Genomic DNA, 72,089 nt, shown 5'->3' with positions numbered 1-72,089 from the left:
AGAAGTTCTCTTGATACTCACTTATCTAAAACATGAAAAAAAGTAATGATACCTAACACTTATTTTTCAACATATTTTATTTTGGCTGAAAAGATGGCTCAATGATGTTTGCTATTCTCACAGAAGACCTGGGTTCAATTTCAACCATCTATAATTGCAGTTCCATATAACCCAATGTACACTTATAACTTTTGAGGGCATCAGCAGTTGTACATGAAAAAATGTTCATACACAGAAAAGGAAAGAAATAAATCTGTTTGGTTTTATGTGTGCCGGGTGGATGACTAGATTCTATGGCACACCTACAGGAGGTTAGAGATAACTGCTGAAAGTCAGTTCCTATTATATGTGTTCTGGGGATTCAACTCAGGTCCTCAGGTTTAGCAACAGGCACGTTGGCCAGGTGAGCCATATTGCCTTGGTGGTACATTTGCTGAATTGAAATATAGTGACATATTCTGACAAAGCACTTGATAATGACAGTTTTTGATAGTCACTGCATGTTATGTGTTATTTAGTTTTGGTGATGTCTGTAATAGAATGTGTGTACATCCTCACCAGAGACATCTCTACAGACACACACATCACTAAATAAAAAGCAATGACAAAGGACAACAAAGACTATTCAAACTTAAGCCATTTTATTGCTATAAGTGAGGAACCAGGGAAGGCTCTGAAGGTGAGAGACAGATCTGATAAAAACTTCTACCCAGAATTCGGAGACTATTTAAAATAGGGGATAGTAAGAAGATTTTACTACAAAAAGATTGGTGTGAATATATTCTCAGTTTGAGCTATGCCCATAGACATCATTTGATAATATATTTTATGAGGCAGATTAATGAGAGAGAGAGAGATGATGATGATGATCATCATCATGATGATGATGATCATGATGATGATGATGATCATGATCATGATGATGATGATGATGATCATGATCATGATCATGATGATTGTTCCTGAGCTGAGGTAGGAGAGAAAGTGCCTAGAATAAAGGCCACTTATGTTCTATGCCTTTCTACCAGAGCTGTGGCTGTCATGATTTTTAGATCTATGGTGGCAACCATCAAGACTAATAACGTTGAGATTCCATTGTAAGGAAGCAAAGGGCAGTTAATGTGTCTATCTACAGAAAGTCAAAATCTAGTTTGTGTCTTTTATTTTTTTTATTAACTTGAGTATTTCTTATATACATTTCAAGTGTTATTCCCTTTCCCGGTTGCCAGGCAAACATCCCCCTCCCCTTCCCCTTCCTTATGGGTGTTCCCCTCTCAACCCTCCCCCCATTGCCACCCTCCTCCCCATAGTCTAGTTCACTGGGGGTTCAGTCTTAGCAGGACCCAGGGCTTCCACTTCAACTGGTGCTCTTACTAGGATATTCATTGCTACCTATGGGGTCAGAGTCCAGGGTCAGTCCATGTACAGTCTTTAGGTAGTGGCTTAGTCCCTGGAAGCTCTGGTTGCTTGACATTGTTGTACATATGGGGTCTCGAGCCCCTTCAAGCTCTTCCAGTTCTTTCTCTGATTCCTTCAACGGGGGACCTATTCTCAGTTCAGTGGTTTGCTGCTGGCATTCGCCTCTGTATTTGCTGTATTCTGGCTGTGTCTCTCAGGAGCGATCTACATCCGGCTCCTGTTGGTCTGCACTTCTTTGCTTCATTCATCTTGTCTAATTGGGTGGCTGTATATGTATGGGCCACATGTGGGGCAGGCTCTGAATGGGTGTTCCTTCAGTCTCTGTTTTAATCTTTGCCTCTCCCTTCCCTGCCAAGGGTATTCTTTTTCCTCATTTAAAGAAGGAGTGAAGCATTCACATTTTGATCATCTGTCTTGAGTTTCGTTTGTTCTAGGGATCTAGGGTAATTCAAGCATTTGGGCTAATAGCCACTTATCAATGAGTGCATACCATGTATGTTTTTCTGTGATTGGGTTAGCTCACTCAGGATGATATTTTCCAGTTCCAACCATTTGCCTATGAATTTCATAAACTAGTTGTTTTTGATAGCTGAGTAATATTCCATTGTGTAGATGTACCACATTTTCTGTATCCATTCCTCTGTTGAAGGGCATCTGGGTTCTTTCCAGTTTCTGGCTATTATAAATAAGGCTGCGATGAACATAGTGGAGCACGTGTCTCTTTTATATGTTGAGGCATCTTTTGGGTATATGCCCAAGAGAGGTATGGCTGGATCCTCAGGCAGTTCAATGTCCAATTTTCTGAGGAACCTCCAGACTGATTTCCAGAATGGTTTTACCAGTCTGCAATCCCAGTAACAATGGAGGAGTGTTCCTCTTTCTCCACATCCTCGCCAGCATCTGCTGTCACCTGAGTTTTTGATCTTAGCCATTCTCACTGGTGTGAGGTGAAATCTCAGGGTTGTTTTGATTTGCATTTCCCTTATGACTAAAGATGTTGAACATTTCTTTAGGTGTTTCTCAGCCATTCGGCATTCCTCAGCTGTGAATTCTTTGTTTAGCTCTGAACCCCATTTTTAATAGGGTTATTTGTTTCCCTGCGGTCTAACTTCTTGAGTTCTTTGTATATTTTGGATATAAGGCCTCTATCTGTTGTAGGATTGGTAAAGATCTTTTCCCAATCTGTTGGTTGCCGTTTTGTCCTAACCACAGTGTCCTTTGCCTTACAGAAGCTTTGCAGTTTTATGAGATCCCATTTGTCGATTCTTGATCTTAGAGCATAAGCCATTGGTGTTTGGTTCAGGAAATTTTTTCCAGTGCCCATGTGTTCCAGATGCTTCCCTAGTTTTTCTTCTATTAGTTTGAGTGTGTCTGCTTTGATGTGGAGGTCCTTGATCCACTTGGACTTAAGCTTTGTACAGGGTGATAAGCATGGATCGATCTGCATTCTTCTACATGTTGACCTCCAGTTGAACCAGCACCATTTGCTGAAAATGCTATCTTTTTTCCATTGGATGGTTTTGGATCCTTTGTCAAAAATCAAGTGACCATAGGTGTGTGGGTTCATTTCTGGGTCTTCAATTCTATTCCATTGGTCTATCTGTCTGTCTCTGTACCAATACCATGCAGTTTTTATCACTATTGCTCTGTAATACTGCTTGAGTTCAGGGATAGTGATTCCCCCTGAAGTCCTTTTATTGTTGAGGATAGCTTTAGCTATCCTGGGTTTTTTGTTATTCCAGATGAATTTGCAAATTGTTCTGTCTAACTCTTTGAAGAATTGGATTGGTATTTTGATGGGGATTGCATTGAATCTGTAGATTGCTTTTGGTAAAATGGCCATTTTTACTATATTAATCCTGCCAATCCATGAGCATGGGAGATCTTTCCATCTTCTGAGGTCTTCTTCAATTTCTTTCCTATGTGTCTTGAAGTTCTTATTGTACAGATCTTTTACTTGCTTGGTTAAATTCACACCGAGGTACTTTATACTATTTGGGTCTATTATGAAGGGTGTCATTTCCCTAATTTCTTTCTCGGCTTGTTTCTCTTTTGTATTGAGGAAGGCAACTGATTTATTTGAGTTAATTTTATACCCAGCCACTTTGCTGAAGTTGTTTATCAGCTTTAGTAGTTCTCTGGTGGAACTTTTGGGATCACTTAAATATACTATCATATCATCTGCAAATAGTGATATTTTGACTTCTTCTTTTCCGATCTGTATCCCCTTGACCTCCTTTTGTTGTCTGATTGCTCTGGCTAGAACTTCAAGAACTATATTGAATAAGTAGGGAGAGAGTGGGCAGCCTTGTCTAGTCCCTGATTTTAGTGGGATTGCTTCAAGTTTCTCTCCATTTAGTTTAATGTTAGCAACTGGTTTGCTGTATATGGCTTTTACTATGTTTAGGTATGGGCCTTGAATTCCTATTCTTTCCAGGACTTTTATCATGAAGGGGTGTTGAATTTTGTCAAATGCTTTCTCAGCATCTAATGAAATGATCATGTGGTTTTGTTCTTTCAGTTTGTTTATATAATGGATCACGTTGATGGTTTTTCGTATATTAAACCATCCCTGCATGCCTGGGACGAAGCCTACTTGATCATGGTGGATGATTCTTTTGATGTGCTCTTGAATTCGGTTTGCCAGAATTTTATTGAGTATTTTTGCGTCGATATTCATAAGGGAAATTGGTCTGAAGTTCTCTTTCTTTGTTGTGTCTTTGTGTGGTTTAGGTATAAGAGTAATTGTGGCTTCGTAGAAGGTATTCGGTAGTGATCCATCTGTTTCAATTTTGTGGAATAGTTTGGATAATATTGGTATGAGGTCATTAAAGGTCTCCCAACCAAAAAGAGCCCAGGTCCAGACTTCAATTGGATTTAGTGCAGAATTCTATCAAACCTTCATAGAAGACCTCGTACCAATAGTGTCTTTTATTTTTAATGTTAGTATTCCATTTATTTTCATTTATGCTAGATGTAAACATAACTTTTATTCACCTGGTATAATTGTTGTCTCTGAGGCTTACTGCTAAATAAGCCCACCATTTCTACCTCTTCCTGAGTTCTAGTTAGCTAGTTCAGCTCAGCTCTTCTGGCTTGAACTCTTCTCCAAGTTGACTAAGTCAAATAGACTGTTTTAAGCTTTTGACTGAATTGCTTTGTTTGGCCTCAAACTAACTCTGGCAATCTTTCTAATCTTATTTTTTTTTTGCTTGGTTTGTTTGGTTGTTTGTTTTTTGTTTTTCCTTATTCTTTGACTTCAACTGCTTCTACTAACCTGGACTGAACTTCATGATTTCACAAACAAACTCAACTTCCAAGTCTACTGAGATGACTGGAGAGAACTGCCCCCAGCTGTCCCGACTCTGCCAAATCATCCTCTGATTCATCACTTTGCCTGTCCCTCAGTTAGATATCACTTCCAAACATGGCTGCTTCTTTCTACAAAATAACTTTCCCTTCATTGATTGGGATTAAAGATATGTCCTAAGGACATATCTGCATTCCAGCTGGATCACATAGACTAAAAGTTTGTTGAATGTGCTCTCTTGCCAGAGCAGCCATGGTGCTGATTAATAGTCCTCTATACTCCATTAGTTACTTAAGGCACAAGTTAGATGGGAGTTAAATGATATATTTTGTAGTATTGTCATCAATCTGTAAATTTATTCCTTCCCCAAGCTTATGAGCCTTTTGTGTGGGGAATGAACCTTTGTGAATTAACCCCACAAACAATTAAATATAATCCAATATATTTAAATCTCGGTGCAAGTGTAGTTGCATAGTAATATTGACGTATCTTATGGCATAATTGGTGTGAAGACATGAGACAAATACCAAAACATGGTTCATCATGGAGATAATATACTTGGTTAAGGTCTATTAAGGTATATTACTAGATGTCTTCATCAAGGTTTCTATTCCTGCAGGAACATCCTGACCAAGAAGCAAGTTGGGAGGAAAGGGTTTATTCGGCTTAAACTTCCACATTGCTGTTCATCACCAAAAGAAGTCAGGACTGGAACTCAAGCAGGTCAGGAAGCAGGAGCTGATGCAGAGGCCATGGAGAGATGTTACTTATTGGCTTGCTTCCCTTGGCTTGCTCAGCTTGCTTTCTTATAGAACTCAAGACCACGAGTCCAGTGACAGCACCACCCACAATGGGCTGGGTCCTCCCACCTTGACCACTACTTGAGAAAATGTCTTACAGCTGGGTCTCATGAAGGCATTTCCAAAACTGAGGTTCCTTTCCTGTGATAACTCCAACTTGTGTCAAGTTGACACACAAAGCTAGCTAGTACACTAGATATGCCACTGTCCATAAAAGACATTGAATGGCTATTGTGTTCTCAGCCCTTGTGTATCCCATTAGGTAATTGGCATGCTTGTGATAGTATCTTCTCTACTATGGGTGACTTGATATTTGAGATAGTAAAAATAAACATTGTAAATCATATCTATTATTTTCTTCTTTAGAATTTATTTATTAGTAATTTTAACAAAGCATGTAAATTTATCTTGTAGCTCAGTTTTAGTATGACCTTCAGTTAGACCAATCCTTGACCAGTCAATTCAATTGCTGTGATTTTCTTTTTCATTGTGAATTATTCTGGATGGGCAAAGTATATAAGCAAAGGAAGCAAGATGCCATGAGACACAGAAATATCCTCTTTGGATAGTAGAGCAAAGGCAAGATTAGACCCTGCCCATTGTCATCTTATGAAAATATGAAGTTTATGATTGACATGTATACTTGTTTCTTTCATGGAAGAAATGCATTAAAACTCTATTGTCTAATCCTGATGGTCAACTTAATATCATCTAGAATAAACTAAGAGACATGAGTCTAAGTAGGTCTATGAAGGCATTTCCCCCAGGATGGAGAGTAATTTTGGATGGGTTGCCCATGTATAAAGAGCTCCCAGAAAAACATCCTGCTGTCCATTGGTCTGAAAATACTTTTTGTTGAGGAATATGTGTACTTGTCTTAGTTACTCTCCTATTGCTGATACGGCACCATGACCAGGACAACATATAGAAGAGTTAATTGGAACTTATACTTTCAGAGGATTAGTCCACAACCATCATGGCACAGAGCATGAGCATAATGCTGAAGGAGTAGGTAAGAGCTTACCTCCTGATGCACAAACAGGAGATACAGTGAAAGAGTTAACTATGAGTGATATACGTGTTGACAGTTCAGGGCCCATATCTATTGGCATCCCTTCCTTAACAAGGCCACACCCACTGCAAGCTCCCTAATATTTAAAGAAACTAGAGACCAAACACTCAATCTTATGAACCATCAAGGGCCATTCTCATTATAACTAGCACAGTATCTCCATTGTTGTTGCTTTTTCGGTCATCTCCCACTTACAGTACAGTTTCTTTGGCTCCCTACATATATTGTAAAATAAAGACTCTACAGAAAATCCCCAGTCCTTCAGTGCCAAATTAGGACTACGGAGGTCCCTGCTCCATGAACTGAGCAGTTATTACATTCTCACCTTCTCTGCTGTGTAAAGGCCATTGTAGGACTACTCACTCCCTAGTACATAAGCAACTCTGGCAAGTTCTTTTTTGTTATACATGTAACTTCTATTAGTTATGTTATTCCACAGTACACTGGTAAATGACAAATTTTAGCATCTATTAAAGAAAATGGAGAGACATAGAGATGAAACCGTGCAGTGCTAAATGAGCCCTTCTGAGTGTTTCAAACCACACCTGAAGACATACCTTTTACCAAGTGATTGATATATGTTCTCTATTAACTTGCCATTTTCCTTAAGATGTATCAAGTTGTGCTTTTAATCATTCACAACTGATTTTTTCCCTCACTAATACAATGACATGATTAAATGTAGCCATTTAAACAAGGTCCTCAGTCTTTGGCTTATGATTAAATATAATAGAATTCTGATTTAAAAACCCTGTTATTACAATAAAACAAAGGGACTCAAATCTACATTATTAAGAAGCTCAGAGCACGTTCTCTAGTCCCATTTGTAGTCATTGTTTTAAAAGTATGTATGAAATTTTTATATTTCAAACCTCAGCATGCTCTATATTTAAAGTTTTTCTTATACCCAAGATATCTAGGTTTCTTTAAAAATTCTTTTGAAATACATTTAGTAATTTATGCATATGTGTGCTGGCGGGGAGTTGCACATATGTACTATAGCATTAATGTGGAGGCAAGAGGCAATGTTCAGGACTTGATGGTCTTCCTCCATCCAGTGAGTTCTGGGGATGGAGCTCTGGTCTTCTCCCTTTGCTGCAAGTGTCCTTATCCACCGATCTATCTCTTCAGTCCATTTTTACTCTGCATTATGTCATGACATGAGGGTTTGAATATTTAAGTCAAAGAACTGTGAAAGCCAAATTGACACACTATGGTGAGAAAAAAACGAGATTTGAAATCAATATATGGAACACTAACTTTCAATAATTCCTAATGGATGTATGGATAGAAGTGTTTCAGGTCATCTGCTTTAATTCAGTGTCCTTCTCCATTAAATGAGGATAAAATATTGTATGAGCTGTTTATCAGCTGTGTTGGCATAATGATTGTTAAATCACTGACTTTGAGATGTGTTACTAAGATAAGGTTTCACTTTATTATTTGGGTTTAATTAGTCACTTCATTAATTACATCTCTTTCCCCTCTGCTTAATACAAATAACTTTCAGTTGGAGGAAGAAATCAAAAGTGAGGGTATTGTTTCCAACTCCTACAGAACTTCCAGTAACCAGATATGATGCCCTGTCAGGGACCTCTACTCATCAAAATTCCAATCATCCACAGCTACAGAAAAGAATTTAAGAGCCCATAGACAACAAAGCTAGGAAATTTATTTACTAGATAGAGACTTATGCACTTCAGATTTAAGCAAAAGTGTTTGGTGAGAAATAAAAACATTAGGAAAAAACTGCACACTCACCGTGTGGGTCTCAGAGTCATACCTTGTACCCTAAAAGAAGCTTATGTATACGGGCTTCTAATACTGCTCAGAGGATAAAGGGGCTTAACACCAAGCCTTAGGACCTGATTTCAAACCCTAGGGCCTGCATATTAGAAGAAAAAACCAGATTCTCTCGAGTACATTTCCTACTATTTGTATATGTATATTACATGTATATGTATATTATATATACACATATTACATATATAATACATATTGTACCATATATATGTGTGTGTATATATATATATATATATATATACACAGACACATAAATGTCACTCTTGGTGCATTTAATTATACATAATTATATATCTAAATATATAACTATATATAATTCAGTAAATAATTACACTAGCATATACTGCATATTATATTATAGTAATATATAAAATGTAATATATATATACATATATATCCCAAGAGTAACATATGTGATCAATGTGTTTGAAGTTACATTGTTCAAAGGATGTAATTTATGACTAGGTTTAAAAGTTAAGCAAAGTTTGAAGCTTAAGTAATTTTACAAATTAAGTATAATATATATTGGTTGATTTACTAATTTCTTTTAAATTTTTGGTAGGTAAAATTGTAAAATTACCTTATGAGTTTCATAGAGATGAAGTAGGGATCTTAAGTAAAAGCAGCAATAGAAACCTTTGAGGAGACAAACTCCTGGCCAAAAACATAGGATCTCTGGTCTGGGTGGAGACCAAACAATGCTTGGGTAAAATCAAAGACCCAACTAAGGGACAACCCATATGAATCCCCATAAGCCATGCTAAACAGATAGGTAATCACATTGTTCCTCTAATTAGATAAAATGCTTTCCCTTCTGAGAATTCCTATCCTTCCAACAGTCTATAAGCTACAGAAAGGTGCCATAGGTTTTTTGTGTTTATCCACCTTTCATAGTTTTATAACTTTTCCTCTATCTTTTTTGCAGGCTTGCTAGACATAACTATCCTTTCTCTGATACATTGAACTTATTGATTCCTAAAGCCCCAGCCCACACCCTTCTCATATGGCTGCTACTTCATTATGAAGATCACTTCCAGCCTATCACAAATAGATCAGTTGTTGGTTTTTGTTTTTGTTTTCCTATTCCTTTCCTCCAGGAAGTGGCTGGCATATATTTACAGCTTTCCGGCCCAGGGATATTTTACTGCTAAACATTAATAAAATTGTCCTGAAGATGAGGTTCATGTTGAATCTGTTTTTAAATTATTTAATGAACAAGACCAACAACCCCAATTGGAGGCCCCTGATATCCAGTGTCCTCTGACAACCATTATTTATAAAACAAAATAATGAAATTCATCATTTGTATACAAAAAACACACAATGTCTATATAAAATCTTAACAGAATATGTGCAGCAAGAGGGCAGTTTGAGGAAAGAAGCTTTCAATATAAAAAAAAATTAACTCTACCTGACTTTAGCAGAATAATTTGTAGTCCTGGAGCTATGGAAGATGAGGCTGGGGGATTATGAGTTTGAGGCCAACCTGGACTAATCAGTAGTTTCCAGGTCAGCCTTAGGATTATTAGCTGTGATGAAACACTTTACCAGAAACAACTTGGGGAGGATAGGGCATGTTTGACTTACATATTCTAAGTCACAGTCCATTGAGGGGAGCCAAACAGGAAGTAAAACCCATCTGGAACCTGATATAAAGGCTATGGAGGGGTGCTGCTTATTGGCTTGCTTTCCATGCCTTGCTCAGCCTGCTTTTTTTTTTTTTTCATTTTTTCGGAGCTGGGGACCGAACCCTGGGCCTTGCACTTACTAGGCAAGCGCTCTACCACTGAGCTAAATCCCCAACCCCTCTCAGCCTGCTTTTGTAGAGAGTCCAGAACCCAGAATTTTTACCACCCACAATAGGATGAACCTGTCCTCCTCAACAGCTTATTAAGAAAATGTCTCTAGGCCTGTCTACAGCTTGATTTTATGGAGGCATTTTCTCAACTGAGTTTCAGTCCTCTCAAATGACTATAGCCTGGGTCAAGTTGACATAAAAATACCTAGTCCACCATCTAAAGAAACTCATAACACACAAAATTACTCCAAATTTTAAAGAACCTACTAAGTCCTCTCTTATAAATCTAGAGAATTCTTAGCAAGTGTTTTCCATATCTGTTGATTAACAGATTGATCACATATTCTGTATTAAAAGAAACCTTTAAAAAAAGAAATTGTTTAGAGTTCTCCTAATTTATTGTTAAAGACAAATTTTATCAGACAAAGGTAAATAAGCTAGGGAGAAATTATTTAAGAGTATTTCCACAGGAAAGCAAAGCCAGAACTCAGTTTATTCTCAACTCCAAAAAATTCCAAAAGACTCAGGGTTCCATAAGAGCGGGAGTACGAAGGACCACAAACTACCAGTGGTTACTAATTGCCCTTTACTCAGAGGAAATCTCACTCCATGTTCTTGTAGGAGGGAGGCTTTTAAAACGTGGATTTAGCAACACAGAGTGATGTTTCTGCTATCCTGCAGAGACTTGGAATGTTTTCGCTGTCCCCCTATGATTTCAAAATATTGGCTCTCAGGACATTGAGCAAAAACATTCCTGACTTGTAAAACTTCCGAAAAGCTTTACAAAATTACCTCTCAAAGAGGACAAGCAGAATTTTGATCACCAATTTTTAAGTGGTCTAAGGAATGAGAGATCAAGAGCCTAGAGTCAACAAAAGGCCCAAGGCATCATCAGAGATTATTAAGGTCTTCTTGGGCAGTACTTCATAAGAAAAATTACTTTTATTGGTTATTTACTAAGTAGCTCATTTGATTTTACTGATCATACAGGACATTGAGATCAGACCTCTCCTCCACAGTCCACAGCAGACAAAACAAGGGAAAGAAGCAATATGCCTTTTAAATATTGTTCAGAGTAACAGAACTTGAGTCATAGTCCTAGGAAGAGATAAAACATTCTGAACTGATGAGTAGGTCAGTAGTGATTACATACTCTATACTTGACTTCAGGATTCCTATACCTTATAAGATTATACCGTACAATAGGAGTCTTTCTGATAAGGAATCTAAATATGCCTGCCACTCACCTGCAAAGGACAGAAATACCTTAGACAAATAGGATAAGACATGCTTAAAGTATGGCTCTGGTAAGCGGTCTCTGACTGTTGTCTGCTTTAACTTGAGTGTGTGTTCTATGCTGTTCTGTAAAATTATTTTGCCTATTTTATACAACACACAGAATTCCCATGCCTCATATCAATTGCAGTCTACCCTGCACTTGACTTTGCCATACAGATTAGAATAATCTTAAATTTCTCATTTTACTGTCTCCATCTACTGACCACCTGGATTATAGACGTGGGTCACAACGTCTAGACATGGTGCTGGCAACTGAACTCAGGGTTTTATGCATACTGGATAAGAACCCTATTCATTGAGCAATATCCCCAGTCATTGTAGGAATCATTTTAAGAATGAACACAAAATCATAAGACCGAAGAGTCCAAAGGTCTTGGTAAGAGTTTTATATTTGAATTATAATTATAGTTAAAATGATTGGTACTTGCTACATAAATGGACAGGTATTTCTGAGCCTATTTTCCCAGGTGACTAAAATCCGAAGTTATTACAGGTTAAGACTTACTAGGAATGTTAACTGAAGGGAGAATGAAGAAAAGAGAAAAGAGGCAGGAAAGAAGGGTGAGCCAGTCTGCAGGAACACCTGAACTTCTTAGTAGCATAGGGTTGGTTAATTGCTCTGTATCGAGGTAGCTCCTGAGGGAATTAAATGCAATGTTGGGTTTGGGAGAACAAAGAGGTACTTTAAAGGCAGTCCTTGCTGACTACTGTTCACAACTGGTATCAATTCCCTTTTTCCTCTCTGTCACATCTTAAGATTTTCTTTGATGGACTACACAAACCCAGTAAGGCATAAGGAGAAGCATAGTAATCTCTGTACCAGTCAGTAGTGTGAGTAGTAGGGGTGGGGAGAGTAGCAAATTATTTCTGTAAGCAAACTTCCTCTAGAGATACAGAAAAGACACACTTGTCACTCTTTCGGAAGACCCAGCTGCCATGGGAACTAAATTGAGAAAGGAAGAGTTGGAGTTGTAGTAAGTGTTCTAGGCACAACTGAACAGCCATATGGAAAAATATAAAGTTAGATTTATTCTTTACGCTATAGAATGGCTCAGTTTTAAACAGAGTAAGAAGTCTAAGAAGTCTAAAGTTTATGTATATGTGTGTGTGTATATCAATATGAATAAATTCTTTTCAAATAAATACTTTTCAAAGAAGGTAAAACCTCATTTCATATAACATCAATTCTGAAAAAAAAAAACGGTTCCATTGCTAAATTTACAACAATATAAAATATTTAAAGGGGCTACAATGAAAAGTAAGCAAAAGTAAAAACACAGAAAAACTGATATTTGCTTTAAGGTACATTGGCAAACACACAAAATGATTCTGGTCAAAGCTATTTGTTGCATGATTTTCATTCCAGGCAAACACGAGGCCTCTCCTTGTTTTACACTGGTGTACAGACTGAACACCGTAGTATATTCAAATAAGGCAGCATCCCAGCAACAAAAGTAGATGCTATTTATATAGTATTCTGCATGCAGCCTAGACATAGAGGAAGACAAACTAAATGTAGAAATTTTTGTAGACATATGAATAGAATCTGCACACACATTTTGCTTTTGAATTTTAAAGGTAATACCAGGAAATAATGATGAAATTCCTTTTCTGAAACAGAATAATTCAAATACCTCAATGGCACCTACTTCCCCATATATGATGATGATTGTGATAATTATGAGCACAGAATATAAGAGTGTATTACTGCATTCATAAATCCCACTTTTAACATTAGTGTGCAATCGAATGCTAATATCCCTCTATCAAATACAATGACTTGCAGCATAATAGGTAAAGAAAAATTTATTCTGGACTTAAAATGACAGTCTCTCTTATTTAACAAAAAGGGAAAGGAGAAATCCAGTATCTAGATTCTCTCAGCTGCCTCATGTCCTGGGATGTGCCTCCGAAGCCACCTCATGCTCCTGGCACTACAACGGTTAGCCACTCACTCCACCTTGCCTTCCTCACTGTGACAGACTTCCTCCTCAAGCTCTAGATACAGTAAATTGTTCCTCCTTCAATTTCTTTTCCTTAGGTATTTGGGCCAAGCAATGAGAAGAGTTACAGATATACCATTAATGTAACATAAGCCTTCTCCCTACATGCTTAATACTTTTCAAAGACACGTTACAAAAACAAGGAACAAAAGTCATAGACATGATTGACAGGGAAGACCTTGATTTTCTGACCCCCAGCACTGTTTATTACTTGGCAGAGAGTAAAAATCTAGCAAATACCTGGACACTGCCTTACTGGGCGTTGTTAAGCAAAACAAGTAGGCTAAAGAGAAGACTTGCTCCATTGCACACTGGGAGATTTGCATGTGTTGGACCTCTGATTTTGCCCCTTCAGCTCCTGATGCTTATTTATGGACTCGCTTAGAAGTGAAAGACAGGCTCACTTACACATCTCATCACACACACATCCGACAGTTAATCTTCATTTATTAAGAGAGCAGTTACTGTTATGTACTGTGCTTTTAGGATGAGAGATTTCACTGTAAATGAGAAAAAGTTGAGGGGACAGAAGGACAGCTATAACACTTGTCTGTAGCATAGTTCCGCTTTAGAAAAATATACTAATGTTTCCCAGGGGCTACCTGCTTGGAAAATATGTACTTACCTCTTTCTATTAATAGTTCAATAAAGTCATTATAAGTCTAAAATCTCTTGTCATAAAGAGAGAGAAATTATCACTGACCTCTTTGGTTCCCTGTCTCCTAAGAGCAGAAACCACCCCCTCCCCCATTTCTCATTGGCGCCACCGCTTTGTTGTCACACAGCCTCCTGTGCTTCTAGCGGCTTCCCACACAGCCGTAATGAAAGCAGGCAAAATATTGTTTTTCTATTCATCAAAATATCTATCCATGCTACTGTTCTTTTATTTATTCATAAAATAGAAAGAACAAAATTCAACAAGGGAAAAAAATCCTGTGAGCTTTCTGCTGTTGAATTTTTTTATAATCATCTCCTTATTAGTTTTATCCCTGAAAAACCTTTATGAAAATGGGTGTGTTTTTAATTAGAGAAGATACGTGTTCCCCAATAGTTTATGCCAAGAATTGTATCCAGGTACATATATTAAAAATAAGAAATCAAAAGCCACCTTTCACAAACAGGAATTTTCACCAGGTGTGTCAAAACAGAGACTAATGATTACTGCTTCCTACTGTTTGCCGCTTAGTGATGATTGGCTCTCTCTGCTATGGTGAATTTAATGAAGAGTTCTCAGAGAGCCATTTATAGCACCTGAGTGAATGGATGAGCAAAGTTTTGTAGGAGAAGGCACTGGAAGGAGCTGGTAAGGAGAATCAGCCTTAACTTGACAAACTAGTCTGGATTTGTTTGCATCCTGATTTTCAAGTCCAATCTCAGGGACTGTTGCATGGAATGTAGGTCCTGTCTTTGCTGCAATTGAAAATTGACAAGAGTAGAGGCAGAATACATGGTAAGTATGTGGCAGGTTCTTAATTATACACGGAGCTAGGTGAAGTGGATGATATGTTGAAGGGTTTGAATTGACAACTGAAGCAAGACTAGTTTATGAAGAAACCCCACATTTATGTCCCTCTTAAAAGGCACACACACAAAAAAAACTCAGACTAATTTTTGCTATTCTGCTACTCTTGGGTATGTGTTCATTCATGACAGTTTGGTTGACCTACAAGGAACTACACTTTGACAGAGTACAGACTCCATTTCCATCAGATATTGATAACCATTTGCTCCTGAGATGGGGTAAGGATGAGACTTAGGTTGGCAGAAGAAAAAGGTTGGATTTTGTCTCCCAGAATTAGAATTAAGTTACAGAATGCTGGGTACTTAACAGACTACCTTGTGAGACAAACTAGAGTTGAGAAAATGATGAATCAGTAATGAGCAAAACTGTACCTTGACCTATTCTGCTGGCCATGTATACCACTCTCCTTTGATCTAAAAGTAAACTTCATGCCAGTACCCCTGAAATTGGTTTGAGGCACATTAAGTATTCTAGTTCTAGAAAGTAATTAGCCCCCAAAGGCCCATAGGGAGTGCCACTCAGAATGCATGGCCTTGTAGGAGCAGTGTGGCATTGCTGGAGGGAATGTGTCACTGTGAGGGTGGGCTTTGAGCTTTCATATGCTCAAACTAGTGTAGTCCAGAGTGCAGTAGCAGGAGAGCTTGTGGATCAAGATGTAAATCCCTCAGCTTCTTCTCCAGCATCACACTGGTACACAGCACTGTAGCATTTCCTGCAATGATGATAATCGACTAAACCTCTGAAACTGCAGGCCAGCCCCAGTAAAAGGTTTTCCTTAATAAGAGTTGCAGTAGTCATGGTGTCTTTACACAGCACTAGAAACCCCAAGACGCTGAGCCTCTCTATTTCTCTTGCTCATATGACCAGATTCAATGTCATTTCTGTTTTTCTGCATAGTTATCTAGTTGAAGGTTATCAGGATGGATGTCTGACCCTGGTTTATTGGAATATCTTAGCTTATACTTAGACTTTGAAAACTCTAGTAACAAGAGTTATCTCCTTTTCTATCATCTGAACAATGCAATACATTTAAAATAGCCATCAATAGTAGAATCTCCAAGTTTAATATCTGTTTGTTTGTCTATGTCTGTGTGATATATAAGTGTACAGGTATGAACATTTGTTCATGGACCTGAAGAAGCCAATGGAAGTCTCCATGTATCCTTTCCTATCAATCTCTTCCTGGTTTACCTGAGAAGATCTTTCCCTAAAACTGAAGGGAGATTGATTGACAGCAGGTACTAACCCCATGGTGAGATTAGAAGTACCTGTGTGTGTGGTGGTGGAGGAGAGGCAGGGGCTGCAGACCTAAACTCAGGTCTTCATCCTTGTATAACAAGTATTCTAACTCATGAAGCCATCTTCCTAACCTGGTCTACATTCTTTTATACCCACATTAACTCCTTGAAGTTTATGGCATGGTCCTATGCTTTTACATTGCAAGTGAATGGTTTCCAGGTTCTTATGAAAGACATTCTGGGATATAAATTAGCAAGAGGCTTGTTTTAATGTTTAAGTTTTCTGGTTATTTAATGCCTGTGATATTCTGCTCTCATATCTGGCTGTTTATCATCTGGGTGCCTGGTGCCTATAGCAGTCAGAAGAGGACATCAGGTACTCTGGAACTGGAGCTAGAGATGGTGGTGAGCAACCTTGTCAATGTTGAGAAATGAAACACAGTGCTCTTAACCACTAAGACATCTAGCTCCAAGAATATTGTTTTTGTTTCCTTCACTTAGATTTTAGGTACATGGCAAAGGATCAGTGCATGTAATTGCTGTCAAGTTTTCTAGAACAAATATTCTTAACAAAATTGAGACCAGGAACATAGAGTCAGTACACACCTACCTTTAGTGAATCTGAGGACAGCATTGTGATGAGCTTGTATATAAGGCTGGCGAAGGGGAGACTGGGCATTATGTCCTGCTAGTAAGTCTAATCACAGCTATAGGAGACATGGAAGTTTTAATTTATGAAAATTGCTATGCAATTCTTTATAAAACTTACAGGGGGTGGGGATTTAGCTCAGTGGGGTTGGGGATTTAGCTCAGTGGGGTTGGGGATTTAGCTCAGTGGTAGAGCGCTTGCCTAGCAAGCATAAGGCCCTGAGTTCAGTCCCCAGCTCTGGGAAAAAAAAGAAAAAGAAAAAGAAACTTACAGTATTATGAAGTATTTCTTATTTTACATTTATTGACATAGATATAAGGTGTTTTTTATCTAACACCTGTATTACACTTATGACCAATTTTAATTCAGTACCATAAGACTTGAAGTAACTTTCATGGCTGCTTGATCTACAGAAATGAAATTAAATGTAAGTTTCTGTTTTAGCTTCTATGTTCATCTTGAAAAGAATTGGTGTGTATTTGTGTGTGTGTGTGTGTGTGTGTGTGTGTGTGTGTGTGTGTGAGTGCATGCGTGCATGAGTGAGTGTGTGTGTGTGTGTGTGGTTCCTTCCATATTTTGGCTCACAGGAATTGAGTCCAGGTAATCAGACTCGAAAGATAGTACATATATGCACGAGTCATCTCACTAGACCCGTTTATGCTTTAGTTCTTGAGCTTATTAATATTGTCTTCTCTAATTGTTATCATCTGCCTCCAATTATATATAAGAAGACTATGAAGCTTAAGACATTATAGTTTATACAGATATATGGAATTATCTTCCTCACTGTCAGCTCTGTCGACTGTATAATCTTGGTCTTGACTTTCCGTTTCTCACATTAAGAACTGACTTCCTGCAGCACGGGATCTTCTGTCTCTGTGTCGGTAGTGACAACAGGACAGAGTTCCATGCAAATCAATTTCCAGGTCACTGTTCTTATTTCTGAACATATCATTCATCTCCAAGAGTAAATTACTGTTCATTTGTATAAACTTTTAAAGAAATTACATTCTGTTTGATGACTCGCCAACTGAAAAAGTTTCTTGGACCATACCATGTGAACACAAATTGAAAATCACAATTCAACCTCACTATTTTATGACAATAGACTAATAACACCTTATGCTACTCGGAGAATAACAATGTTATACATATTCAGTTCAAAACATTCTAACATTCAGATCCTTTCTGAAAGACATGCATGAAGGTGGATAAATTATCATATGATCTAGACACTCTAACCTTCTTACAGCAGTGCTGTGGAAATTGCCTTGGTAACACCCACAAGAGCTGATGATATGTTTTGCCTTCACTGGTGCAATGCCAGCAGTTCTCTTTAAACATCATTCAGAGCCAAGCATTGTCTCTGGAGCCCATACACAGATTCTCATTTGCTGAATGGAAAATATCTTATACCTTATTGGTTGGTGTGAATAAATGGACTGGTCAGCTAAAGTGAGAACTTACTAGGTATTTGGAAATGCTCCTGTCACTTATTTAGTGACTCAGTACTCTGAAATGTGTATACTACAGTCAGAAATGAATCCATGAATACCATTTATTCAGTTAGCATTTAGCAAGATCTGGTTCTGGCTCCATATATTATAAACTAGAATGAGTTTGAATTTTTAATGTGACCAAATCTAAAATCACTGGGAAGAATCTTAGGGAGGGATTGACTAAATCTGTTTGGCTTTTGGACAGGTCTGAGGGAATACTCTTGATTGCCTTCACTTATATGGAAAGATGTAGTCTCAAAGCTCATGGTACCGTTACCTGGGTTTGAGTCCTGAAATGAGAAAGCAAGCTGAACACTGAGCATGCGCACATGCGTTCATTTCTCTCACTATTGACTCTGAATACTGTTCACTGTTTCGTGGTCCTGCTACTGTGCTGCTCTATGGTGTTTAACACTAATCTGTGATCAACCCCTTTCTCCCACAAGTTGCTTACAGGAAAGGGTTTCATCACAGGAACTGGAACATATCACTTCCAAAGTGAAACAATGCATTGAGGTAGACTGTGTAAGCTCTAGAAAGCTAATTGTATACAAAAGGGCAGAGTGCGGTTTGTGAAATTGGAGTACGCATGAGCTTGACAAGTAGCTGGAATTTGAGCTACTGTGCCTGGGCTATAGAGTCCTCATCTCAGAGAGAGCTTCATTAGCAACTAAGCACTTCTGATTGGGCTTGAGTGTGTATCTGTAAGGTTTTTCCTCTGCGGGATTATCTCTTTTAAATAAGAAAATGATAATCACTGTCTTGAAGAACTACTCTGAGAACTAAAGTCAACACATCAAAAGTACCTAGCCCAATATCTTGTATACTGCTGTCAACAAATATTACCTCTTATTCTATACAGGTGAGAGGACGACAGTCTCAGGATTTAATAATGAATTACCTAAATCTACCTTATATTGTTTTATTTTTGTTATTTATTCTGTAGCCTTGAGATTGAATAAAGGATTTGTGCATAGCATAATAACTAATTTTTTCCTCTAACTGAGTTACATTCATAGCCCCAGTTCAGATAAATATAATGATGAATGGACTTGAATTTTGCCTATATTATTAAGAAAGTTACAGTGGAAAACACTTTCTAGAATCATCATTCTTTAAAAATCTACTTAATGAACATTGTTGTAAGCACAGTTCATGTAACTTTATTTTTGTTGTTGTTTTTGTTATTGGATTTGGGTTTTGGAGAATGGTTTCATGTAGTCCAGGCTAATGCGAAAGTCACTGTATACCTGAAGTTGAGGTTGAACTCATTCCTCTGAGGTTCACATTTCATATGTTGGAATTTTTCTCTTTAGGAGGTATATACTGATTTATTAGAATGGAATGGAATGTATGGTTTAATAACTACTTCAGGGTATAATTAAAATGACGCTTTCTCATTGCCCAGTTTTAAAAATATGTTCATGTTTTGTCAATATAGATTCTCTAATTAATACAAGTCGTCTCCCTCGCTGTTTATGACATGTTTCTATTGTGGTTGTCAGCAGTAACAATTTTGGCAAGAACATAAATAAAATACAATTTCGATAGTGTTTGAGTTTAAATAACTCATATACCTCATGTGGAGAAGCAATATTTTTATGATGAGAACTAATAATTAGCTGTACTTTCCTTAATATCTTCACATGAAATATTGACAAAGTGAATAAGACAAATAAAAGAATTCTACTGTCTGAAATATAACTCTATCTATCTTATAAGTACAGGGCTATCTCCAGTGAGGTGCTAAACAGAAAGAAGGATTTGCATAAAAATAGTTAAGACTGGGTCTCAAATGGATTATTGGACCACCCAAGCATTAGTCTGTTATTAAATAATGAGGTCACATTGATGATAAGTTGTGTTTTCCTGTGACTGCTGAGGGATATCCAGTATATTTTTTCCGTGTTTAGTATTTGCCAGTTGCATATTTCATCTATTGAGATATTTTGTGAAGATTTTAGTTGAGTTCTTGATTCCATGCCATATATTGTGTATTCTGTTATGCTTCTGTGCGAGGGGGTGCCTACTCTCCTGGAGCAGGAAGTTACAGAGAGCTGTGAGCTGCCATGTAGGTCCTGCAAATTGAACTTGGGTACCCTGGGAAAGGAAGCCGTGCTTCTCAACCCCTAAGCCTTCTTTTTAACCTCATATGTTGAGTTTTGAGAGTGGTTTATGTCTTTGATTCACTGCCTGGAGGCCCCATATAATTAACTGTCTCCATCGGCTCCATCTTCCTATGATATTTATCATACCTGCCACATACCAGAAGCTTTTACATTTGTTAAAAGTCCAATTTGTAGTATTCCACAGACCCGAACAAGTTGTCGAGCAAACGATGGCACAGACACTTCACCTTGAGTTAGACTCCAAGTTGCTTAATTGGTCACCATTTATTTACATGCACGATAAATGTTGAGTTCATGTGTGTGTCACTCGTGAGATAAGTGATCTTCATCACAGTCATATTTTATGTTTGTCTACTCCAGCACAGTGGGTAAGATTATTATTACATGAGAGTTTTATATAATATTTTTGCCGTATTTACCCCTCTCCCTCAACACTTCTAGCATCTACCTGCTTTCCTACAAACACAACTTTGTGTCCTCAAATCCAATTTGTGTCTCCCATGCCCTCTCGGCGATCCATTGTATGATGACAGACCTAAGGGTCACATCCTTAAAGGGAACTGGCTCCTTCTCTTTCCTAGCAGCTAGCAATTGTCAAGAGCTCCTCAGCTCAGGATGTGCGTTCGTGCCCATGTCCCCTCTCTATGTTGGGATTTTGTTCAGACTGAAGCCTGTGCAGGTCTTGTGCATGCAATTCCAACCAGAATATATGCACAACTACCTGTTATATCCAGTAAACACTGGACAGTTGAAGTCATCTACTACCTCAGTCTTTTGCAGTCTTCCTGTGGCCTCTTCTGCAAAAATCTTTGAGTCTTGAGAGCAGTGTGTGCAAAGGACAGGTCCCTTTGAGGACTCTATATCCCATAGATTCTTACAGTTTGCAGATTTAGTAGCTGTGTGTCTCTATGCTAATTATCATCTACTGCAGAAAGACACTTCTTCAATGAGTAAAAGTATTCTTCTTGATGTGTTTAGCTGTTTTTGATGAATAAGTGACTATATTTGTCTGGTAGATCCATCTCTAGACTCTGCTCTTTCAGTGCCCAGTGTCTATTCTTTCTTAGTTTAGTGTTTTTGTTCTTTTATCTTTAGTGTTTTCTGGGTTTTGTATATTATTTTGACATCTGTTCTTTATCAGCACAAACTTCTTTGCTTTTCTTTTAAGTCACCTAGAGTTTTTCTAGTTTCTTTTGTATTTGAGCATGTAATTGTATATGTACCTCTAATGCGTGTGTGCATGTGTTTGTGTGTTTGTGTGTGTGTGTGTGTGTGTGTGTGTGTGTGTGTGTACATGTGGGTGTACAAGTGTATGTGTTGTATTTCAGAAAGCACTATGGAAGTCTCAGTAACCTGAAGCTTTCCAAGCAGGGTAGGTTGGCTATTAAATGAACTGCAGGGTCACCTGCCCTCCCTGCATCCCTACCAAGCAACAAAGCTGGTGGTACACATTTTTAACACTATGCCAGGCACTTTTTCTTAAACATTAGTTCTCAGGTTTAAGTTCCTATCCTCACATTTAGGAGACAAACATCTTAACAACTGAATTCTCCCTCTAGCTCTCTTCTAGTTTCCTAAAGTGCCTCACCCAGTTTTAAAAAATATGGAAACTACTCTACTCTATAACAAAAATCAGTATCAGAAACTCTATACCCCATAAATGAAATAAAAGAGTACATACTTCACAGGGTCTAGATTTTTGGATGAAGAAACAATGTTTCTTTATTTTCACATATAATTTAGAGGAGGCAAGCTTACTGGATGGTGGCTGCTAACAGTACACCAAGAAAAGAATTGACAGATTATGTTGAAGATGATCACAGTGAGAGGGTAAACAAAAGAATGGGTAATACCAAAATGAAGGGGCTTGGGGTGTGTGAAGGGTTACCAATGCTTATAGAAATGTGTCCATAACTGCAAAAACTACCTAGAAAGGATTTAGCTAAAGGTCTGGAATTGGCAGCCTCTTCCTGGCATTGGCTATGAGCCAGGCAATAGTGATTGCACATAGGTAGCATCAGGAAAGGAAACACTCGGATAAAATCAAAGGTTTTCTGTTTCATCAGTGATTAAAAACAGGCAGGAATAATAGAATTCCTGATTTAACATGTCATATAAAAGTCATTACTTAGAAAATATTAGCAAACACTTAAAAATATATATATATACATATATATATATATATATATATATATATATATATATATATATATATGAGTCTGACACCCCCATGATACATTTTAGGCTGACGACATTACATAACTCCTCTGTGAAACTAGATATGTTCCTTGGTTTAGATATTTGCAGAGTTGTGACTGCTTCCTACTTAGGACAATTAATGTCCAGGCAGTGAAAAGATTTCATCATAGCATATGTTTCTCAACCTATATCTGTCAAATGTGACATATAGTAAAAAGTCAGCATTTCCCTCTTCAATATGCAGCAGGATGCATTGGAAATTTTAAAACTATCCCTGTATTCATTGTTTAAAAGAAATATTCTAGAAATTCTGCAAAGAATCCTGTAGCTTTACTATTTCCTGTTATTTCTATATAACAACCACTGCTCCCTGAACTGCCACAACTCATTGAATTCCGACCGTGCACTGACTGTTGTCATTATCCATTTCTTTCCTTTCCTTTTCGTATCTGTTGGATGGCAAACTGAAAACACAGATGTCCAAGGGCATTGAACATTTCATCTTCTGAGATCCTACTTAAGTCTTGAATTGTATTGCTAACCATGTTTAAATGTATCAACTTCATTCGATTGGGGGCCTCATTAATTCATAATTACACAGTCTTCTTTCTCATGTGTTTCTTGAGAAACTAAAGGCACTGTTCTTTTTAAGAGCAACACACACGTTTGTCAGCCAGTAAAATTCAGAACAAAAACAATGAAAAAATCATATAAACTCGTGTGTGTGTTAAACAGATCAATAGAATAACAGATGAAAGAATTTTTTTAAAAAATTTTACCCTCTGAACTATAAGAGAATTCCTCAATTTCTATGACCTTAAATTATATTATATAATAATGGGCTTTTTATTTTCTGAGAAATATATATATATATATATTTCATAATAACCTTGCTGCTATGTGTTTTCATCTAAACGTTCCTTTTGCTCAAAATCTACCTACTCTCATTGTTTATATCAATCCGACATCCTAGTTATTTTGGAAAATAAGGGGTTGGGTTAATTTTTGAGCAAATTTTCTAGCCACAGTTATTAAAAGATACATGAACATAAATGTAAGAAATGACCAATGTATTGAGATGGGTAAACATTGACATTGAATCCAGGTTGTTTTATTTTCTTACTTAAATGCCAGTGTATACTCTTTCAAGGCCAGAAGACAATGACCAAAACATTTGTTGAAAGGCTGCTCTCCTGGGAATTAAACTGTTTTTGCTGGACAAAATAAAAATACATGCAAAAGAAAAAAAATACCCACTCCGTTGTGTCTCCTCCAATCAGACTCACAATCTTCATAGCCCTTGTGTACTTATTTTAACATTATTTCCCCATTATTTCACTTTATTTATATGCTAGTGTTATGAGTCAAAATAATTTTCCATGGAACACAACTGTATGGATGCCAACATATTTAATGCAGGTAGAGCAGAAACTGAGAACTCAGCACCTGAGGCCTCTCTGATGAGGGAGAAACAGGAATTTCTGTAAAAATTTGGTGCCCTTGGGTCATAATTTGCAAGCCTATGCGTGGAGAAAATCAAATTAGTTCCAAAAAGACGGTATAATTACTTGTGCAGTATTTTAAATATTTTTTGTGTATAGCCAATTAATTTCAGGTGATTATATGGTTGAAATGAAATATCAGGTCCCTTTAAGCATGGGCTTACATTGCTACTGAGAGATAATTGTGCTATTATATGAATTAATTAGCTATATGTGGCTATGGCTGACAGAAGTATTATCAGGTATAATTTCTTGCTTTTTGAATGCATAAAGAAGGAAATTTAAAGTCAGGAGTGATGGGTATTTCTGCTTGAAGTACATGTTCTCAGGTATCTAAATAACATTAAAAGTCAAGAATTGGTTTTGAGAGATACATTAATGTGCAGAGCATGCACTTCAATGGAACTGAAAAGCTCTGATTGATTCACAATCATGATAAATATAGATTATAGAACCAGAGACCAGATATCATCCCCTTATTTATTTTAGGGTTAAAATAGTGGATGATGAATCCACAAAAAATATTTATGACAGAAAAGTCATTTACAGAAAACTAACTCTAAAATTCAATATGAATTTTTAAATTTTACAAGAAATGCCTTAAAAACTAGACACAAGCCACCTTGATAGGTATCTATTAATATTATTTTTAATGCTATTTGAAACTAACAACATATAAAGGGAGAAGTCTGATAGCATCTCCATGGCCTGATGGATGACCCACAACCATGTGTACATGAGTAGTACTAATCTGACACAGTGGGTTAAAATAAAAATAAACAAATGAATAAAAGTAAATAAACAAATAGAGATTATGAAAGAAGAACCTGGTTTGGGAGAAATAGATGTTGTGGGGAGTTTTTGTAAGAGCTGGGGGTAAAGAATGAGGCTTGGACACATTGTATTCATGTATGACATTTCCAAAGAAAAATTAAGGCCACAAATGATGACATTCATTGTCAGGTGCTACATAAAGCCACCTTAAAAACTGAGTGCTAATATCTCTGTGATCAAGGGAAACTGACATATCAATACACTGCTGATCAGGAGTAAAGAAAAGTAGAGTAGCATCTTTTATAAATGCATGCCCTGTAACTCAGAACTCTGCCTCGAAGATTGGTGTGGGAAGAGACTGTCCTACTCTGGCTGTCTACATCACTCCTCCTTTCCTCTCTCCAGATCTTCATCTTTAACTGCCCTTTCCTTTCTAAGACATATCAGACATCTCAATATTCTCTTCTTCCTTCTCTTCATCCTCTTCATCTTCCTCCTCCTCTTCATCCTCCTCCTTTTCTTCATCCTCCTCCTCCTCCTCTTCTTCTTCTCCTTCTCTTCCTCCTCCTATTTCTAATTCTTCTAATTCTTCTAATAATTGTTTTAATTCTTCTTCTAATTCTTCTTATCCTTCTCTTCATCCTCTTTTCCTCCTCTTCATCATTCTTCTTTTTCTTCTTCATCTTCTTTTTAAATTGTTTTATTTATTTAAATTCCAAATGTTACCTCCCCTTTTCCGATCCCCTTCCAAGAGTTCTTCATGAGGGTGCTTTATGGAGAACTAAACTATCTTCCAGACTTTCACATCGTCTCTGGAGATCCAACTCCTCCCTCTCTCCCTATGCCAGCAAGTCAAGCACTTCACCAGCTGAGACATCTACCCAGACTGCCTTTTATAACTTACATTAAAGACGTGGGTCCACATTCCTTTTCTAAGGTAAATGGGCATTTACATAGTCCCTTTAATGAAATGAAATGAAATAAAAATAAAATGGGAGACTTCAAGAATGTGTGTTGGGTCTTCTTTATTTTACCCTTTAAAGCTGAATGTTTGATACTTCGTTGAAATCCAATATTTTTACTTCTCATTATTATCATTAATATTTTCTTAAATTTCTCCTAAGCCTAAGAAACAAACCAGTTTACATTATGTTACTCAGCAGGTACAGTATATACATCCTTCTGAATAACCTGATCTCACAGTGAGGGCATGAAAGTGAAAGCTTCTGTGTGTTAAGCGTTTGGATTGGCTTTGTTCTTCCTGCTAGAGACACACCTATGTTTTCAAAGTCCCAGGAGGCTCAGTGACTTATGCTTTTGCATTGCAGTTCTCAGTTAACAGAGTTATAGACTACCCACACTTCCCGCTTTCTCGGCTCTGAAAGAGTCTCTGGCCTTGCCACAGTTATGTGCAAAGTGTTCATTTCCATGTCCTGCTTATAAGATAGAAGGGCAATAGACAATTGAAAATTTTCTGAAGGGATCAAGTCAGAATAAAAGCCATTAAAGCGAGAAATGAAAAAAATTGACTTCTCTAATTAATTATAGCCACTGACATCTTAGAAGGTCCTTTTATACCAGACTGACTCCAAATGCAAAGAAATCCATCTGTATCTGTCTCTCAAGTGCTGGAAAGAAAGGCTTGTGACACATTTATATTTTAAAAAAATAAATGTTCTAGTCAAGTACTCCTAAAATCTGTACCTTTCTTTCTTAGAATTTTTCACAATTTTTCAATTAGCTCTTGGCTGCCTGTTTTAATATGGCATTGCTAATTTGTCTTTCTTGGTATTTGAAGCATTATTATTAGTTTTTAGTTGTCCAATCTAATCGTGAGATGGAATTATACCACAGGAGAGAGGATAAAGTGAGTATGGAAGCAAGAGCATGCAATCTCTGCCCTCAACAGGTTCACATGCTTCTTCTGACTTATCAGAACTGCTTATGAGAGGGGTTCTTAATTTAATTAAAAGATTTGTGTTAATTAACTTCCAACCACTGATCCTGAATAATAAGTATCAAGAATGCAGACTCATATTGAAATTGTTCAGATCCATGTTAAATCATCTCAAGATCTGTGTATTTGTAGTTTTTTCTACATTATCAGATTCCTTTCAATGGTTCGCTATGATAGAAATCATAATCCAAGATGAATTGTCCTCATAACTATTTAAATTTGCTGTGCTGGAAATGACTGATGAAAAATGCTAACACGGAGTCCAGCATATTTGACATGTCACGATAGACTGACAAAGAAGTTTGCTGACCACCTCTCATTATTTATTTTTTTGAACTACATCATATATAGTATCCAGATATTACTGTACTGTGTGATGTCATAATAGCTATCGATTTGGGGGAGAAAGCAAAACGTGTTCTCAAATTTTAATCTCAGCATTTACATCTGATAATGTAAATTTGAAGGGTTGAGACAGGAACTTCTTATTTATATGCTAATTTATTCATTTTTAAACAATCACTGGACATCTGTTAGGTACCAGATAATATTTCCATCACTGGAGATTTTAAAAAGATGAATACATTATTACCCTTGGGTAGGTAACAGGTTATCAAGGGAGGAGAGCTTTGAAGGGAATAGTGTGATTTATAACTGACACAGGAATTTATTAATGATAAAGAGAATGACAAAGGTTGAATGGGGGAGGTGATATTACTTAGTTGAAGAGGAAGAGTGTCAGCAGAGGTTGCAGAGATGGTCATACTTGGATAGGATCCTAAAAACCCTGAGCAAGCTTCCCCCATCAATCTTGTCCTGAGCAGTAGGACACAGTCGAGCCATTTCAGATTAAATGCAGAAAGACCCGTGACTCCACAACAATGACTGATCTAGACATAGGAGTCCACAGAGGAAATCCAAAAGTGTTCCTTTTCTTCTGAAATACACCAGACAAGAACCATAGTAGGAGTTTTATAAAGAGCCAAAGCAGACAAACAAGAGATGTATTGTCAGGACCATCACGTTCTGATATTCTGTTCATCTACTGAAAGGGTTTGTAAAGTTAAAGGATTTTTTTTGGTACCACTAAAAAGTGAGGAAAGTTATCTATATACAAAACAGATATTTTAGTTCTATAAACATTTATCATAAATATTTACTAGATTCTAGTAAAAATAGAAAATGCTATCTTAACCTTTGTGGAACTGAATCAACTATTATCAGGATCACAATAATTTGCTTACCATATGGAGGCACAAATACATCATTTTGAATGCAATGTTTTATGTTCATTCACTTAACAGAAAAACACATATTACTTAAAATTGTGTGGAGTACTTAGATCTCTTTCTCATTTGAACACTCAAAATATGAATCCCTCGACAGTGCTGAGCAGCCCTGGGTCGTCACTTTCTTCAAAACAGAAACAGGAAATCTAAGCTTATGACTTGCACAAACAGTATGTTGTATCAGCACTAAACAGAAGGACATAGAGAATATGGGATGAGGCATGTGTTTCATAATACATAATTTACACAGAGATAAGTATCTGCAGACGCAGTTCTAACACAGATTTGATCCAGAGAATGGTTTCTTGGTAAAGAACATGAAGCAGGGTTAGGTAGCATACTGGAAATACCAGCAACAAGAAGGCAGAAACAGAGTGACTTTGGTGGTAGGAAGTCTGCCTGAGTTACATCATGTGTTTCAGACTAGCATGAACTAGAGAAAGAACCTTTGTCTGAAGAGAAAAAGAAGAAATTAACAGGGAAATTATGTATAATGTAAATTTTGGCTCTCTATTTAATATGTATGGAAATTTGACACTCCAATCTATTTCAATGAAGTGGACTGTAAAGGTTTTATAACTACCCTTTGTGTAACTTCTTACTGTTCTCTGCCACTAAGTTTTAGATTTTCCTAAAGGGAGACAGTGATGCTATTTTATTCTGCTTGACATTTGGGATTTTTTTCAAAGGGTCACAAAGGTCTACACGATCTCAGGTACCTGGTCTCAGATAACAAAGCTATGACAGTCTTTGTAATGAATGGCCTTGCTCACCTTAGATATCCTCAAATAAACGATGAATATGGACATGCCATACCTTCCATAAATGGTAAATCAAAATGCACTAGGCAAGCAAATCTAAAACACAAAACTCTAAAGTTAGAGGATGACATAGCAGAGAATGTCAAAAACATGTCATAGGATACCTTCTTAGATCAAATATCAAACTTACAACTACAAAGAAGTAAGTGTGCTCCCATAACATTGAAAACCTCTCTATGAAGGACAGGCTCAGGAAAAGGAGGAGACGGTAAACAGAGCAGGGGAAAAATACTAAGAAAAAAGGACTATAATCATAAATACATAAACAACACCAAAGGCCACCTGAATTAAAAATGGCTGGTACTATGCACCTCAGCAAGGAAGATAGACATGTGGTATAATAGCACTCGTCAACGGAAAACTACGAGTTAAATCTGCTTCTGTCCACACAAAAACCTGTACATGGAATTTTGCAGCAGCTCCATGCATTAAGTCTTAAATGTTCCTTTATTCAGCATCTGACTGGATACCTAGGTGGAGCCCTCTCGAGCTAACAGTGTTAGTCCTTGTTGTGGACATTTTACAGTATATTATTTTATCTTGCTCTTAGAAGCCACCGATATAAAAATAGTTGATAAATCCCTCTTCTGTGCTCTATTTTTGCTAGACACTTCCAACAAATGTTCTACTGTCCGAGAGAACAAATTTACAACGTCACTTTCTTTCCACCCTCGTCTCTGACTATCTATCTTCACGACAATTGGTGCCAGTGCTTTTATTAATAGGGTTGGTATCTGTTCTGTGATGTCATGAAAGTGTCCTAGTGTGCCTATATGACATTTAGGAAACTTTGTGCACATAAAATTTCAAAAATAATTGAATTTTTGAATTTTAATTATGTGTATGGGGGACAGTATATGCCCCTGAGGGAAAATACCAATCAATAGAATCTAGAAATGCTGTGTCCCTCAGAGCTGAGGTTACTGGCCAATGTGAGCCACCTGAAATGGGTTTTGGGGAACCAAGCTTTGGTTGTCTGGAGGAATAGTGCCTTAATTAGAGTTTCTTTTTTTTTTAATCTTTATTAACTTGAATATTTCTTTTTTTTCCATCTTTATTAACTTGGGTATTTCTTATTTACATTTTGAATGTTATTCCCTTTCCCGGTTTCCGGGCCAACATCCCCCTAACCCCCTCCCCCTTCTAAATAGGTGTTCCCCTCCCCATCCTTCTCCCATTACCGCCCTCCCCCAACAATCACGTTCACTGGGGGTTCAGTCTTGGCAGGACCAAGGGCTTCCCCTTCCACTGGTGCTCTTACTAGGATATTCACTGCTACCTATGAGGTTGGAGTCCAGGGTCAGTCCATGTATAGTCTTTGGGGAGTGGCTTAGTCCCTGGAAGCTCTGGTTGCTTGGCATTGTTGGTCATATGGGGTCTCAAGCCCCTTCAAGCTCTTTCAGTCCTTTCTAAGATTCCTTCAACGGGGTACCGTTCTCAGTTCAGTGGTTTAATGATGGCATTCACCTATGTATTTGCTGTATTCTGGCTGTGTCTCTCAGGAGAGTTTCTATTGCTGCAATGAAATACTACGACCAAAAAGCAAGTTGTCTTCTGCTTCCGTATCTTTGAAGGAAGTCAGTACAGGAACTCAAACAGGGCAGAAACCTGGAGGCAGACGCTGATACTGAAGCCACGAAGGGTGCTGCTTACTGACTTACTCCCCACAGCTTGCTCAATCTGGTTTCTTAAGAAGCCAGGACCATCAGCCCAAAGGTGGGCACCACCCACAATGTGCTGGATCTTCCCCTCTCAGTTGATAAAATGTTCTTTAGGCTTGTGCACAGCCTGATCTTATAAAGGCATTTTCTTACTTGAGGTTCCCTGCTCCCAAAAGACTTTAGCTTGTGTTATGATGTAAAACTATTTAGCACAAACAGTAAATACAGTTTACAGTTGGAGCCATTTCTCCAACACCCCACATGGACATTTATCATTATTATTATTATTATTATTATTATTATTATTATTATTATTATTATTGTATATTTATTTTACATCCTGCTCACTGCTGCCCTCTGGGCCACCCCCTCCCACAATCCTTCCCCCATTTCCCCTCATCTTTTCCTCCGAGCATTTGGGAGCCCCTTTGGATGTCCCCCCACCCTGGCACATCAAGTCTCTGTGAGTCTAAGGGTACCCTCTCCCACTGAGGCCAGACAAGGCAGCCCAACCAGAACAACATATCCCATGGACAGGCAACAGCTTTTGGGATGGACCCTGCTCTAGTTGTTCAGGGCCCACGTGAAAGCCAAGCTCCACATCTGTTACAAATGGGCAGACGGGCCCAGGTCCATCCCCGTATATATTCTTAAACTGAAGAGCCCCCTAGAAGGCTCCACTTTCACTTCACGCTGCACATTACAAATCTTGCATGAGTTCCACAGCCTGCAGCATGAAGGCAGTTTTCATTCACTGTTTATTCAGAGAAGTTCTAACCATATTTAATATTTTGAATTGTAAATAGATGGTGTTATTCTTGCATATACTTTGTTCCCTGGGGCTTGTCATCCCCCTGTCGCTGATGATGTAGAAGAACGACAAAGCCTTCTCATAGTGGGGATATGTCCTGACCCATGTGCTTCTCTATTCTTCAGCCCCCTAGACTTTTGAGTAATTTGCTCTTCTGGGAGTTGTTTTTATTATAAGCCTGAAGCCCAGCTCTGGCACTCTGATTTTACCCTGTCTCTCCTAAGTGAAGGGACAAAAAAACAATCAGCACTCCCCTAGGTGCAAGTCCTGGAGCTGAGCTTAGCAACGGCTCTCAGCCCGGCCCCCCAAACTACCTGCACAGCCAGAGCTCCCTCCAGCACAGCTGTCTCCTGTCCTTGGAGAAAGCAGAAAATTAATGTCCTGGAGGTGATAAGACCTTCACGCTTAAGCTATGGGAAAGAGACAACCGAGAGTTCCCAACAGTCCAAAGGAGGCATAACAGCTGTGGCCAGCTTATAACAATAGGAAAGAGTGACCTGGTCACCAGTAACAGGATGCGTTATTCCTTCCCTGGTTAAAGAGGTCTTTTTCCAGATGGACGGACCCTCCTTGCTATCTAAACAAACATTATCAGTTTGAGATAGCATTCCTTTACCCCTTACCCAATCATGTAACACAAATACTCAAAAGCCCCAGCTTGGACATTTCCCCTATGTAAACCCCTAAGCCCCTAGACCCAAGCCTCACATTCCTAACCTGTCACACAGGGAGTGTCCTGGGTTTGAACTGGAATAAAAGGACTCCCGTGTGCTTACATTGGAGTTGTGGACCCTGGTGATCTCCTGGGTTCTGTCAAACTGAGCATAGCATTCAGCTCACTGTATCCTGAATCTCATGGTATCTTCCTCTTTTGTTCTCTATACATCACTCCTAAAAATGCTGCTACTTTTTCTGACTAAGATCTAGTTTCTTTTAGTTTTGGTTCTGTATTGTAATATTTCCTTTTTGTTACTGAGTTCAATACTGTCCATTTCTAATGCTTTGGTTTTCACTTTTCCCTGTCACTCAAAAGTGAACAGATGGATTGTATTGCCCCTGTTAGTTAATGCGGTTTTTCCCAGAGACAAGGGAATAAAACTTGAAGGTACTTGTCAGACCTTGAAAGGTAGCCTGGTTCCTGGTTGAGATAAGACTCCAAACCCCTGTGACCCTGAAGGGAGTCACTTGACTCCCTGGCACCAGTCCCCTGTCACTAACTACAGCCCTCGATAGATTTGTGGCCAGCAGCCACTTATATAAGGGCAACACCCCAAACCTCTCCACAGGTAGAGGACATGGCCTGTGGTCACATATGCTCAAGACAGATCTCCAGTCCAACGAGGTACCTAAAGGCCTGGAGGCTTAGCCAATAAACTTTCCTTCACAGACACTCCTCCCTATAAAAGGTATTTGATCTTAGGCCCACCCTGAGAAGTAGGGTATGGTTTTACTCATTCACTTTCTGCCATGACCATAAATGGCTGAAAACGATGCACTGCCTCTTCTCATTGGGATCTGCCATGGGGGGCCATGGAGAAGGCCTTCGCCTATAGAGCCACAGTCTAGTCTCCCTTAGAAGGCTTCTCTGAGCTCCTAACCAAGATGGCCACCACCACCAAACCAAGCCCACCACTGCAAGCCTAGCATTCTCTCTCCAAAGCCAGAGCTCCCTCTTTTACCCCAACTGCCCTGGGCTAGATCCAGTCCTCGGGCCCCTACTCCAGTGTCAGCTCTTTCGAAGCATCCAATGGTACCTGGGTGCCAAAGAGAGCCTCAGAACCAGATGTCCCAGGCCTGGCTGCAGACCCAGGTACTCCTCAGCCAGTTCCAGTGGTCTGTGCCTCAGAATGTGCATACCCAGAGCCCTGTCCTGGGGCTTCCCTAAAGCCCTCCGCAGCTACAGTGTGGGCTAAGTGCAGTAAACTTCCAGCAACCTGACTCCCAGAATGACTGAGCCCTGTGGTGGGGCAGACATGGGACCCACAACCCTACAGGTATCTTCTCCAATATGATCCAAAGCATTCACTGAACATCTAAAGAACATTGAACCCTTACATGGGTTTACATAGGCTAAGCATATATATTATCACCAAACTAATCCTAGACTCCATTTAGTTTTTGATTCAGATTAGAAAGGCATAAGTTTGCTATTGTGTTCAAAGCAGTGTAGGAGGTTCAGAATGTGCAAAGGCCCCGTGGTTGACCGATCTCTCCATTCATTGTAGCTGTTTCCTGCACCTTGTGTGCCAAAGCATCCTCACTTTGCCTGGGCATCTCCTGGGCAATGTGGTACTCCACTCTTTCTTCCCCACTGTCTCACTTTAACAGTTATAACATGTGTCATCTACTGCTCATACCACCCCACATATTCGCTTGTTATTTATTGGTTTATTCTTATTTATCATTCAAGAATCAGTTAGAAAGGGAGAAAAAGAAAAATGTCCAATCTTTAGCCATGATTTATGTAAGTATCTTTAAAGTTAATTTTAATATTCTTGTTTTGAATAAAAATCTGTGAGTGTACATAAATCTCACTTATGTTCATGATTTTCTATTATAAGAAACAACCTTCCTTTTATTAACGATACTTGCTTCCTAAAAGTTTTCATACCAAAGTACCTTAATTTTAAAGTGTCATTTGAAATTTAATGAGTATAACTTTTAAGTAGAGTTCACTTGGTATTCAATTTACTTTAAACCAAAACGTTTCTACATTGTTTGAGCTGGGATCAGAAGAACTGGGGGGGGGGGGGCAGAGCCGGAGCCCACAAAGTTGTCCCGGAAATCCCGATCTAAATTTCACTATTCAGTACACTATCTTATATACAACTTTTCAGCCAATAAGGGTGTGGTTGTGCAATCCAGGGCCAAACCTGGCAGAGCACATGCTCAGTCCGGTTGGATCTAATTTGCATATGGTGACTCTGTAGGGAGGGGGCAGGAGCAATTGCCCAAGGGTATTACCATTGAGATGGAGGAAAGTGTCCATCGCCCGGGGCAGAGTCAGTTTAGATCTCGGGCAGTGTACAGCTGGATCAGGAGTCCTCCAGCAGATGTAGGAGGGGGTGCACTTTTTCTTTGACCAGATTCACTCAGACACCCCCACACTACATAACACCTTTGAACTGATACATTTCACTTTGAGATTAAGGTGCAATATTTAAAAAAAAAATCATACCATGCTAAAAATCACTTCAAACTGTTTTTCCAGAAGGATCGACACTACCTTAAGGCAGGACATGTAATTGCAGAGTTTGTGTTTGCTCTCATTGCCACTGAGTTCATAGATCAGATTGATAGACTGCCAAACATTAATTAGTTATTACATAAACACACATAGCCTCTGTATTTCTCCCTTCAACAAAGGCAGGTCGAACACGTCACCACAAAGTGAGTCTAATTTAGCTGTGCATAGCCTATAATTTGTTATGGAGATGTTATAAACGATTTTGGGTAATGAATTTCTCATCTAACTAATCAAGTTTATTTTCTAAACTCCGAAGAAGTCATTAATTTGCCTTGTTATGATAATCTATCTGAATGGGGCTTTTCAGAACTCCCTAAATGGCCACTAATGACTTTGAATATAAAACCCATCTCATGTTTCATGCATTCTTACTTCTACTTGCATTAATCATTACAGATTCACTGGAGCAGTGATATTTTTCAACACAAATCAGCAGCTGAACATAACTGTAGAAACAGGGAGTTTTCCCAGAGGAGAGCTTAAGTAAAGGGATCCTCCCTCTCCGAGAGAAGCTTGATACAAGAATCAGTGAGGGGGCCTGTCCTTTCATGAAGCTTTGAATTCTTGACAGGAAGTGTTAAAGATAGAAGAGATGTGGACAGTGATAGCACAGACTACTAAATGACATGTTAATTATTCAGAGTGTATTAACACTTTGAAAAATATTTTGTACTCGAGCTCCTGAGAAATGAAAAGAAATTATTTACATATAAGTATATATAATAGATATATACATAAATACACATATATATACATATATACACATGTACATTACATATACAAATGCATACACAGACACATATATCTATTTACATATGTATATGTGTATATATTGTACTGTATATATGTTATATATAATATGTGCATATGTGGTATATGTATATTGTATATGTATGTGATTGTGTATATGTCACACACACACATTTATTATTAGATTCAGAAGTTGGTAACAAATCCATTGACTGAAACTCTCACACTTTCATCTCATCTTTATGGGGAAACTATGTTAGAGTAGTGCTGTAGTGTAAGACACTGCCAGGAACAGAGAAGTTTGGAGAAATGAAAAATATCTGTAGGAGCCCACAGCCACACTGTTCTGTACTATAGCTCATTGTCCCTTAGGACTTAGACAAAATAAGTAGTGTTCGAGCCCACCTCTCCCAGTAGGGATTTACTTACTTCTAGTTTGCTTGTGTGCTTGCTTATTGTTATTTTTTCCTTTTTTTCTGCTTTTTCCTTATATTTAAAATAGATTCTTTTCTCACACTATACATCCTGATTATACTTCCCCCATCTCTCTACTCCTCCCAATTTCTTCACATTTCTCCTCCCCTCCAGACCGAATCCTTTCCTATCGCTCACTAGCAAAGAAGAGGCTTCTAAGAGATAATACCAACCATGACTAAACTATAATGAAAAGCAAACGCCATCACAGTGAGTCTGGGCAGGGCAACCCAGCAGAAGGACAGAGCTCCAGGAGCAGGCACAGTAACTGGAGACCCACTTGACCACACACTCAGGAGCCCCCATAAAAATGCTCAGCTAACGCTGTAATGTACACACTGAGGATCTGGTACAGACCTGCCTAGGCCGCCCTGGGCTTGCTCCTCCAGTCTCTGTGAGTTCACATGAGCCTTGCTCTGTTCATTGTTTCAGGTCGTCTTGTTTCCTTCTCTCCTCCATGCTGTCTCTTACACTCTTCCTGCCTCCTCTGGGTTCCCTGAGCTCTGAGGAGGGGGATTTGGTGACGACATCCTATTTAGATTCTGTCCCACATGTGTTATTTATGTTAGCCATTCTGACAGGCGAAAGATGCCATCTCAAAGTAGTTTTGAATTAAGCTTCCCTGAAGGCTAAGGATGTTGACATTTTCTCTAAGTGTTCTTCCACCATTTGCGTTTACTGTACTGGGAATTCTCCGATTATAACTCTACCCCATATTTTAATTGATCCCTGTTTGTTTATTTTTGATAGGGTGTCCTGTAGCCCAAACAGTCCTAATGCACTATTCAGCTGAGGCTAGCCTTGGACCCTGGTTTCTCCTTCCTCAACCTTACAAATCCTGAGACGAATTCCGATGCCTTACTCAATAGAGTTTAAAAAAACAATAAAATTTTCTTGGGAAAGTGCTTTACATAAGGAAAACAAACAGCTCAGGAAAGCACAGCAAACCAGATTCTCTGTGTAAAGAAAGTATCAAAAGGCAGATGATGGCATCTCATTTATTTATTGAGGGATTTTTCATTAGTTAGATACAGGACATGTGGGACCTTGCTGCCAGACAAGCATAGGGATGGGAAAGTTGAAGGAGCTTAAACCTTGGGGATCTCAGAATTGAGAACAGGAGCAGAGCCATTCCCTACCTGCCTCTCCCTGCTCTGGAAAGTGTAATCACATGTTGTGGGTTGCCCTGGTGTTTTTTATATTATGATGTTAACTCTGCTTCCTTAAGAAGGGTTGCCCTGGGAGGAGTAGATCACTCAGGTGATTTCACATAAATCTTCTCCCCATTTTAACTCCTTAAACAAAGGCTAGAGCCTGTGATTGGGCAGTGGAAGGGAAAGGTGGGGCTGGAGGTTTTACAGACTGGGGGAAGAGAGGAAGGAAGAGGAAGAAAGATGAGGAAGAGGAGGTGGGAGGAAGAAGGAGAAACTTCTAGTAGCAAGGGATCTCACAGCTGGTGAAGAGAGAGAGTAGTGCAGTGGTAAATCTGCCCAATCTATGCGTGTGGCATATAAATATTGTAACTAAGTTGTGTTTTATGCCTGGGTTTATTGGGATTGGAGATTTACTGCAACACCATGACACCCCAATGAGGATCATAGCACTGGGTCATGTAGCCTAAACACCTGGAGTTCTTCTCCATGCTAATGAGGTGTCTAGATAGCCGCCGAGCGTTCAGCCAATGAGCTTCCCTTCCTGGAAAAAAAAAAGTATAATCACTGGTTCACTAAAAATAAAGTGTAAGCATTCACATCCACCATCAAAAAAAAAAAAAGGATGAACAAGGATCCTGCAGAGGAAGGCCTTTGTTTTAGAGACACTTGCCTAAAACTCCTGTGGAAGGCCTTCTCTCTTCTAGTCCCTTGGGTGTTCGCAGAACTTACTCCAAGTCAGACTGGATTCGGACTCTGCCTTTTGCCTCTCTGCCTGGCAGGAAGACGCCTGAAGGGAAAGGTAGACTCAGGCAGGAAGACACCAGGAAGGAAAGGTAGACCCATGGATGCCCGGTTTCGACTCCCTATTTCAGTGCTATACCCACGGTGTTGCAAGCCCAGGTACCCAGAGAGAAAACCAAAAACCATCCTGGACTCTCTGGTTCCCGCTTTGCCCTGCCTTCTGGGGAATGGGGTTGGGAAGCTATCAGCGGCCCTCTGGGCAACCCCCAACAGAGAACCAGGGCACAGCATGATGAGTAAGTTCTTGTCTGTGAACACTGGAGGTGGGCATACCTTTGTAAGGCTCCAGATACAGAACTACAACCACCAGGAAACCTTATGATTATGGAATGGTGTGGCTGTGTCCCATTCCAATGGGAGTCAGAAAAGCATGTACTCACCCCAGCTAAGGTGACACCTCAGTGACACACTGAAGGATCATTTTCAGGGGAAAGTAGCTTGGTAAAGCCAAGTTTAAGTAAGGTAATTCTCAGGAGGATGGGATGCTTCTGGGATGAGGAGGGTAGGATGGTTTGAAGGATTAGTGGTAGGAACGTGGGACACTTCTGGGATTCTACCATTCTAAAGAAAATCAATCTCTTTCTCCCTCTCCCCAACTCCCTCCTCCCCCTTTCCCCTCCCCCTCTCACTCTCCCCTCCCCCTTCCCTCTTCCCCTTCTTCTCTTCCTCTCCCCTTCCCCTCCTTTCCCCCTCTCTCCTTCTCCCTGTCTGTCTCTCCCTCTCCCATTCCCTGCCACTCTCCCTCTCCACCTCCACCTCCACCTCCCTCTCCCTCTCTCCTAGCAACCATAACTATTTACACATCATAAAGGAGTGGGTTCTCCCACTTCCATGAGCAATCCTTAGGGGATCCCTTATTGTGCAAGTCTCCTGGAGGTCATCAGAGTAGCCTGCGATGAAATGTACAACAGACACTCCTGGACAAATGTAATTGTGTAAGAGTGACTTTCTCAGTATTTTCACAAAATAGGTCTACTCAGCTTTCAAACTACTGCTCATGAATAGCAAACCACCAGAGAAACAAAGGAGCGATGATGCTTTTGTTGGTGGCACTGGTGGTTCTGTTTGTTCTGTGTTGCTTTGTTTGTTTTATGGTTTGAGAAAGGGTCTCCTTGTTTAGCTATGACTATAGCTGACCTGGAACTCATGAAGATCAGCATTCCCAAGGGATCTCCAAAAGAGATCCTTATTTTTCGAGAAAGCAGGGCAAAATCAGCCCTCTTAATGAAGTCTCGAAGAACATACCAGGTTATGCTCAACTAGGAAATTTTTTCTTCCTGCAAAGCTGATTACTAGGTTCCAATGATATCTCACAGCCTCGATTGCCTGTACTCTGCACATTCTTTTAATTGCTCCAGGTTTGTAAAATATTGTATTATCTTTCAATGTGTCTATCACCATTAATCTTCTATTTTTAATTTGCTTGGGATTCTTCCAATTTGCTCTAATCTCATTTTAATTTAAGAAACACATTTGAAGTATTTCAACTAGATGTTATCAGAATTTTAATTAAAATTCTATTAAGCTGTAACTAGACTTTGAAGAATTATTACCTTTGTACAAATTCTTTGTTTACCAGAGCATAGTATGCTATTTCATTTATTAGAAATTCACATTCAGAAATATTTTATTTATGGAGTTCTTCTTCTTTGCTGTCAGATATCTTGATTTTTTTTATAATTTTTATTAAGGCTGTGAATAGAATATGTCTTCCTACTATTCTATTTTCTCTTATTTTGTGAGAAATAAGCAAACTGTTATTTTTACATATTTCACTTGCCATTCAGAAGATAACCAGATATATTATTTCTAATAATTATTAGTTTCAGCACCCGGAACTGGATACATATGATGCTTGAAAAAAAAAGATGATTTCGCCATTCTAATTTTTCTGTTTGCTATTTCTTTAGTTTCTTACTACTATAAGAGTCCATGATTCATGAGGAATGATAGTCCAGCTACAAACTACACAACAGCAAAGAGCGTTTATTCTGCAGAGAACCTGCGTGCAGGGGTCCACCATACGTCAGGATGGAAGACAGATGTAGACTTTGCAGGGTCGATTTAATGCCTGTTAGGGTGGGAGTAGGAAACTTTTACCTTCCTTTGGTTGGCTCTATCTCCAGGGGTGTGGGTGCCTTCATGATTGGTTAAGGCTCTGGGGATTTTGTGGACTCTTGCTGGTTAACTGTAACTCAAACTAGTTGTGGGGCAACTTCTACAGCTCCTGATTGGCTGCCCATGAGGTTGGCTCAGGCTAGGTGGTAGGGCAGCTTTCTGACTGGCTGCAGGTGAGGGGTGTTTTGTTTTTCTTCTGGAATTAACTTGTTTTGGACTTTTCCAGGTCTGGGAACCAGAAACTTAGGCCTAGTTTCCCAAACTTCCAGTTTGCAGCCCGTCATGGAGTCAGCCTGGCTCTGGCTGACCAACTCAGTCTTCTCACTACTAGAATCTTTTGATGAGAATATGCAGTAATAGTGTTAGACGGCATACTTCTCATACTCTCAAAATTACTAATTATTATTTTGTTGCGGTTTGAATGAGAAATCTCTCTCACGGACTCTTGTGTTTGCACATCTGGTCCTCAGTAGGTGGTGCTGTTTGGACGGATATCGTCAGAACCCTTAGGAGGGGGAGCCTTGGTGTAGGAAGTAAGTCTGCCACCAGAAGATGGCTTTTGAGATTTTATAGCCAGGTTCCACTTCTAGTTCTCTTTCCTCCTCCTCTTCCCCCTTCTCTTCTTCCTCTTCACCCTCCCCCATCTCCCCTAACCCCCTCCTTTTCCCCTCCCCATTTCTCCCTCTCTCTTTCCTCTCATCTCCCCTCCCCCTCCTTCTTCCTTCTCCACCTCCCTTTCTACTCCCTCACTCTCTAGCTCCCTCCCTTCTTAAGGTTCCTGAATGAAATGTAGTCTCTGTGGTTCCTGACTGCCAGGCCCTCCTCACTCTTGCCACCATGACTTTCTACCCTTGACTGACTCTAGCACTCTGGAACACAGAGCTGAAATCAGAACTTTCTTTACAAATTTGCTTCTGGTAAGTGTGTATTATCATAGAAACAGAAAAGTACTTGATACATAAATGATCCTCAAATTTCATGACAATTTTCTTATTCCCCAGTTTTCATGACATTTCAAGAAATCCTGAATGTATGAAATAATTTGGAGTATTTATATGAATGTGACCTTTTCTGAGAAGAAAATTCAGCACTAACTAAACTTCAAAGGGTTCTAAATAAAGAGACTTCTTGTCAGCCATAATTATGTTACTTTTGAATTTATTTTAAATCTCTATGTATTCTATACCACAAGGGATTTGAGTCTATGAAGTTAACATACACATGAACATTTTATATCGCAAATAGTTTTATTTCTGTGTATGACCACATAGGCCAGGATGGGCTTCAAATGCCTTGAAATTGGAAATATAGGTGGTTGTGAGTCAAAAAGAAAAAAGAAAGAAAGAAAGAAAGACAGACAGACAGACAGACAGGAAGGAAGGAAGGAAGAAAGAAAGAAAGAAAGAAAGAAAGAAAGAAAGAAAGAAGGAAGGAAAGCGCTGCTGCTTGGAACCAAACTCAGGTCTCTTGCAAAAATACCTTGTGCTATTAAGAGCTGAGCCCCAATTATAAATGACCTTCCATACATATCTACGTATTTTTATCTAATTGAAGCTTTGAAATTTTCTATATCTTCATAAATTACGAATTTTAGTTTGACTAAACAGTTTTAACAACAAAAAGAAGAAATAGCCTTGGAAGAAAGCATTCTCACCTCTCATTTCTACACTAAGGAATCTGAAACACCAGGATTGAGGATTCTAGCCTAGGATCTGCTACTCCCATCCCCCAGACATACCTGTACACTCGCACACATGTGCACACACACACACACACACACACACACACACACACAAACTGTTTTCCTCCTTTGAACTCAAATACTCAAAGTAGTGTTCTGCATTTTTGAATCAATATTTACTCTCTAGAATTATAAACTTGTAACACTTCTATTGAAGGATTATGCATTTTAATTTGTAATATGGTATATATAAATACCTATTTCTTGTTTGAGTTATTTTTTATCCCACTGTATTTTATCTTACAGACTTATTTCCTTTGCCACAGGTTTGTCTATTGAATTTGTTTAATTAATCTGTCCCTTGATACTTTCTTTGTCTCATTTTTTTCTGACAGGTTAATCCTTTTTTATAAACTTTCTTCATGTAAAGATTTATTTCTATTCTTTGAAATTTTGAGTGAGAAGGTGGATTAATTTTTGCCTCTCATTTCGTTGAAGTCATATAGGTCTTTTTTTTTCTTACAGCACACAGAGATATCAGAACATGTTACAGAATTTTATGCAACCTTTTCCCAATTCTGTTATTTCATTCATATTCTTGGTCAACTTTCTGCGTGTTCCTTCAAAGCCACATTCATGCTTTGTCCAGCTATGTCCTCCCCCACAATGTCCTTGATGGGTGGGCATCTTCATCGTCCAAGTTGAGGTAAAATATAGGAAGGCAAAAGGAGACAGTGTTAGGTAAGAAAGTGAGGTTATGGGTCCATTCCTCTCTCTATTTTACTGTAGGAACAGGATAGACTTACTATATCCCTCCATCAAGGATAATGCTATCTGCTGAGCAGCAAATTTTCAAAAAGATTCATATATATATATATATACATATATATATATATTCCCCTCTCTCCATTGCCTTGACATGTTTGCCTCAGACTACTATATCTCCTGTTTTCTTATATATTGTTCTACAAGTTTCTTATATTAAGACATGCTAAGTAGATTATCCTAATTTTTGAGTGCAGCAAATCATACTCCTTAATAGCCCTCTGTTTTAAAATAAACCATTCTGCAAGATATTATCATTATCATCTATCTTAAATATCAAGTTATGTTGGGAAAGACATGTTATTATTTTGAACAATGTATCAGACATTGTCCTAGCTAATTGAATATTTGAGTCTCAATTTTTGTTAAATTTTTTACAATGTAATTAGAATGAATCATATACTAGTCAAATCTTTCTTTAAATTTTCTTTTCAGGATTAAACTATGGTAAGTTCAACTTGGGACTCTTGTCTAATGGTGAGCTGTATGTATCTGAGTCCCTGGCCATAGTATTGAAGGTGTTCATGACATCCACTGAAAGTTGTGCTAATTTCAATAGGATTTAAACTGGATCATTCATTATCATATGTTTACATGATATAACTGTATCCAGTGAGTCTCTCTTGAGAAAGATAAAATTCTCAGCAATCAATAACTGTACCCGTGCGGTAGGAAATCCCAAGATGGATTTACTGCAGGTGGCGATTTGCATTCAAAGTACAATGGCAGCTCACAAGGAATTTTTACCTAAAAGGCTAACTGAAACATTTTCTCTAGCTGTGTCCACCTGTACTAAACTATTACTGTATCATGTGCTTGCCCAATCACAATGATTTCTCCATTTTGGAAATCCTATTTCAAATCACTTTACTATCTGATCTGCCTGGCATCACCCAACTAGATTATCTCCAACAACTTCAATCATCATTTTTTATTTCTCATTTGTCCTTTGAGTGAGGCCATGGTGATCTCTAAACCGTAATTTTCTCTTTTGCAATGAAGAAGTCTACCCTTTATGTGGTCTAATCAGTCGATGAATATTGCTTTTAGAAATGCAGCACAATTAACCGTAAAAATGTGTGCATGATTTAGCACAACAATAGTAAACAGAAAGACAGAAATTGAAGACTGGAGGCAACTGAGTGAACCAACATGTAATTGCAGACTCCCATTGTAGAGAAACTACACTATCTTATAAGGTAGCAAAATTTCCCAGTCAGCTATAAAGACACTTATTTGCCAACATGCAGACAAATTAGGTGTCTGGAATAATCATGGACTTAGAGTATTCACATAAAAGGGCTGCTACCAAGAGACCACGACATGCCATTGATAAGCTTAGTTTTGTGAGATATTACTAAGTTTATTTATGAATATAAATGAAGCCAATTTAGTCATAAATAATTATTGATACCTAAGAATATTTTCACAACTTCATTGATCCATTTAAAAGACCAAAAACAACTCAATGAGCTTCTTCTCTGCTCAGCTCCAAATATTGAAGACTCAGTATCCTAAGACACATTGATGCTGCCATTTTCTTATCATCAATTCATACATGTGAATCAGAATTTTCCTAAGCTCCCAGCTCTATAGACAGCCTCTACTCTCCTCATAACAGCACATAGAAGAATGGAGATGCATACATAAAACATACATATAAAAGCATGCATAAAGATAAATGTACTTGCCTATACATACATATAACAGTATGCAGAAGAATGGATGTGCACACACATGCCTAAAATACATGGACAACCTATTAAAGGTGAAAACATTAAGTGTAAAGCTATTTTAAAAGTAAAGAAACCTTTCCTATATTATTCAGTTAAACACAGAACATAATACAAATTATTTAAAATTCATTCTTATTCTGGCATTTATTCATTTCATCCTTAACTCACATACAATATTATTTGGAATGGAAGAGGAAGAAAAATAAAATTTAACCTAACACCCAGTAAAGGTTATTTTTAAGTTCCAGTTTTCCCTACAGTATTCAGAAAGATTTCTGTTTGTTAAACAGAATATTTTACTTGAATTGCTCTTATTCTGGAGACTCCTGAGAAGTAGCAGATAAAATTATTCTTACTTAATAACACACAAACAATTATTTTGAAAGAGACAAACACAAACTGTAGTCTGAAGATAAATTTGACATTAAAGTGTTGCTTGGCTGGAATATATTAAGTTATGCTTTAAAACTGGTTTTCTAAATATAATGCTTTATAAAAAATTCTGTGATTCTTTAAAACTATTATTATTTTTGCAGTCACTGAGGGAAAGGAGTCTGAAAAGATGAGAAGCAAGAATTAAATGGCAATATAGGCGTTATCAATCTTTCCTTTTCATCTCTATTCAGGAACATGAGCAGAGCTGATATCTGAATCTTTCTTCATAAAAGGTACTTTCAAGAAGTGTTTCTTTTACTTCAAGTGTTTTTAGACAACTCTGTGGGCATGCTTTAAGCTTTCTAGTTGTTTACTCACACTAAAATTGAGTTTTCTGTGGCAACAAGCATTGGAAATTTCTGTCCATGGTTTCTGAATTTTTATGACTTAAATAGAAGTAGAGCCAAAAATGAATCTGGTTCTGTTTTGTACGGCCTGATAAATGTACATCTTGGTTTGGGGATGTGTTAACTGATGTTGCAGGTAAATTGGCTTCAAGAGAAGGAGCAGATCTTTGCTCAGGTGTCTGATCTCCGTCAAGTCAACCACGTTTTGTGGATTTTCCATCCCCATTCCAAGGGATCACAAGTGATTGGAAAAGAAAAGAAAAATTATCTTCATAATTCATAGATGGAATTGCAGCATGGTGACTGTTTCATCCCCGTTGTAAGATTTAATGCGTTGGGTGTATAATATGCCCGCACAGTTGAATTTTACTTCCATAGTGAAAAATGGAAACAGGGACATCATTTTCTTACCGTAGGAAACAAGGCTGTATTAGGTTTTGAATCCACGTCTATTCATTAATGAGATCATACACTGAGAGGATGACAGAATATTTTTGAAATGCTATGTCACTTGTCTACTCTATAAACAGGAGTACAAATCAGTCCACCCTGAGGATGACTCTCCCTGGCACTATGAAACCAATTTGTGGTGTTTGACTACAGGCAAACAGTGACAGAGACAACGCAATGCGTTCATAAAGTAATAAACCTGCTTTAAAAAAGGATGGCTCTTGCTTTTGCTAAGCATCTCAGAAGCACATTAGTAGATCATTGTCCAATGGTCTTCATGTTATATTCTAGCATTAAGTCTGAGAAAGGGCATCAGGAAAACATGAATCATGATGATTCCACTCAGAAATGTGTACAGCAGTCAAGACTTAGTACTAAGCAATGCACGTGTGAATGAATAGCTTCATTTCAAGAACTCATCTTCTGTCTTTCAACATGTGACTAAATTTATTATCTGCTATATGTCACAACCTGACAGGAGAGTCCATGGAAATTACTCTACTAAAATAATGTTAATACATGCAAAGAAAAGTTAAAAGAAAGTAGAATGCAATTTGAAACTTTCTGAAAGTCTCGATTCAGCTGATAAATGCCTAAAATTGTTTGGTAATCTGTTTAATAGCTAAAAATAAAAGTGTTTAACATAAATATGAAACTATTCCATATACTAATATATAAATACTACTTTTGTAGTATAAAGGCTTGAGAGATGATTGTAGAGTGGGAAAGATGGATCAGCAATTAAAGTTGCCTGCTGCATTGCAGCAAACCAGAGTTCAGTTCCCAGCACCCACACTAGGGGGATCCTAGCTACAGATGGTTCAATAGACAGCCTCTTTGGCCTCACAGGGACTCATGCAGATGTACACATATATGTGCCCACAGGAACACACACACACAAAATAACACATTTGAAAAAGAACAATATAGTTCAAAATAAATGACCTAAAATAGGTGAAGGCAGGCGATTATTTTCAGATTAAGAAGGGGTATCTCGGATTAAAGATTAAGACAAACCAAGAAAAACCAAATACTCAAAATCTTCCTGTAAAAACAAAGACATCATCTCACCCGAAGTGTTCATACTTCAAAGAAGTATGTAATATTCTGCAAACTCATGGCCCTATCAAAAGCAAAGCAACTGTTATGTGGCTGTAAATATATGGGCAGATATTCTCTATTTCAATCTTATTTATTTAAATTGTTACAATTGGAATCATTTATTATGTACAATATAATGTTTGAAAGCATGTATATATATGCACAGATAGTGGGATGAATACACTGAGAAAATTAACATATACATTATATTATGAAGTGTGTTATGGTGTGTGGGTATATCTGTATATGCTAAGGCAGAATATTCTCACATGCTTGTAATGCTGTCAAACAAAATAAGAAACAATCTAAAGGTGACCTTGAGCTTTTAAAGTTTATGGAGTTAGAAAAATAAAAGGTTGAACAGAGCGAGCTCCTAATGTTCCAAGAAAATTAAAGCAAAATACCCAAAGGTTGTAGCAGATTACATAAATAAAATTTAAAAGAACAACAGATGAACAGAGTGTGTCTACAGAGAACACATGGACTAAAGACATTCTTAAACCTGGGAAAACCCACATACCAGTAAGCAGAAGTCATAAAAACACTGGAAATAATTTAGATAATTTCAGACCTGAAGGGCAAACAAGAGGTATCACTTTATTAATCCCATTAGCCAACAATTTAAACACAGATTGTGAAATGAAAGAACGGGGCAAAACTCAATGAGATTAATATTTAAAGGAGAAAGAGAAACACTGAAATAATCAATCCCAGTGAGCAAAACATTGGAACAGATGACAGGATCTAATGCCCTAACACTTTCAGTAGGATAGTGATGAGTCTTGGTTTGAGTTATGTATTGATAGCATTGTAGGAACTGACGAAAACATTCCCTGGTAACCAGGACCAAGGATTACTACAGTGGAATCAATAGTCTTTTCGAAATAGAAAAAGAATCTTCATGGAGCTCATAAAAGAATACACGATTTAAGAGTTGTAGGAAGGCCAAGATATGTATACTGTACCAATACATTCATTTTTCAATCAGTGCTTAGGGATGTGAGTTAATCTATCAATCAAGTCTGAAGATCTCCATCTGGGACTCATTACGAGCACTGTGAATGCTTTAGGGATATTTGATCATGACTCTTGTCCAGCCATTTGCCTTCTCTCACAAATACTCATCATTCTGAATACTAGAAGCTCAAGCATCAAGTTTTTCGGAAGAGAAAGGAATGCGCAAAGAGCATGCTTAAAAAAAATTCCCCATAAGGCATGCAAAGAAATCTCAGACAGAAGGACTGTTCCCATCAAAGTAGATGTCGCATAACGTTCTGGCGTGCATCCATGAAATCAGTGGAGAGGAAATTTTAAAATAATCATAAATAATTAAGCTGTGATACATAATTTAAAAGTTCTTTGATGCTTATTTATCTTAATCATATTGTAGTCCACTGAGTTTTATAATTATAAAACATTGACATATGTGGTTTTTGATGTATTGCAAGTGATCAGAGATAGGCTTTTATTGCCACAGATCCCTCGGTGGTCTTAATTTCCATTACTCAGGCTGAAGTTCTACCCTCCTGTTTCATGGTCTTAGGCTAACAATAACAATAACATTTCATACGCCTCACATGTTTTAAACCATCTGCCACTTAGCTATGCTCTCTAGACTTAGCAATCCCCTTAACGCCACACCATCACAATAAGCATTGTCATTCCCCTGTCTCTTGACTAATTAGGAAATTGAGGTCTTGGATGAAAGACCTTCTCAATTCATGCTTTACTTTCACACCTGATATTGATCCGAGGCAAGCAGATTATAAAACCTACATTTATAAATTATAGACTCTGATTATATTACTGGCAAATCTTCAAGGTCCTTTAGTTTTTTGTGCAGTAAACTAATAGGTCTATTAGTAAAGACAATGGGATACAGTGATGTGCAGCAGTTAATACTGTATCTGGTATTCATGGTGATCAGCAGTTGTGATCCAGATATATTAGAATCTAAGTACAAGTGCAATTCAGATTTTTGTTACTTTAAAAAGTGTACATGATTGGAAGTAGAGCTCAGTCGAAAATCTCAGCTAAGGTCCAGTGCTTCCTGTAACACTGAATGTGACCCTGACTGTCGTTCTCCCAAAGGCTCAGGGGCATGCTAAGCAGACTGTATGTTTGAAAGGGTAACTCTCACGCTGAGAACCCCAGTGCTATGAGAGCACTGGGAAATACTGTTGTGAAGTTCCCTGTTCTGGTGTGAAATGTCACATCAGCAGTGAGACTGAGCACCCACACAGATCTCCACCTACAGACTAAAGGGCTGGGTGGACTTCAAAGCAAGAAGCCGCATATTCGGTGCTTCAGTTCACTGCTAGGAGGACTTGCTGCTACCTTCCACAGATGAAACCTTTCACTCTTGCTTTGAGACTGTGTTGAGGAACATTGCAGTATAGAAACCAGCTGGTTCTCCACACCAGGATGTCTAGCATACCAGAAAGGAGTGCTTAGTTTTGGGGCCTTTTATGACTGTTCTATCTTGTGGAGGGAAAACACCATGTTTTGGATACAAAACAATCTAGAATTATTCCAGAAAAAAAACATTTCCACATACCCTTGTAATGTTTGACTACTCAATAAAGAGGCTTGGTGGCGGAAAATAAAGATTAGCATAAATGCACCTGGCAGGGGAAAATGGAATATACCACAAATTATAGTGAGAGAAAGAACTAACTATTCTTCTTGGCAATATAACTAGTCATATTGCCAAAGTTAGTTTGTTAGACTCTGAGGGTCTAGTAACCTGTAAACTCACTGCAGAAGGAGCTCTCAAGTTTGTTGACCATCATCCAAGCATTATCCTGAGGTTTCTAGTAATCATACTACAGTCAGATGCAGAACTTTGCTGCATCTCCATATCTTCCAAATTTCTGTGGATAATTTGGGGGGGGGGAGGGAATGCAGCCAATACATGTGTTTTGACAAGTGTATTGTCATATACATTTGAAAGTGTTGTTAAATACAGCTGAGATGGTCTGAATAATCAAGTAGTGTTAGAAACAAACCTGTAGCCTTACTCTTCATTATATTGTGCGGAGACTTCCATGGCAGATAGAGTAATGATAGGGATATGGTAGTCTTGGAGGAAATGTAGCACTGTATGGCTATTACTTTCTGCTTGATCCTTTATATGAAGTAGGTTTGGAGGCCTAAGACATTATTAAAAATAAGTATAACAATGATTAATATCTATAATGAATTTTTAATGATTTTAAATCATACAATAGGTCTATTAATATTCTGAAAGACAAGAGTGTTACTTATCATCTAGGACTTTTGAATGTAATCAAAATCAAGTGTTTTATAAATCTAATACCTTTGGTGTGATTTAGTTTCATTATCAGAAAATAATAAACTTTATTATGAACCCCATTGAGAATCTTATTGAATCATACATATTTTATTACGGAATGAGTTTGTATAAACATAAGCATATTTAAATATATACAAACACAATACATACAGGCAAATATATACATATATGATATGGCTTGACACTAAGGAATAGGCTTGTCATTGGGTATTTATGAGAAGAAAGAATGAATCTCACATGTCAAATGACTGCAGAAATTCACTGAAATCTCTAGTTTTTCTTGGAGAATGAAAACGACCTAGGGACTTTTCTCTCCCTTAAACTTGCTATGCAAACTAAAGAAATACAAACGCAAAAGAACTATCAGTAAACAAATCTAGAAGAGGAACTGAATCCATTTGAAATCTGCCTTGAGTGGCAGACAGGTGTCTTATTGCAGGCATCACCTGTAGCTGCCTGCCCCTGAGGAATCATGGGATAAAAGACTGCTGTTGGATTCTAAAGTCAGAGTCTTAGTAGCAAACTGCAAATGGCTGTTGTCATTGGTAGTACAAAGGAGTTTATTCTCTATATCCTTCAACTATGATTTCTGCCAGGCAAGAGAGAGGGTGTCTGGAGTTATGACAAGTTTCCATAGATATTACACATAATATTACACATTAAATTGACTAGAACAGGGAACACTGTATTATTTCATTAAATGTTACTTTGAATGAATCTGTTTATGGATTGCAACAACATCCAATCACTCTCCAGCACTGTATGGTGGCCTCATCCAGTTCCTAAGAACCTGAGAAAAGAGAGTGAACAGCTATAGCCAGGGTCCCAAGGGATCCAATGACATCTGCTGACCTCCATATGCATCTGCATACATGTGTACTTACCCATAAAGTGTACACATGTATGTATAGACACACACATACACAGACAGACTCATATACACAGAAAATAAAAGTAAGTAAATCTTTAAAGACACTAGGCTGACCAAAGAGCTATTTAGAATCACAACTGACAAAGGAGACAATGTGTATATGTGCTTATGAGCATGTGTCCTTAGTACACCTCCTTTACATTTAGGGAGATGAACACTGAAGCCAGAACAGCTACAAAGTATCAAGTGGAATTCATGAATGACAGGAAGAAAAGATTGCTTGCTTGCTTGCTTTCTAACAAAAATACAGGGAATTCCTAGAATTTATGCTGCCATCATTTAACATCATGGTTTTTCCAATTTTAATGGTTCTCTAGAATTTATATTCAATTCACATTCTAAGGTTAGAGATCACTCTTATCAAAATTCTATCTATTCTTTATTGTAGAGAAAGAGGTTAGCGTAAATGCTTCAAATTATTACATTTAAATATTTGTACAAGCGATAGTCAATAACAGATGTGATCAATATGGCAAAGCAGGTAAGAAGGACAATTAAATTGGGTTCTGTTGCTTGGTGTGATTCTTTCAATCTGTACAGTACTTAAAAACTGTCACACATAAATACCCATTCTGTGTGCTTAGTATACTTTCCAGGCCAATAACTGGAGTGCTTGTTTCATTCTCTAGTGACTATTTCCCCTTCAAAGAGAAGTGGGGAAAATAGTTGGAATGTGTGTAAGTTACATCTGAAAGCCTTTGGATTCAAAACAGTCATTAGGGTTTCTCCATTTTGCCCTCTAGAATGTGCTTGTTCTCAGACCCATGGTGTCATCTGGGCTAGCCTGTGACTCTATGGATAATTCAGAGAATTATTCATTCTATTCAATCCAAAGTTTTTGATGGCAAACTCTTACTGAACTTCAGTTGATTCATTCTGGAATTTATCTTTACAGATTATAAAATTACAGTTTGATGTTTGGTTGCCTAATCTTCTAGATATTAGTTCCTTCTATCCATTTACCAAATAAAGCCTGGAAGAGAGCCTAGTCCCTTTAAATAAAGAATCCAATTATTTGGATAAAATAGGTATTGAGATGTAAGACCCAGGTTTATTAGGAATATTTCTTTAATGTTTCTAAGCATTTAAGAATTTTCTCTGTACCAGTTATTGTTTTCTTAGTGTGACCAACAAAATTGTAGATGTTTATGCTTTTGCAAAGGTGCATGTTCTTTAGAAAGTTTTTAAAACTGAAGAAATGTTCTATTATTAATATTCTTATATTTACCCAGTTTTCTTCTTTGTCTGTTTTCACTTCTTTAGTCTTAACCAATTTGTCAATAAATATTATTTTCTACATATTTTTCAATTCTGAAAGATATGTTAGCCAGAAAGGTTATACCAGATAAGTTTCATAACTTTTCTAGTCAACTCTAATGACTCAGTTAACAAAATTAAATATTTTATTTCATTGAAAAAATTACTATTAAGTTAATAATAAAACTAAATAAACAGGAAATAGAAAACAGTTTAATTTGTATAGATGATAGGCGATATGAAACTTTCTGGCAGTTTATAGTAATTGTAGTCATTGCATACATGCACAGACATGTAATTATCAATACAAATCAACTGATAAGTTGTGATAGGCGCAAGTCCTTATTGCACTCATTCATTTTTTCTTCATGAAGATGGTTTTCTTAAATTTATGTGTATTTCATATGAAGGCTAGTCACTAAACATGTTGAACATTTTCACTATACACAGAAAACCCAATTCTCATCACTTTCTTGAAATAATAATTGTATTGGTAAGTGGATAATAGAGAAAAGTTCTCAGTTGTTTAAAACTCTAGACTCAATCACTGCTTTCCTCTTTATGAGGACTTACTTATGATACCCAGTAGTCTTCACAACACCAAACTATGTTATGAAGATATCAATATACTTATTATATTTAATAAACAATATTTGATATTCTAATCTTTTAAGATTTATTAGAAACTGGTGATTTGTCTGCCTCTTTACAGATACAAGAATTAAAATACTAAAAAGTGGATGGTGTTCACTGATAGAAAATAATCTGGACAACTAAACCAGTTTAAATGAAAGTTCATTCGATAAGTTACTTTCAGATCATCACAAAACAACAATAAAAAAGTAAGAAGCCTATGGTGGTACAAAAATGTTCTAATCATACAAGTGCATAAGTTGAAGGATCCAAAATGGCCTAGTGGACAATCTCAATTATAGTCAGAACTATTTAATAGCAAAAGACACTATTAGTCAGTATTTATTAATTTAAAAGCCTGTTATCAAAGAGTGAGTCAACAGCTATTTTGGGAGCATAAAGAATCAGAAAATGTCTAGCTATGAAAAATACGCAGGTGGAGAAGTAGTAAGCACATAAAAAGATATGTGGAAATGTTTCATTTTAAGCCACAAGAAAAACAAAATTCAGGATGAAGTATTTATTATGTCAATTATGGGAGACTTTATAAAAGATTCACCTTGTAACAGTGTATCTCAATAGAGGATAACTTTACTTATCAGAGCACTATCTGCAGCAAATATGTGAGCTGGCCATGTATGCAGGACAGTGTCTGGGTGATTTCAACCTAAAGAAAGTTGGAGACAAGTGTCAGAGGAAAAGCTAGCTGGTGGTCCTGCAGGATATTCCTGAGATTATAGTGGGCAGCCCTGCTCCAGCTGCCAAGACCGACACTCTTAAAGATGATCCTTATCGATCAAGGAATGCATTCTGAATTAAATACTCCCACTATCATTCAGGGGAACAGAAAGTCTACGGAGAGTAGAACCACAGCAATAAATCATCTTTTTATCTTGAATTCAGTATCTGTGTGCTCCCTCTGCTCTTTTCCCCAAGTAAAATTGATGTCCTTGAAAACAGACATGAATTTTGAATGATAACCCTTGAAATAACTACTAACACAGGTTGGCTTTGTGCTGAAGAAACTTCTCAGTTAAGTGTTGATAGAATTGTAGTCAATTCTAAAACAAACTCTATGCTAACTGATGATCCTGATATCCACATTTTACAGGGAAGGGAGGGGGAATCCCACAATTTAAATTACTTTTCCATCACTTGTAAGCACATTCTTATGACCCAACATTATTTTATATTTATTAAGTCAAGCACTTTCTAAAGGAATACCAAAATGTTGCAGAATTAAAATGAAGCGTTCATTTTTAAAATTTTGGGGTTTTTTTTGGATATTTTATTTATTTACATTTCAAATGTTATCCTTTTACCCAGTTTCCCCTCTGGAACACCCCTATCACCCACCAACTCCCACCTTACCTCTCTGACATTCCCCTACACTGGGAAATCAAGCCTTCACAGGACAAAGGACCTCTCCTCCCATTGATGCCAGACAATGCCATTCTCTGTTACATATGCAGATGGAGTCAGGGGTCCCTCCATCTGTACTCTTTGGTCTTTGGTTGGTGGTTTAGACCCTGGGAGGTCTGGGGAGTCTAGTTGGTTGATATTGTTCTTCCTAAGGGATTGCAAACCCCTTCAGCTCTTTCAGTCCTTTAACTCCTCCATTGGTCCAATGGTTGGCTGTGAACATTTTTCTCTGTATTTGTCAGGCTCTGGCAAAGCCTCTCAGGAGACAGCTATATCAGGCTCATGTCAGCAAGCACTTCTTGGCATCCACAATAGTGTCTGGGTTTGGTGTCTGTATATGGAATGGGTTCCCAGGTAGGATAGTCTCTGGACAGCCTTTCATTTAGTCTCTGCTCCACACTTTGTTCCTGTATTTCCTTTAGACAGGAGCCATTCTGGGTTAAAAATTTGAAGATGAATGGGTGGCTCCATCCTCCAACCAGAGACCTTGCCTAACCTCTGGATATGGTCTCTACAGGTTCTCCCTCCCCTTTGTTGGACATTTTAGCTAATCTCATTCCTGTTGGGTCCTCAGAGCCTCTTGCTTTCCTGGCATCCGGGACTTGCTGGTGGCCCCCAGTTGCCTATGCCCCATTGCTATAATTCTGTTCAAATTCCTGACCCACTGTAGATCATCCCAGTCTTTTTCCATACCTGGTCCTGACCCCCTTTTCACACTCTCCTTCCTCTCTTCCTCCCAAGTCTCTCCCACCCTTTACCTTCTGTGAGACCTGATGAAGATCAAGATGAAGTCCACAATGTGGATGCTTCAGTCCTTCTTAACCTTTCAGATAGTAATACATAGCACTGTCTCTAGTTTCTAAGGAACATGCAGTCAAAGTACAAACCAGGCATTTAATTCAACAAATATTTGCCTATAATTTTTCAAGAATCCCAGATGATGCTTAAGGTTTGGAGCAGAAAGGAATAATTCAGATCTATGCCTTCCAGAAATTAAGAAAGTAAAATTAAAGGTGGTCATCATGGCAGGATGATGATAAAAAACATCAGTAAAGCCCCAATTTTGATAGTTTAAGAGCACATGTTTTTTCACTCACCTCTGAGCCATTTGTATTTAATTATGAATGCTGGCTACCAGCCTCCTTAGTATTTATCATAATCTGATCATTTTCAATAGAGAAAATTATAAATATTTCCAAATCCTATCATAGCTACTGCCAGTATCGTGAAATACTGCTGGGCAACTGATTAATAATTAGACTCATGATTAGATCTTATTACTTAGTGAACTAATTAAGGTGCAAACATCAACCTGCTCAGATTTTGCAAATTAGAACAACTGTTATCTGATGCATCTATTGAAATATTTGGCTGTCTGTCTTCTAGCTAGCTAGCTATTTCCTAGTTATCTATACTATTACATAATCTCTTTACTACAAATATTGTCTTAAATTCAAGAAGGGGAAGAAGGCACTGCTTTAACTGTCTACACACACGCACACACACACACATACACAAACACACGCATACACACACAGGCACACACACAGACACACACAAGCATACTCACATATGAATATTCACACACGCATACACACAGGAACACATATACGTACATATACTCACCAGCGCATACACACAAGCTGACAAACATGTGTGCACACACACCATTCATTGGGGCGAGCTTTCAAAGAGAGGGAAGGAGGTAGGAAAAACAGGCATGAATGAGGAAGGAAGCTAGAGCAGAGGAGAAAGAAGAGGAGATATTGATAGAGAAAAAGAAGAGGGAGCAAGCAAGCAAACAACCCACATGGTGACAAACGCCTATCTATAATCCTCACAGTCTGGAAGTGGGGTCAGAGGCTAAAGTCAGCCTTGGCTAAATAGCAAATTGAAAGTCAGCCTGGGGCCTCCTGAAACTGCCTTTTTCTTCTATGCACATAAAGGCATCAGTGTTAAATGATGAAAGAGTACAGTTATTAGTGAATTTAGCTGGCTTTGAAAGCTTACAGATTTGTAAAGGTTTTCTATCAAAAAACATAAAACATACAATATGTCTTTATGGATTTTTTAAGTGTTGCCCAGATTTAATACTTTAAGATGTTCTTTTCGAGCCATCTGTAACAGCTTAGTTTTACCATCCAGTCCCTTTCCTATGTACACATTCCTAGAGCATGCTAAGCGACTTATTTCCTCACTAGTGTAACATTATATCAATAACAACTGGCATGAGCTAATTTCGTTTAAAGATCAATTATCCTATCATGATACTTTGCTGACCCACATAGTATTCATACAGGTAACATCAGAATCATCAAACATTTAGGATACAATTTTCTTTCTTATCACAAAAGTCTGCTTCTAAAGAATGAGGAGACAAACATTCAGAGATAGATAGATATGCATCCAAATATCAACTTCTGAAAATAGGTAGCAAAAGTATTTTAGATGTTTGAATAAGAACGCCCCCAAAGGCTCCTATATTTAGATGCGGCAGGGTAGGCACTATCTAAAAGGATAGAAGAGTTAAGAGGTGTGCTCTTGTTGGAGGAAGTGTTTTACTGGGGGAGGGGGGCTTGGTCTTTGAGGTTTCATAGCCTATGTCATACCCAGAATCTTGCTTTCGGTCTACAGATCAGCACACCGCTCTCAGCTATTGCTCCCTCACTACGTTTGTCTCCCACCATGTATCAATAACATGATATCCACTATATAATAATGACGAACTAAACTTCTGAAACTGTAAGCAAGCCCCAATTAAATACTCTGTTTCACAAGCATATCACTAGTTCCTGAGTCAAAGAACCATTGTTTGCCATTTAACACATAACACATCTGACTGGAACTGATAAATCAGGAAGTCACTTTTGTTTCTTTATAATAGGGGTCTATCTTCATTAGGTGAAGAGTAATTTTGGGTGGTAGCTCAATTATTATTTGCTACTTTGATGACTATATTAAATAGAATCAGTGTGTGGAAATACTCAAATGACTCAGTAAATCAGAAGCTTCCGAAAACAGTGGCTCCTTTATGTCTGCAGCAAGCTCGAACTGGTGATTTTAAATATAGGCTAACCTCAGCTAGCTTTTTAAACCAGGGGTTGACCTCCAAAGATTATAGTTCTCTTTCTTAAACTTGTGACACAATCCCATGGATGGGACATGCCAGATATGTGGTGTTCTGATTGACAGATTCTATGGGACTGGAGAAACTAAGACCACAAAGGCCTGCATGCTACAAAGATATGAGAACAGTGAGTGATATGGCTCGTTTCATACTAGCTGGTGAACTGTGCACTTAGCACTTACTTCTCTTGTTGCTACATCGAAGTGCCTGGCATTAAGCAACTTCAGTAATGTGTATTTTGGCTTGCAGTTCCATGGGGTACAATCCCTCATGAAACAGAAGTCAGAGCCTCAGGAGCAGAAGTCTGTTTGGTCACGTTGCATTGGTTGTTGGGAGAGCAGAAAGAATAGACAAAAAGGGCTGGCTATAAAACCTCAAGACAAGGCTTCAGTGACCTACGTACGCCACTGAAATTCTATCTCCTGAAGGTTCTACAACATTCCAAAATAGTGCCAGTAGCTGGGAGACAGATGTTCAAGTGAGTGAACCTATGGGGAAATTTTTCATATTAAAAACATTAATGTAGAAAATTCATTTTTTTTCTCCCACCTTTCTTCCACCCCTCTAGCCTTCCATCTGATACAGGACCTGCTGTAGAAAAAGGGACATTGACAAGTCACATATTCTCAGTATTAGTGTGTCTGACAATAAATGATTGACGGGTTAACATTCTGTCCCCAGGAGTCTTAAATATGTGGCACTTGGAAAATATTTTTCAAAATTGCACTTGTTCAGAGATTATGACATAATACAAACATAAATACTAAGTATCAAAGGATTAAACATACCATAAGAAGTGGGTTCAAGGATATCAAATCACTCATTTTCAGTACACACTCTGGCTTCCATAAATATGATACCAACTCCAAGTTTGTGTATCTCCAAGTGAAGTATAGCCTAAAAGAATTTGAGTCTGTCAGAGAGAACATCATACACCCAACCTAGGCCGTATGATGTTCACTCATAAAGTACTAGGTTACATAAGCATATTTAATACATTATATCTCCCCATCAAACATGGGAAGATAATGCTTTCACCTTCTAGTAAATTTAATTTTCCATCATGGAAGAAAAATCTGTAATTGCTCATTTTCTATCTATAATTTGATATAGTGTTATTTAAATACTTGAAGAACTATAGAAAGGAACAGCTCATCCTAGTAATTGCCTAACTTGTGTCTCCCTGAGGATGTTTAACATATCATTTCAGGTATAAGTCTTGACTGCATTGAAAGGAAAAATTATACATTAGCTTAAAATTACTACATTAATCAGAAGTTGTAAAACATTGATCAAAATATTTCCCGAGCCTATCATTGAATTTTACATATCATTAGTACACACACACACACACACACACACACACACACACACACACTTAGCTGCATGGAAGATATAAACTGGTGCCTCATTTAGTATTGTTTCATAGTCAAGAAATGCATACGTGTGTGCTCCTGTGCCTATGCTACATTACATACATATTATGCTATATACCAGTTATATGGATATTAATAATATTTTGTTTCGTTTGTTGTAGTGCTTTTGTATAAACAAAGTAGAATTTAACTTGTAAAAGATCATGTTTTCTGCTAATACTTAAACATATTTCTATATATAAGAATTGCAGTTTTTATATAAAAGGTCCCATAGAATGACATTAATTTCAAGTGCATATGCCATAAAATTTCAAAGGCTTAACATAGGACAATCTAATGTCAGAGGTTATTATTAATTTTATTATATATAATTTTGTAATTCCTAGTATGTAAAAATTGACTTCACATTTATGTAGAAAAACTCAGAATTTTGCATGCATACTCGTGTTTTGAAGGCATTTCCTGGGCAAAGTCATACAGAATACATACCCAAATGGCATGAGCAATTCTTTCCCCTCATCTGTTTTTCATCCATATACAGTTACCATAGGCTCAAAAGCATCAGCAGCTCAGAGAGGTTTGGGAGACAGAACTATCACAAGGTCTAAGATGGATCTAGCAAACCTGACATGTATGTAGACACTGCATTAAATAACATGTATGTAGGCACTGCATTAAATAACATGTATGTAGGCACTGCATTAAATAACATGTATGTAGGCACTGCATTAAATAACATGTATGTAGGCACTGCATTAAATAACATGTATGTAGGCACTGCATTAAATAACATGTATGTAGGCACTGCATTAAATAACATGTATGTAGGCACTGCATTAAATAACATGTATGTAGGCACTGCATTAAATAACATGTATGTAGGCACTGCATTAAATAACATGTATGTAGGCACTGCATTAAATAACATGTATGTAAGCACTGCATTAAATAACATGTATGTAGGCACTGCATTAAATAACATGTATGTAGGCACTGCATTAAAACATCCAAGGTTCTCTGAGAATAAAAATAGAGGTTATGAGATTATCAAGAAATAATTGGAACAATTTCTAAAAAGATTTACTGAAATGAAATGGTTGAATTTATTTCATTGTTATTTAAACTGAAAACTTGGTTTGTCCAAAGTCACTGATAGTTTCCCCTTAGAAAATAAACAAATGAGGATGTAAATGTAATGAAAACAGCATTCAAGAAAATATATATGTATTTTAGAAGTCCTTACATTTTTATAAGAAAACAGAAGCCTAATTAATGACTGAGAAAGAGAAAAATTTAGAATGACTAAGCTCCCATAATGGCTTACATTCCCAGAGAAATATAATTCAGGGCACTGAAATAACTGAATAAAATATGATCTCACCCATTCAAATATCCTTAAGGAAAATTTATATTTTTTTCAATTTAAACATATATTTGTATATATTTTTCCAAGATCTTTCCAATATATCTACCTTTGTGTCTCTTGTGGGAACTCTAACAGAAATTCCTTTCTACTTATCTCCTTTTAAGAATTTTCTGCAGTATAATAAGTATGCATCCTTTCACTAAAAGCACTGGTTAAATTACCAAAAACAAAAAAATATCTGTGTTAAAGGGATCAGCAGGTGAAAGCTTTTGATTATGCGAATACTCAATTAATCATGGCATAGAAATAGAAAAGCTAGGATTAGTTACCGTGTAGTTTACACTCGGTGATGTTTAGCATTTCACAGGAGAGCTAATGTATCCTTATTTGTGCATTTTGCACAGTGATCACAGGTAAGACTTTAAGTGAGACATCTGAAGTGATTACCTTGTCACATGAAAATTATGAACCCTTGTTCAAAAATATCCTTCCTCTTCTGCATAATTGTATAATATGCTTAGGTCAGATTCCCACACACGCTGCTGGTGATTTCTACAGAGGAGCTAGGCAGCAGTTGCAATCGAAAACTGAAAACAGGGCTGGAGAGGAGGCTCTGTGGTGGAATGCCTGGATACCATGCACAGAGCACTGTGTCCACCCCAGAACCAGACAACAAACAAGAACGCTCCAAATCAAAGGGAGGCCGATGTGGTAGCCCAGTGCACAGCAGAAAACAATGGTTTGTCAAGAGCAAACTTTAAGGCAGAGCTTCTCAATTCAATTTTGATTTCCAATAAATCACATTATGTATTTTAAATACATTTCATTTTCACTTCTGTAAGCGTCAATCTGTATGTGATCATGTACATTTCCATCACGTCCATCTCCATGGAGACCAGAAGAGCGTATCCAAGCCCTTGGAGCGTAAGCTAAGGTAACTGTGAGTTGTGGGTCCTAAACTCTTCTCCTTTGCATGTATGAACAGCAAGCCCTACTAAACAAAAATCCATCCCCCTAGCCCTAAATAACCATTTCAATTGATCTTAGCCAGAAGGCCGAGAAGCGATCTAAATGACCACGTCAATTGTAATATTTTCTGTGAAATGTTTGGAGATACATTTACATGGAAATCTCTGAGAGAGACTCTGGGCACGTATGCTCAAGCAGTACAGTTACGTCACATGACTCATACACATCCAGGCTGGAGAGGTTCCCCTCTAGGCTCAAACAGCCTCAAAGAACAGAAGGTGGAGACATTATTGTTCTTGCGTCAGTGGGAGGCTGGATCTATACTCATGCTTATATGGACAGTATAATGGATTCATTGGGTTATTAAAGACGAATAAAGAAAAAGGACATACATTTGGAAGTAGAGGAGTTGAAGAGTAGACAGGGTGGATAGGTTTCGAATCCATTGGAATACATATGAAACTTTCAAAGCATAACAGAATCATTAAAATTTAGCTTCTATCTTTATTTTCTTCTCAGATGGGTCTTTGAGGGTCAGATGAATAAAGCATTTAAGTGGAATTTTCAAACTGTAATATTTAGTTCAAATGCCTGATAGTAGGAAGGATATTACAATTATGCAGGTACTTTTCAATCGGACTTTCCTCCATGAGTACCACAGCCTGGCGTGTGGTATTCGGGCCTAACTCTGGGAGGAACGACCCTGTAGTAAGATTGGAGCCTTACTCGCAGAGTAAGTAACACCCAGGCCACTGGTTAGGCATGTCACAATCTGAGCAGGGTGAGTAGGCTGACTACCTGACTCACAACATTTTTCTTAAACACAGATATCGAAACTTTATTCCTCACTAAAAGGAACTAAAGATGTTTGGAGAAATACATGTTAAAGTTAGGGATACAAGATGATCAGAATGGCTCTTTTCCAATAAATGTGATCCATTAAGATACTTATTTATAATGAGTCCTTAAGAATTCTCTAATTCCCTATTTTAAGCATAAAAGAAGAGATACAAGGAGAAAAGTATACAAGAATTTGCTCCATGACTTTGGTGAACCGCACAATGGTTTAGTTTTACAAACAGGTTCTAATCAAGGGTATAGTTTTTAAAAGTTTCAGAATTACACTTCTAAGATGTACTTCATCACTATTTTATTTTATTTTTTTGTTTGTTTTTTTTTAATGTTTTTTTTTATTAACTTGAGTATTTCTTATTTACATCTCGATTGTTATTCCCTTTCCCGGTTTCCAGACCAACATCCCCCTAACCCCTCCCCCTCCCCTTCTTTATGGGTGTTCTCCTCCCCACCCTCCCCCATTGCCGCCCTACCCCCAACAATCCCGTTCACTGGGGGTCCAGCCTTGGCAGGACCAAGGGCTTCCCCTTCCACTGGTGCTCTTACTAGGATATTCATTGCTACCTATGAGGTCAGAGTCCAGGGTCAGTCCATGTATAGTCTTTGGGTAGTGGCTTAGTCCCTGGAAGCTCTGGTTGGTTGGCATTGTTGTTCATATGGGGTCTCAAGCCCCTTCAAGCTCTTCCAGTTCTTTTTCTGATTCCTTCAACGGGGGTCCCGTTCTCAGTTCAGTGATTTGCTGCTGGCATTCGCCTCTGTATTTGCTGTATTCTGGCTGTTCATCACTATTTTAATTTAAGAGGATTTCATTGTTGTAAAAAATACTTGAGAAATTTTGTATTAAACTATGGTAACTTTAAAAAGTAGGGGTGAAACCTAATTCCCCAATCTCTGTCAAATTACTAGTGGTCTCAGATCCTCAATTTTAACATTAGTATCAAACATTAGTATCATTCCCAGAAAGCTAAATTTAATATGTGCAACACTATTCATATGTCTCTTTTACATATATAATTCTTAAGTGCTCTGTTTTCTAGACAAGGAAAGCATCCAGCTTTCTCTAAATAGTTACAGACTCAAAATGACTTCTTCAGCACATATATGCATACATGTACATGCACACACAGATGTGGCTAGTATTTATGAGCATGGTTTGGGATCATCAGTGAAATTACCAAAAGTGATATCCATCAGGCAATGAACATCAACTGTTTATTTCATTGAGTTCTGTGTAAGCTTTTATCCCTCAAGCAAACATTACATAATCTACTCCACACACGGAGGACCTGATGTAACGCATTCACAGTGTGGAGTCGGTTCTAATGGGTGTTCTTACTTTTCTGATGAAACTTGTATGGACCTAAAATCAAACAGAAGCCGCGGAAAGTAATTAGTGTTAATATTTATTATATACTTAAAAGCTAACACTAACAATATCCCTGTGGGATAGTACTATTTCCCTGCCTCTTAAATGTTATGGAAACTAGATTCAAAAATGTAATTTCATTGCTATCATACATATTGCATAAGATGTTTGGCTCTTCAGTTCCAAAGCCTGTGCTTCTAAGTACAACCTTGATATGTTTACGCTATGAATACATAGCAAGAGAGAGAGAGAGAGAGAGAGAGAGAGAGAGAGAGAGAGAGAGAGAGAGAGAAAAGTTAATAAAATCATCGGTCAGGGAGAAATGTACAAATTGAGACAATAGTTTACAAGAAGAACATAGCTATACTGATTTAGAAAGGGAATTTTTAGTTTATACTTTTGGAAACAATTGTTTCATGAGATTAATCTTACTGTACGGTTCAACGTTTTTCATTCTATTTCTCTAGAAAGTTCAACTAGTTAATGGTAAGGGCTAGTTAAAAGTAAGTTAGCTTTTCATGGCAGGATGAATATATCTAAGCAATGGATTATGAGACAGGAATCATTCTGATCACTGGGTGTCATTCCTTATAGACTAGAGGAACTACAAAGTAATTCAAATATTTTTGAACATTAATCAGTGCAAATTTCGCAGGTTCAGAGACCTGCACTGATTACATATAACCATTCTCATACATAAGGGCTATTTAATCAGTAAGAAAATGCATTAAAATAAAATTAGTGCTGAAAGGGATTATTACATTATTGTATTATTAAACTCTCTTCAGTACTGTTCCTAAGTTTCAGTCACAGATAACTGTAAGGTCAGATATTGTAGATATATGAAATATAATTCAGTTTGAACACTATTAAACAGTTAAATTTTCAGTTTTAAAAGTTAAAATATCATGTACCTACAGTCAACTACACATTTTATATAGAATGTATAATGAGTTTGGCTAAACACACACATATGCATAAATATACACACAAACACATGCATTAAATGCAAATATATACAAATAAACATATATACAACCAACAAAGATACATACATATATACATATACATATATAAACATGCTTACATGCTCAAATATACACATATGCAAACACATAAGCACACATACACACATATACATATATACAATCACAGACACACACACAAACACACACACATATATATATATGTGCACACATGTACAGACATATGTACACATTCATTTACCAACATACACATATAAATACTCATGCACACAACACACACATATGCACACATACACAAATATAAGCATGTCACATACAAGCTAGAATGTACACACACAGACACATACACATGGAAACATATACATACAGTGATACACATGGGCACCCACACAAAGATACACATGCATGGGTACACACACACATATATATATAAACACAAAAGATAAACAGAAGACAGATACAATACATGGACATACACATGCAAGCATGCACACGGGAACATATGCATAAACACACAATCACATACATTACTCATTTGCACAAACAGCTAGTGTATGCACAGTTTGTAATAAACACTGCTTCACAGTGTGGTTGTCATTTACATGCCCACCAGCAATACATGAATTTACCTGGTGTTTGTCACACAACCCTTCTTGCTTGATGCTAGACTTAAATTTTAGCTGCAGTTCAATTTGACCCAATGGTTAAATAATTTTTATTTTAAATTTTCTAACTCTTTATTTATTCCACATGACAATTTTTGTGAATTTTATATCCATTATTTGGGGGAGGCATTTTTCCATATGATATATGATTTTATTTAGTGTGGCTATTTTGTGGACATGAGCCAATCATATGATTCCTTGTTGAGACATTTTAAAAAAAAGGGAGGGTATTTTTTTTCAGTCTCAATAGTTTTAGGGATGTCACTCACTAAAACACAACATCATGGTATCCAGAGCTGATGGCCCCTCACTTCAAAGGAGACAGAAACCAGAAAGGAATAGCATAAATACCAGCTACTATCTCCTGTCACACACCTCCTCCTGAGTGGCCCTGTCTCCTAATGCTTCCCTTGCCTCCCAAAACAGCACCACAGGAAGCAACCTGCTCAGCAGAGGCTCCTCTGGGCAGACATTTCATACTCGAACATAACAATACATGTTTGCTATTCTGCTCTGCACCCGACTTGCCCAGCACTGATTTGGGGTTTTGAAGTCTCTTTGCCCATTCCACAGGACAAATATATCTTCCTTTGCTTAATTCTAGCATCCCTATGCTTTTCAGTGTTATATTTAGGACCCTGTAAATCTCTAACTACGTTTTGAGCATAATGAGTGATAAAAATGAGTTTAATTTTTCTTCATGTGAATACCCAACTTTCCAGTTCCTTTCTCTGAAGACTCTCCTTGATGCACTGAATTGCGTTGATGACTTCATGCTATTTCTGGCCTTTCTGTTCTGTTCCAACTATCAATTTATCCCTTCTTGTTCCAACGCCCACTCCAAGTTTGGAATCAGATAGGGTAAGTGCTACACTACAATTTCGTTCTTTACGAAGTTATTTTAGATTTTTCAAAGTATTTTCTGAGGACATAAATTGCATAAAAGGTTGTCAATTTCTACAAAAAAAGATGCAAAAATTTATTTTATATTAATCTATTCCAACGCAAGAACACTGCATTCCCTAGATTCTTAAAGGCATACTGTGTACCTTGTTTCTATTACTTTCTTGTTTTCTGACTGCCTGCACAAAAGCCTACAGCTACCCCCTTAAAGAAAATAGAGAGATTATTGCGAAGCCATTTTGAGTAACTATGGTTCCAGAAATACAAACTTAGGCTACCCCAAATTCCATGTTCCTGTGTGGACACAGTTTCATGAAATTTTTATAGTTTTACAAATCTGTGAAAGTCATACATCAGGACAAGTTTAAAATACTTCAGCTAGGCAGGTACAGCAAGATGGGGGAAGCTTTTCTATAGGCTCAAGGTACCATCTAATGACACCCTTAGACTTTGGGTTGATAGAAAGTAGTGGGTCTGTTCAATTAATAGAATCTAAAGATTTTTATCTATTAGTCACAGGGTGTCAATCTTAATACACAGGAGGGCAAAAAAAATGGTTGAAACAGAGGGCCAGAAACTAGCCCAAGGTAAGGGAATTGGTGGCTTGGAGATGCAATGTTCCTTCACAACTTCTCACAGTTTTCTTTCTGATCATGGAATTTAGACTGCAAACCTAGGGATCCACCTGCCCCTATTCCACGGAACGGAGATTGCACATTTATGTTTTCATTTCAGTGCTGGGGGAAGCCTAGGTCCTCGGTAATCAAGAGCAAGCATTTTATCTAGACAGCCACTTCCTAGGTCTGTTTTGGGCTTGATCATGCATCCTTATAGCATTCTAATGTCTACTGTATATAAGCTAGATTAAGTAATTATTTTGTGTCCGTCTTGCTGTGTGTTCCTGTTTCAAGTGTACTATGATAATGATATAATTATAAAGTTCTTATCTTGCAGGTATTTTGTTCTTTTGGTTGATCCTTTTAATATGCTGGTTTAAGCTTTTTGTTCTTACTCTAAGACTCATGAATATCATTAACTTTTTGCTATGTTACTTTCAGAAATGTATTTTAGCATTAAGGAAAGAATTTGAGAAAGTCCCACATATTCTCCACTTTGTCCTGTGTTTTTATACATTTAATTTCTACATATTCAACATGGTTCCTCAAACAAAAAAGCATAAATTGGTATATGTGTGTGACAGCATATAATATATATTAATATATATTATTTGAAAATATATATAATCACAATTAAGTTATTTCCTTATTGTAACTTCAATGGTCTTATATTTTTTAAAAATATTTTAGATTTATTATTTACTCTGTATGTCAGTTTTTTGTGCAGATCGGATGACAACTTGTGGCCCTTGGTTTTTAATTTTCCACCATGTGGATTCTGAGGATCGATCTTGCCCACATCCTTGATTGATATGTATATCAATATATTGCAATATATACATATTGCAAGAAATGGCCAATATTTGTGTGTATTCACTCTGTCAGTATTGGATAAATTTCTATATTGTAAGTGAATACTGAAAGTTCCCTAGAAAAAGAATAATAAAGACTACTGTGTCTTTCCATCTTAATCTAAAATAAAACTATGCAGAGCACAGCAAAAAGATCACTGGAAAATCCTTAATTATGGGAAGAAAATCATCAAGAAATGTGCTCACGATAGCTTTCCCAAACATATCCTGGAATCCATGGGAACCTGTAGTAAAGGAAGTGAAAACAGTAGAAGATGAATGCATTCTCTATCTATTAGCATAGCATAGGAAGTTTTGAATGTATTTTTTAAAAAAATTATGGACAACAAGGAAATAAATATTTCTGAGTTGACATTTAGACAATTTAAATTTCAAAGTAATTAAATATATGTTTTCACGAATCTCAGCAATGTGTGCATTTGCATGACCCTACTTCCAGATGTAAAATATTTGAATGATCCTATTATCCGCAGAAGTTTCTTTCCATGCCATAAATGCCAGATATGTCCAACCTTAACTACTTAATATTCATAGTTCTTCAATTTCACAAAATGAATAATATATATGGACGCCAATTCAGTCTTGTTTCATCTACAAATGTAATGTGTTTTGTTTACTGAAAGCTCGCAATGGGTGTTTTGTCTATATTCCAATCTCTGAATATTTATATTACTTCTAGGCAGGAATAATTATAAGTAATTTGATTTGAAAATTTTATAAATTGTTCTTGGAGAAATACCAAGCTGCATAATTTCTCCAGTGTATGCTGTGTATGATTTTAACTTTATAACAAGCTTCTTACCTTACAGAAGCTTTTCAAGTTCATGAGGTCCCATTTGTCAATTGTTGATCTTAGAGTCTCAGCCATTGGAGATCTTTTTAGGAAACTTCCCTCTGTGCCAATGAGTTAGAGGATCTTTCCTACTTTGTCTATTAGTTTCAGTGTATCTGGTTTGATGTTGAGGTCCTTCATGCACTTGGACAGGAGCCTTGTGAAAGTGATAAATATGGATCAATTTTAACTTTTCTACATATGGATGGACTGCCAGTTGGACCACCACCATTCATTGAAGATGCTTTTTATTTCCCACTGTATGTTTTGGCTTCTTTGTCAAAGATCAAGTGTTCATAGGTGTGTGGGCTTATTTCAGGGTCTTCAGTTCTATTCCATTAATCAACCCGTCTGCCCCTGTGCTAATGCCATGTGGTTTTTTAGTCATTGTTGCTCTGTAGTACAGTTTGAGGTAAGGATGGGACATCATGAACGGAAAAGCTTCTGTAAAGCAAAAGGTAAAGTCAGTAGGACAGATCAGCAACCTACAGATTGAAAAAAACCCACCAACCTCACATCTGATAGAGAGCTAATATCCAAAATATATAAAGAACTCAGGAAACAAAATAACATAACAAAATATAATAACCCTATTAAAACTAGGGTACAGAGCTAAACAGAGAACTCTCAACTGAAGAATCTCAAATGGCTGAGAAGCACCTAAAGAAATGTTCAACATCTTTACTCATCAGGGAAATGCAAATCAAAACAACCCTGAGATTCCACCTTCCACCAATCAGAATGGCTGAGATCAAAAACTCCGGTGACAGCAGATGCTGGAAATACTCTTCCATTGCTGGTGGGACTGCAAGCTGGTACAACCACTCTTGAAATCAATCTAGCAGTCCCTCAGAAAATTGGAAATAGTTCTACTTGAGGACCCAGCTATACCAGTCCTGGGCATATACCCAAAAGATGCTCCAACATATAACAAGGATACATGCTCCACTGTGTTCATAGCAGCCTTCTTTATAATAGCCTGAATCTGGAACAACCTAGATGCCCCTCAATAGGAGAATGGATACAGAAAATATGGTACATTTACACAATGGAATACCACTTGACTATTAAAAATGACAACTTCATGAATTTTGCAGACAAATGGGTGGAACATCCAGAGGGAGGTAACCCAGATCCAAAAAGACATTCATGTTATATTCTCACTGGTAAGTAGATATTATTAGCCAAAAAGCTCAAAATGCCCATGATACAACTCACAGACCATACAAAGCTTAACAAGAAGGAAAGCCAAAGTGTGAATGCTTCAATGTCACTTAGAAGGAGGAACAAAATAATCACTGGAGGCTGATGGAGGGAGGGTCCGGGGTGGAAGAGAGGTGGGGGGGGCTCTTAGAGGCAAAAATGAGGGGGTAGGTGGAGGGGACCTTGCTGAAGCGAGACCAGGAAGAGAGACAATATTCGAAATGTAAATGAATATAATAATAAAAAAAGAAAGAAGGAAGGAAAGAAAGAAGAAAGGAGGGAAGGAAAGAAGGAAGGAAGAAAAGAAAGAAAGAAGGAAGGAAAGAAAGAAGCTTCTCATAGTGGTTTACCAAAGCTATCTGACTCTTCACTCTTCAGCATTATGGATACTGCCAATAAGCACAACAACCAGAATTCCATGCGGTGACTCACATGGGAATACAAATTGTTTCGTTTTCCCCTTAACTGTATTATTGAGCTTTAACATTTTTAGACATGTTGATGGCTATGTCATGCTAAATCATTTTGTTTGGATTTGCATTTATCTGGTGACTAGTAGGATTCTCTATACGCTATCACATCAAAACATCAGTTTGTATGGTTTTATTAATTTTGTTGACATATCTTCCTAATATGCATACCAATTTAGCATCTTTTGTACATGCTACCTCTTTCCTCGGCTGTGCTTTAATTAGAAACTTTTCAATGGGCAGTTGCTTAGATTTTCTTTGTATCTTTTATGTGTTTCTTAGCAACAGCAAGTCTTAACACAATTTATTAAGTATAATTTATTGATAACTCATTCTTATGTCTTACCTGAGTTGGTGTGTCATATTTCTTCTAAAAATTTTAATTGTTTGCCCTATATTTAGCAATGCATTAGGTGTTTGGGGTCAACGTTCACATCTTTTTTATACACATACAATTTTCCCTATGGTTCTTTGTCATCTTCTTCAAGAGTGTCACAGATGTGCAAAACAGGACTGTTTCTGGAAAATTCATACTATGCTACTGCTGTATTTATCTATAGCTTCAGAAATATTGTAAATTACTATTTAAATTTAGGACTAATCCTTGTTTACTGAAATATTAACCTTAAATAGCATTCTGCTATATTTCTATACCTGAAGAATATTGTTTTACTAATTATTTTAGACTATTAATATGGTATGCTATATTTATTGACTTTTGTTTAATGTTAAGCCCACTCCAAGATCTTGACTAAACACCACTTTTTCTACAATGGTGTATAGTAATTCTTTCTTTGTGACTACAATTGGAAATCATGAACTGTTAATATATTAGACATCAAGTTTTACAGAATTTACATTTAGTTGCATTTCTCTTATTTCAAAACAAAGAATAATGAACATTTTTATCACATTAATATCGAATCATAATATTAATATTCATTTAATATTAATATTTGTGTAATGGTAATTTAATCAATTTATTGTTTATTTACATTTATTTAATATCATATAAAATCTAGTATTGTTAAACATGTATTTAATATTAATACATTCATATAATATTTTTAATAACTTCAACCTCTCTCCATTCCCTCCTATTACTTCCTTATCCCCAGAATCACTTTTTCCTCCCAACTTCATCCCTCTCCTCCTCTCCCCCCCTTTCTCTCTTTCTCTTTTTCCTTATCTCCTCTCCCTTCCTCTCTCCCTATTAAGAGAGTTTTAACCAACTAAGTTGGGTGTATGTACATGGATGTGGGGCCACCTACTGGAGCATCATTAACATGTTAGACTGATATCCCTAAAGAAAACCAACTCATCTTTCCCTAGTAGCCATCAGTTGCCAATTGCTCCTCAGTCAGAGGTGCTATTATAAGATTCTCTACTTTGTGTCTGAGAACAGTGACAGTGCACACACATACAGAAAATAAACAAAATCTAAAAAAAAAATTTAAAAGATATAACCAATTCTACGGACTTTTTGATTGATGACCTTACAGTGGTGCTTCTGAATGTTTTCTCCATATCTGAGAATTCTCCACTTATTATTGCCCTATACTATAAATCATACCACATGCTTCCTTTTTCATATATGTGTATTTGTGGCATAATTCCATCATTTTTATGATCTTTGTCCTCTGGTATACTCCTTTAGTCAGACATCTGCCTTCTGTAAATAGATCTACATTCTTAGAGGTATAATCAATCATACCATTTAGTAGCTGTGGGCATAAAATGTGATGTAGTTATTAACACATCTCATGGTATGCTGAACATGGGATCCCAAGAAAATGAAGCTGAAGCCCAGAGCTTCTTGGACTAGGCAGACACCACCTTCATTAAGCAAAAAACTCTAGGAAGGAAAGCAAGACCAATCAGATAGCATTACTAAGTTTACTTGAGATATGAAATCATATGTTCTGGAAGGCACAGGTACTCCTTTCATAGAACTGAACATTTCTAAGAGGGCTCGAGGTCCTTGTGCTCACAGATAAGCACTAGAAAAACTAGGAATGTTAAACACTCAGCCTTTTCTTTTCAACAAAAGGCATGTATACCTGTTTCCCATGCAGATGGCTTGGAGAGGTTGTGATGAATAGCAAGGTGATCTGTGTTATGTGTTGGGCCAGGTGACATCTGAATTCTCCAGACTAGTATGCTTATCTCAGACTCTCCTCTCATAAACCTTTATCTTTAGCTTTGCTTCTCTGTCAACAGAACCCATCCTTAGGGGAAATGTTGCATGT

The 72,089-nt window shown here is 37.5% G+C and overlaps 2 long non-coding RNA genes across 3 annotated transcripts; one reads left to right on the top strand and one right to left on the bottom strand.

Annotated features, from left to right (window-relative positions):
• Window positions 1–37,554: 37,554 nt before the first annotated feature.
• Window positions 37,555–38,748, bottom strand: LOC134483803 (uncharacterized). The gene is made up of 3 exons (XR_010060840.1): window positions 38,362–38,748; window positions 37,847–37,967; window positions 37,555–37,717 (listed from the first exon to the last, which is right to left on the bottom strand). It is a non-coding gene; the product is annotated as an uncharacterized LOC134483803 (long non-coding RNA).
• Window positions 38,749–38,760: 12 nt separating this feature from the next.
• LOC120098900 (uncharacterized) lies at window positions 38,761–52,186 on the top strand. Of its 2 annotated transcripts, XR_010060838.1 has the most exons (3): window positions 38,761–41,016; window positions 41,101–45,009; window positions 45,654–52,186. It is a non-coding gene; the product is annotated as an uncharacterized LOC120098900 (long non-coding RNA). The 2 variants fall into 2 exon arrangements; XR_010060837.1 differs by lacking the exon at window positions 45,654–52,186 and having other exon boundaries at window positions 38,761–39,339; window positions 41,101–41,240.
• Window positions 52,187–72,089: the final 19,903 nt, after the last annotated feature.

The sequence above is a fragment of the Rattus norvegicus genome, chromosome 20 (assembly GCF_036323735.1).
Source record: "Rattus norvegicus strain BN/NHsdMcwi chromosome 20, GRCr8, whole genome shotgun sequence".
Taxonomy (NCBI): Eukaryota; Metazoa; Chordata; class Mammalia; order Rodentia; family Muridae; genus Rattus; species Rattus norvegicus.
The sequence above is the reverse complement of the archived record's forward strand: the minus strand, read 5'-3'. Positions and strand labels throughout refer to the sequence as shown.